Source organism: Diadema antillarum, unplaced genomic scaffold (genome assembly GCF_040938485.1).
Source record: "Diadema antillarum isolate AM-2024a unplaced genomic scaffold, OU_Dant_1.0 seq00000788_RagTag, whole genome shotgun sequence".
Taxonomy (NCBI): Eukaryota; Metazoa; Echinodermata; class Echinoidea; order Diadematoida; family Diadematidae; genus Diadema; species Diadema antillarum.
The window spans coordinates 478,513-549,477 of record NW_027271676.1 but is presented as its reverse complement, the minus strand read 5'-3'; the positions used below and the strand labels follow the sequence as shown (position 1 = coordinate 549,477).

The following is a 70,965-nucleotide window of genomic DNA, read 5'->3' as shown; positions in this document are numbered from 1 at the left end:
ATACCAAATAATGCTACAAATTTACATCAGAAGTTAAACCGACATTTATTGTTGAGCAAGAAACAGAAATCGGGAGACTTTATGAGCTCTTTTGTGGAGACAACATGAGCTCCCTCGTGGAGACGATATGAGCTCCCTCGAGGAGACTTGGTATGCATTTAATATTCTTGTTTATATCTCTTTAAGATCTATAATGTTTGTTTTATGTTATAAGTGCTGTCTGGGGCAAATTATTTGTATAGGGCCCCATTTCTCTCTCTCTCTCTCTTCTTTCGATCTTTAAAATAATAATAAAATATAAAATGGTCAAGAAAGGGGCAATTGAACGTGACAGAGAGTGAGAAGGAAAAAAGGAAAAGTATGGACAATGCAGAAAAATGAATGAACAGCCATGTGGGACGGGGAGGAGTGTGTGAATGAGAATGGGAGTAGGATGAATGGCGCTCCGGGGAGGGAGAACGGGAGTGATAGGGGGAGCGATAGGAATCATAGGAGGGTGAATGGGGTCGTCGAAAACTGTGAGATCGTTCTCGAGGGTAATTATGATCCCGGGAAGAATACATTGTGTTGAAAAAAGAAGTATGTGGAAAAGAAGGAATATCAATGTACAGAATCAATATAACCAAATGTCTACAGTAACAAGTAGGGGAAAAACAGTCAACTAAAAATAAAAACACCAACTACAATTAAGATGACCAAAAAAAATATCTAAATATTATTTACACAATAGTAACACAAAAATGTCAATCAGGCCACGTTACCTCAAGGAATTCAAGAGAAAAAAAATGTTACAATTATTAAGTGTATCTACAATACAGTGTGTTGTGTAAATAAATTGATTCAGGGATCAACATGATATGGTTCAAGAAAATTCCAATGCAATTTGAATGCAAACGAGGGGGTGGGAATGATAGTGTTCAGAGTCTCAAATAAAAAAAAAAAATTAACTCAATCAGTGAACTTAGCTGCAACCATTAAGAACTGGAATTATTATGCAGGGATGTGGAGAATCTGGAGGACACGTGTAGGAGGAACCAACATGGACGCCGTCTGATAAAAGATGTGGAGGTAGTGGAGATCCTGATCAGGTAGATCCGTCAATGAGCTGAAGACAGGCCGTAAGCGAGACAGAAGAAGATGATATAGGGTACAATGACATCAGTATAGGATGAAGCATCTCACACCAGCACAGGATTCGATGACAAAGTAGATATAACTGGGCAGGCCACTAGCGATGGGCGTTCCAAGAAAAAGAAGAGGGCAGAGGTAGTGCAGGTATGAAGGATGTCAGAGAAACTGGTAAAGGAAGCGTGCAGGCATCCACAAAGCAATGTAGAAACTTGTATCCAGTCGAAGGACAGCATGAACACATCATGTAGAGTCTTCGTGTACAAACAGCATACACATTGGCTAAACAAAGCACAGGTCAGGAAGATGAAGACATCTCAGGACAAGGCGACATCGAGTCATCATGTAGTGATGCTCCAAGCCAAGGCAGCAAGTAACAAACTATCAGCGAAGTGAAATTGTAAGTCCGAGCGGTTGCGATGGCCACCAGTTTAAACCGCTGCTACCACTGTAAGAGTGCTGGTTTTATGGTGTTGTTGATAAAAGGATAAGAGACTATAAAGCTGGGAAGTGTACATAGGGTTTTGGATTGGACTGGTCGTATATTTAGACAGTATCATTGGGGCAGGAAATGGGGATAAATTCTTAACTTGGTCAATCAAGAGACACTTATAAATTACATGAGGTTTGTTCTGTTTTAAGGTATAAACTCCCTATTTCTCCATCTTACAGTGATAACAATTCAATTTATGTAAACAACACATAAGAATCGAAAAAACGATTGGATTTTTTACGGGCTGAGCTTCCTGCGACACAACTGTCTTTCCCAGGGGTCCAGGTACAAAATTCGATGACATAACAATTCAACTACATACAAAACACTGATTTTAAAATATAACACCATTCACGACCCATCAATGAAAACATTTCGAAAGTGAACAATTCAGTTATCGGTCACATACCTCTCCCCGTGCACCTCCTACCCCGTTCCATACCTTTTATCAAAACTTACAATTGATATCGATATGCAAGTACTCTCTAAAAAAAAAAAAATCGAGTGAAAATATTCACTCTTGAAGGAGTGAATACAAAAAAGAGTGAATTTAGAGTGAAATTGGAGTGAATTTTGAAATGTTCATTTTCACTCGTTTTAGAGTGACGTCAGGGATCACTCCAAAATCTTCGAGTGATCCCTGAAGTCACTCCAAAATGAGTGAAAATGAACATTTTCACTCACAATTCACTCCAATTTCACTCCAAATTCACTCTTTTTTTTGTATTCACTCTTTTAAGAGTGAATATTTTCACTCAACTTTTTTTAGAGAGTAATGAAATATACCAGAGAAGAATAAGAGAAAAAGATTCAGATATAAATCACTCCATTCGGAAATAAAGATGACTTTCAATGATATCCTCAACCTTTATGATGTTAAATACTTTCGGTGAAACTTATATCTACGAGTATATTGATAAGGAAGGGTGCAAAAGGTATATAGTGCGGAATATACCACTTGCATAAAGATTATATGCAGGCAATTGCAAATAACATTTCCTCGGTTGAGTCGAATAGATTAGTTCGAGTATGCCTTAACATGTTTGATTGTTCTTTGGTCATCCATTTACACTTTGGTTACTTTTGATGACCCAGAAAAAGGACGCCCCGTCATCGTACATGCAGCTCCTGCCCTAGAAATATGTCGCACAGTCATAATGACTAGCTAAATCAACGATTCAAAACGAAGTTAAGAAAAAAAAACGCACACACACGCACACACACAATAAAGATACGAAATTTAAAATGGGAGGAAAGCTTTTCAATTCTTTTGAGGCGTTACATTGATAAATAAAAAAAAAAAAATCTACGTATAAAATGCATAAACATAAACTGTTCTTGGTACACGTTGGTGTCTTTTGCTCACTGGAACACCCCCAAAACGCAGTCAATGCCGTATTCATTGTTCCTCAAACAATGGCGGTTGTGCACTGAACGTGAGTGGTCAGGCAAGAAATGACGTCACTAACACTTACTTCGTGTGCTACGAACCGTTCAGCTGAGCGCAGGAAAATCGGCAGCTCCCGGGCCAGGCAAAGAGAAGATTAGCTCAAACGATCATTTTGTGGCGCGCCGTCAGTGCACGAGTCGCACGCTCACTCTCGCTATCTTTTATTGTCAGCTGAGTCGTTTTTCTTTTCCCCTTTTCTTTAATGCGTTTTTGCTGTATTCCAAAGGAATAATTGGCGGACACGTCATTTATAACACCGCTTATCTCAAGAATCCCTGAGTCTTCACAAGGAGTCTACTTTGTAGATAATCCTGGCTCAAAATCTTGATTGAGATATAGGAGGAAGAATCAAAGGGAAGCGATCATAACTTTCACTGACTCAATTGACACTGTGTTCAGTACTAGTGGGTTGAGAAACAACAATAAAATGTATGGACTTGGCATTCTCATCACCGCTTGCCTTTTCGGCAGGGCCACAGCTCATGTTCGGCTAACATTTCCACCTGCCCGGACTTTTGCTTTTGATTTTCTGGATAATGTACGTACACAGGGACCCTGCGGAATGGAGTCAAGTAAGTACAAAAGACGAAAACACCTCTTGTTTAGCACAACGGTGGCGTATTTCAATTCGAACAGCAGCAAACATCGTCTATTATTCAAACGTAACAAAATACCTTTACGCAAGTACCGTTGTCTGCTTGGTTAAGCAGCAAAAACGAACGAATAACAACCGGTGTCGGACCATACTATAGGTTTACCGAAACTATAGAGAGTAAACTGAAATAAAGGCCTCAAGAGATCTTCAGTAGACTGGAAAAGGGTATGTAGATAACCAACAGAGGGAAAGTGTGCATGTGAATATACTAGAGCTGTTGTAGTTCGTGGGAATGATGTCTCGGGAAAACTGGATAGAAATATCCGGCTAATCTCACCCTTCACCATTCTGAAAGTCATAATAATGCCAAAGATAAAATTGGACGATACAACGATGTAATGGTCCTGATTTGATGATGATGGTGATGATGATGATGATGATGATGATGATGTACATTCTATAGCGCATTAATGTCTGGAAAGGACGTTCAAATGGGCCCGCCGTCCCCACAATCATACTTGTATATCGTAAATTGTTAAATTACAAAGTTGACGGAAAAGATAGGTCTTCAGTTCAGATTCTTTTACGTTTCATGTGGCACATTATATAGGGCGATGAAGGTTAATATTGTTGTCATTATCTAAGCTCGTCAGTAGCTTCTTCAGAGTGCGTGTATTTCTAGGGTGGGAGTTCAAGCCAAGACCAAGAGACCCACTTTTTAAAACTTCTTTAGTTGCTCGAGTTGTAAGGCTAGATACTTACTTGGAACGCGTGTGAAACAGCATGAAAAAGTGCCACCCCGCAACTATTAAAATATATGTGTTTGTCTATACACACAAACGGTCGCTTGTACAAAACAGGAGTCATCATTTGCCGCTCTGGTCACTATTGGAATAATAATATGTGTTAGTCAACATACATGTCATTTCATATTGTACACTTAGAGTCTGTTAATAACAAACGCGCAAAAATCAAACAAACAAACAAACAGAGCAGACAACTGTAACCGCCTTACCTTGGTGATGGCTGCACACAGAAAAAAAAATAACCAGGAATGTGATCCTTCTGCTAGTTTGTGATAATGTTTATTCGGTCTAGGGCAATTACCCCATGGGGAATTACCCCGGACCCTTCCCCTGATTCTTACCCTAATCCTAACCCTAATCCTAAGCCTAACCCAAACACCATCTCTGTACCCTAATCCTAACCCTATAACCCTAATCTTTACTCTAACCAAATCACTAACCAGTATCCAGCCGGGGGGGGGGGGGGGGGGGGGGGGGGGGGGTAATTGCGCTGATACGTATTCCAAAGAATGTTGCAAGGCAAGACTCCCTGTACATGACCTATCTTAAGAATTATAACCAAGTTGACAGATGCAATTTGTAGCACTCTTTCTCATGTCTCCGGTTTGTACAGATTCATCTAGTCGTGGAGAGGCAAACCTAACAAAAACGTCAACCAGACAATGGTTGTTAGCACTCGCTGTCTATTGATTTTACGTCGTTTTGTCCAAAAATATTATATGAATAAATGGGAAATGAACCGAATCACTCAAGGTTGAACCATTTCCCAGAGATCGTCTGATGACAACTGTTTATTGTGTTTCAGCGCAGGGTTCAATAATCATACGCAAAAGATAATTACCAAGAGCAATAGGGTTCTCTTGATTTTGATATTGAGAGTTTTTCAGGGCGGGAAGTGATGGTAACATGTATCGTTTCGTGTTTTCCGTGCACCATGGGCAATATAATCGTATTTAGGTACTACATTAGATATCACAGAGCACATTACTATTCTTGATCCTCGCAGTGCAACATGGCGAACTTACAAAGGTTTCCCGAGAATGCATTCGTGTCACCTGCAGTGAACACCTTTTGCCGGTTGATTTGTTTTGCTTCGTTCTTGCATACGCAACTTACCGGTATTTGGGATGATGGATGCGTTCGTTTCCCCCCCCCCCCCCCCCAAAAAAAAAAGTAGGATAAGAAATAATTTCTCGATGATGTATGCCTGTTACATGACAAAGAGACTTTATTCTTGCTGGTAGAATCCATGATCTGCATCATCAATCTCTATATATACGAGTACATAATAAACATAATCATATATCTTGTCATGACGCAGTGTTGTTTATAGGTCCAATGCCTGGATATACTATTGATTAATTTCTAAACCTGCTTGAGAACCTCTCCTCCCTCACATTGTTCATCCAAACAACACAAATTCCTCCTGCTTTGTTCTATCGCCAAATTGTTTTTAAAGGTAGAACAGGCGAAAAAAAAAAAGCAGAACATCACCCAATGACTCACATTTCACGCTTCAAAATGCCACTGTATCACCAGTTGGCACCCAGAGCACAGGAGGTGTACGGAATATCAAAATGGACCCACGCCCTCGGCACCATCCTACGTCAGTCGATACACAGGCCCTCGAAGATCAATACTTATGCCACGAGCCAATTACAACTACCCATTGTATTGATTATTGGACATTACTTTCTGCAACTGCACTGATAGTGTAACCTGTGTATTTTTCCTCGCCATGTACTGCAGAACGTACTGTACAATGAGCATCTAACGTGTAATCATGGAGCCCCACTCATATGGTACCATAGAAAATTTGTTGCACCAACAATAACCGCGAATGAGATAGGTGGAATAATCACATGGAAAACAGCGAAAAGATTTACCGGTGAAGATCATAATATAACAGAAAAAAGAAAAAGAAAGGAAAGAAACTAACAGAAAGCAATGAAGACACAAAGGAAGAAGATCCGAAAAACAGGAGATGAACATCAGATAATTATTGAGTCTAGTTCTTTCGTTGTCATGAATTTATTTGAACATGCTAAATTCAAAATCGTAAAGTGAGCAGATAATTAAATTACAGGAGAAAATATTTTGACTAGTATAGATCAGTGCAGAATATCACAATGATTATTGTGCTCTGAAAGCAAACGAAGTGCTTGCATTTAGTGTAATGCTAACAACTGGACACACAAGCACTTATCTATCTACACGTGTTATTATCTATCTGCATTATGGATATATGCAAAGTATGATAATTATTCATGACCCCAAATTGATTTTCGGCGGTTGATTTATGGTTGCATAAGAGTCAGTTGAAAGAAATCAAATCAAAATATGATTTGCATCTCCACAAACACTACAAAAGATGGCACCTCGGACCCGATGAATTCGCTTTTTACATACATGGCATACACTGGCATAGATGCTTAAATTTTCTCCAGTAACTATTACGGGCTCCGCCTTTTCGTGGAAGGCCGACGCGTTTTAACGTATGCATTGCAGAATTATTAAAGAACACACCACCTATTGTCCTCTCTCTCTCTCTCTCTCTCCCTCTCTCTCTCTCACACAGTTAGTACCAGTGATGAACAACAACGCCCTGTCTGATTTGCGGCGAAAGAATTAGTAGAATCCTTCACGTAGCAACTGCATCACACCGATAATGCAGGCTTTTAGTTGCCATGACAACCCATCTAGATATGTATGGCGGTTGTTCGGAGCAGTGTTCATCGACACGAAATGAGAAAACGACAATTGGTTACAACATTGATAACACTCAGTATATAATATACGGATTTGTAGGTTTGTTGTTGTTTTTTTTTTTCTTGTAGAAGTATGCTACAAACAGGCCTGATCGAATTATGCTGGATACAACGGTATGACTGTTTGTAATGGTGCTAAGTATAGCTACAGTGATGATGACAATGACGATAATAATTGCTACTGCTTCTGCTACTACTACTACTACTACTACTAATAATAATAATAATAATAGTAATAATAATAATAATAATAATAATAATAATAATAATAATAATAATAATAATAATGATAATAATAATGATAATAATAATAGTATTAATAATAATAATTTAAAATCATAACGATCATGATAATTTATTAAGCCTCTTCAACCCAGAAGGCACAGCTTTTCCTGACTTCCCTGCCAATAGATTTCAGATACTTTGACTGGGTCAAACAGTCAAAGAAAATATTGTTGGTACATTTCGGTGTCGAAGGATGTAGGTAGCTGGGCAGGATTCGAACCCAAGAACTCCCGTTTCTGAGTTGAGAGCATTTTCTACCACACCACTGGGCTTCTTATGGAGGGAAATATGGTGTTCTAATAGTCTGAGATCGTTTATGTTTATCTTGTTATTTTTTCATTAATCTGTCTTATTTGATTTTAAGAGATTGATATATCCACTGAGATACAGCATGATCAGACGCATGTGTTCCATTTAGATGTCTTAATTTTTTTTTTCGTTGGGATTTTGTTTTGCAATTGCGAGTTTGAACGCGTCAATCCCTCCAACCCCCCCCCCAAAAAAAAAAACAACAACAACAACAAAAACAACAACAACAACAACACACACGCAAGTGTAGACCTAATATATTGAAAATGATTAGGTCTTATTTATCCAGGGTAGTCTCTTCAGTGTTTCCACAGACTGCTCTCTCTTCCACCTCCCTGATCAGGGGACCCTGTAGTTATTATGACCCTAGCGTTGCCAGGGAACTATTTATACACCTGGGTCGAGAGGGACATGGTGAGTAAAAAAATTTTGTCCAAGGACGTGAGCACTGGACGGAAATCGAACTCCTGTCTTCCGACTGAGTCGGAGTCGGGAGTCGTATATCCACTATGCCACAGCGCCGCCCATCTGTTTGATGGATAATGTCCACTCAATGGTATATATACATTATAGGTGATATTATTATGGAGACTAGTATATCTCCATATCTTCACACATTAACTGCAGCTGCTATTTGATGTTTAATGTAATGATATAATGTGACTTCACGGCACTTTAATTGCTATCTCCTATTCCTACAGGTCCCAGTGGACCAGTGACAACTTTCGCTCCAGGGGATGTATTCAATGTTACGTGGCATCTGGCCTATTCTCATGTGGTAAGCATAAAATATAATTATGGAGTTGTATAACTTTCATTAGCATTCTTTTTACATTGAAGAAAGAAATCTAAATTGGAACATTCGTTTGGGTGTCTACCAACAACATGACCAAGAAACATCTTGTTGACTTAAAGGGGATGGCTAGTAACTGATCATTGGGAATCAGTGGGAATGCTGGATGATGATCGTTCAATCCTTGTGGGATTCATTTAAGAGTACATTATAATCATATCTATTGCTGTGTGACAATTATTTGCTTCAGAATGGTCTCATATTCAAGTAATATGCAGTTTAAAGTTTCCAGGTTAGCGTGCCTGTACAGGGACAGGGCCTTATAACTACACATTACTTGAATATGAGACCATTCCGAGGCAAATGATTTTCACACAACAATAGATATAATTATGTACTCTTAAATGAATCCCACAAGGATTGGAACAATCATCCCCCAGCATTCCCACTGATTCCCACTGATCAGGTACTAGCCATCCCCTTTAAATTTACTCTTCTTATCAAATTCAATTTAATCAGCACAACATAGATATTCCCTTCAGGGTCATATTGTTTTGTGTACTTATATCAAAGTATTCCTTCAATATTCATATCGAATTATGATCAAGAAAAGGTATCTAAAGAGACTGAAACCTATACAGCGTATTAAAAAAAATATCTAGCAGCTCTCTCACACACGAGACCTCCATTTTATGTCCTATCCGAAGGACAGGGTGTTTTGCCTCTTGCTAGAGGGGACCCTATGATTACACACAACATTACTTAGTGAGACTTGGGAATCGAACCCGGGTCCTTCGGATGTGAAAGCAGACGCACTATATGCCAACCGACTGACAACTCGCCGCCCTTTTATAGGCTTTTAAACTATGATATTGCCTAATGATTAATATAAAAATGTTATCATTGTTTCTTGTTGGTAGGGCGGATACCGTATCGAGATTCTTGACCGTAACGACAACGGACAAGTTCTCAACACGCTTGTTCCGGAGAATATGCCGAACGAATACGTCAACGAAAACGACACCACGTGAGTACACAGAAACAGTCATAAACAGTAAAAGGAGTTCTTCAATGAAATGATGCTTTCTTCTTTAATAGACGCTCAATCACCTTTTCTCCATTTTAGTACTTCTGTACCCCTTTCATCCTATCATTTTTTCTTCCTCAACTTTTTTCTTTTCATTAGAATGATTAATAATATTCTTGCCATTTGTTAGCATGAATATGAGTGAAAAATAACAAACAGCTTAGATAAAATGAAATTTAGATTGACAAGGAAAAGTTGCGGATGGAATTTTATCCCAGCGTAAAATGTTTTCCTCTACGTTGATGTTATGGCCATGTAGATGACAAAGTAAATGCCGCCTTTCATGAAATCATATCACATGCATACACACATGGTGTCTCTCTCTCCGCCACCCTAACTGTATACATTTCAGTCTGTTTAGCTTTATTTCTTTTTGTTGTCTGACTCCCTCTTTCTCCCCCTTCTCTCTGTCTCTTTGTCTCGCCTTGTGCTCGCAAAACACAATAAGATACTTCGAAATATTGCCAACACAGGAACTATGACTTGCGATACGTTACTGTCGTGAACTTTACAAATTTGGTCAAATTTCACGCTCTTTGACAAGAACAAAGATGATCCTCTGCCATAAATCACATTTTTGTATGAAGCTTCCGAACTCTGCCCCTCTCTTTTTGTTTGTTTGCTTTTCGAACGGTGTCATTCAAATTTAGCTGGCCTGACAGTTCCCTGCACAAAGGCGCCAAAAGCATCAATACCGCCATGTGACAATCTAGCATATTATTTCATTGTTATTATAGAAGGCCGTATTCTGTGCTGTCATAATATGGGAAACACGCATCTTTTTATTTCATTTTTTTATTTTTAAGGACGCGGTTATAGTTCGCGTAGTGGTCACGGCCATACCCCATGATAGCAGCAAGTAGTACGCGAAGGACGCAATGACCCGTTAATCTCTCATCAGAGTTTGAACTATTCACCTATATATCACGGATCTAAAACGGATTGTATCTGCTCGCTATCATAAATATTGCCTTCAGCTGGATTCTGAATTTCTCAATGCCAGCCTTACAATGCTATGAGACAATCCTAAAAATACAAGGAGTAAGGTACACTGTGTCAGTGAATGGTATCTTCATACACAAACGGTAGGGATAAGAGAGGGAAACGAAATGTTCACCATTCGGACCATCACGGCGCAATCCTTATTTCTTAGGAAGGAGTATATAGACCGGGAGAGTGACGTACCGGGACATTATTTATCATACATCATTACATCATAATTAGATAGACATTATTTGCATGCATTTATGCAAGTGCATGAGATGTAATGGAGTATTATTCTGTAAGAATATAATGCGATTGGCACAAGCCGGTTACAAACTGTTGAACTATATACATATTTTCATAGCTGCCGAAACAGACCGTGTCTTCTGCACAGTTCTTTACAACCCTTTGGCTCCCACAACATCATACCTCCATCTATATACTTAGCATTTCTCCTTCGCCAGCTCGTACAGTTTACGTCCATACACTGATCACGTTCATTAAGAAAACTGCTCTAACAGAACATGCGTGATTACAAAATATAAAAGCAGTTGCCACATACCGTGTATGCCAACATACTATTAGGTGCTATACTCGTTACTTTATTATGTGATTTCATTATGCAAACGAAGCACGCAACGTACGTGATAGTCACTTTGTTTTCTTATCTTTGCTCAAACAACTAATCTCGTTACTTGTGGGTTAGTTGAGAGTCTTTTTATAGTGGATTTCCGTATGTGTCTCAGCGGGAAGGATGAGCTACTTGCTTGGTTTTCGGAAAGAATAAGCTAGCGGTAGCTCCGACACTGTATCACTTTCGAAGACGCTTTATACGTAACACTTGGCTAATAATTGTCTCTGTGGGCTTTGGTCCTTGGTGTATGCATCAAAATGATTTAGTTTCTCTCTCTCTCTCTATCTCTTCCTCTTCTCCCTATTTTCTGTTTCCCCTTTTTTCACACTTTTGCTTTCTTTTTTGTGTGTGGCTATTCCCGATTTCCCCAGTTCCCACACTTTTTGTAGTCGTAAGCTTTTCACCCCCCCCCCCGCTTATTTCCCCTTTCCCTCAGAGGCACCCACATGATACAAGCATAGTCTTTTGAGGAGGTACCTCCACTTTTTTTTTTCGCAGATTGTATATAGAGTGTATGTTTCTTTCTTCTTCTTCTTTTTGCACTGATCATGTAGACATGAACATATTTTTATCCCTGGCTAGTCGGATTCTCAACGACTCGCATGTCAGAGATATCATATATATATATTTTTGTACATTCTGTTGAGAAAAAAAAAAGTGAAAATAAAGTTTGAATTTGAATTTGAATTGGCAAAACTACAATGTACACAAAGATGAGTAAATCACTTTGGATTATAATGCCCACATTCTGACCTTATCATATTCATAAAGTAGAATACCTTGCACCAGCACCCGTCTCTATAGTCAGTAAAGATGGTGTATCGGTAGGTATATAAGACCCTATAGAGTTTGATTTTAGCTGTTTTGTTGTCAAACTTTTTGAGAACGCCCTCGTGAAGTGAAAATAACTTAATAAGGAATGATTTGAAATTTGGCAGCATATTGCAGTCAAACCTGTTTATAGCGGCCACCAAAGGGAGACGAAAATGGGGCTGTTATAGATAGGTGGACGCTAAGACAGGTTTGACCGCATGCTGATACACCGTTTAGTCTTCTTGACATGAAACAAGATAGAGAAATACAGTGAAACTGTTTGAATGTTGAGAAAACGATGCTGATAGTTCACAGATTTTTTTTGGGGTTTCATCCTTTTCATCTCTCCCTTTCATTCTGTCTCTCATTTCATTTGTTATTTCATTTCATTTTATTTCATTTCCGACGAAAGTATACAATATGACATTAGCATATATAAACAAAGTAAAGTACAATGTTACTTTTGCATATTCAAATGAGATTTAAATGCACGTCATAAATTATTTTGTTTACAATTCTTCCTAATGTTAACCCCCTAGCGCCCAACACCAGGAGGTTATGATCCCCAGCGGGCTGGCGGAGGGACCTTACACCCTTCGTCTTATCCGGCAAGCGGCTGAGTGGGTTACTTTCAATGCGTCCATCCCGTATCTATTCTGGAGCTGCGCCGATATCAACGTCACAGGTATGCGCTTCGCGTAAAACACAAAATAATTTTACAGAGGGGTTTATTCCCTGATATGCTTGATGTCATTTAATTGTGTTGATGTAACTGCTGCAGTTCGGTTCGGTTCTCTTATAGTACTCTTTACTTTCTGTTATTTTTCTACTACTGCTACTACTACTTCTGCGGGTATAGCTTTTACTATTACAGTACTCTCCGCATTATCGGGTAGGCTCGGGCAGAGCATTTCTTACCCGATTAAGCGGAGTACCCGATTAACAGAAGAACACGTTTCATTCACAATTGACACACACACAATGTGTATGTACGTACACTACACCAAACACCTATAGGTGTTTATTATGCTTAGCACGCATGCTTGAACGGCGCATTATAATACATACTTTACACTTGCTCAGTCACGAGCAGTAATTTACACTCTTTTTATGGACAAATATGTCTTCAGAAAACTTTGTCGTTTTACTACAGACTTCTCGCTAACATGCAGGCGCTTTCCGAAATGAACACGTTTCTTTGGGTGCACTTGTCACGTAGAATGTCGGGTTACATTTCGAGAAGTGACTGGGGAAAAGCAAAATTATGCAGCTGGTGCATGGCCTAATTTTCGTTGCAAACTTCTCGTATTGTGAATGTTGTTGGGGAGCAAGGGAGGAGCGCAAGTGTGTTCAACTCCTGTCTGTCTATTGTGAGTGCCATCTACATGTGTAATGTTTGTTTACGTCTGGCAAGTCGGTACGTGTACTGATTGAACATATGTTTTCATGTTTAATCACTCCCCAAATTATCGGTTTCTTGCATATTAAGCAGAGAATGCGATTAGCCGTGGAAAATTTGACATTCATGGTTTCTTAAAGTGTTATATCTGCGCCAAATGTGGGTAGAAATTAGATGAGAAGAAAATTATTTACCCATTTATGCGGAGAGGCAACCCGATTATCAGGTAATTTTAATGTGCATTGGAACTGATTTTGATATAACTATACCCAATTAAACAGAGTACCCGTTTAAGCGATACCCGATTACGCGGAGAGTACTGTATTACTACATCTCTTGGTATATACTGTTTCTAGTATAACTTCTACTTCTGTTCTTGCCGTTTGCTATAACAATACTCTTTAACAATAATACTGTTATTTCTACTCTCTGTTATTACTACTAGTACTACTGGGCCTATAATACTTCTATTATCACCACATGTTTATCAATACTTTCTGAGAATTAAAGATCTTAAAGTATGACATAACTCGGTTTCAAGCCTGAATACAGCAATATATTCCTTTACATAAGGAAATTCATGTGTCAATTTTCTATGCGCCTTGTAGTTTAATTACCAGTGTCAGAGCGCATTTGGCTGACGACATTCTATCTTTCATGCTTGTGTACTCATCTGTAGCTGGCGCCACGTGTAATGGTGGTACCTGTTCGAACCGCGGAGCGTGCGGCCAGGACGGGATGTGTGACTGCGACGACCTGGCGGACGGGGAATTCTGCCAGTACATGGGTAAGTTTATCGGCGAAGTCCTTACATCCAAGTTCAATTTGGATTTCTATTATAAGGAGTGGAAAATCAAACAGTCAGAATGACAGAGATTTCGTTATATATACCCGACCTATGGGAGTTTCAAGATTCACGTATTTTCATAAAGGAGTGAAAATCATCTCAACCAAATATCATGCAAATTTGACGAGGAGACTATAATATCACCGCAAATGACTTTTCTATTAGTTTGTAAACGAAAATCACCAGTTCTTTTTTTGTTTGTCTGTTGTTGTGTGTGCGTGCATATGCGTTTGTGAGTGTACGTGTGTGTGTGCGCGTGTGCGTTTGGGAGTGTGTGTGTGTGTGTGTGTGTGCGTTTGCGATTGTGTGTGTGTGTGTGTGTGTGTGTGTGTGATTTAGGGGGATTGTGAACTTACGTAGTATAGCTACAACCCCTTCCCCTTTAAAATCGTCAATGTTTTGGTTACTAGAGTTAAAAAAACCCTACAACAACGACGATTCAATGCGAAGGATGCAAGATCCGTCAGGCTTTTTTTTCTCATGTAATGTATGTCAGTATATAAAGACACAAATATAAACTAAAATAAATAAACACACTCGTATGTACATGATCAATCTACCTATTATAGTGAAGTGGGTATAAGTCATTGTTTACGTCAATGATTGATAACGTAATCTGTGATTTTTAGCACAATGACGCAACAACGAAGTGATACAGGGCTTTTGTATTTTCCAGATATCATTCTGAAAATGAAAGCGAGCTGACTTCAAAAGGAGGTAGCAGGCATAAAGACAGCTTTTTATGTTTCCATCAGATGTACAGAAACAAGCGATTATTTGAAATATATATATAAAGAAACTAACGATGAAAATGTCATGTGCATACAGGTGAGAAAATGAGTAGGTGAATGCATACTGATGAAGTAGAACACTCTAAATTCCTTAGATTGAAACAGATTGTAGTCAGGGACCAATCCAAACGTTTTTGGATTGAAGTTTTCAATCTAATAAAGTTAGAATTCAATCTTATTCGATTGAAACTTTCAATCCAATTTTGGATTGGTCCCTGACTACAACATATTAGATTGACTTTCAATCCACGGAATTTAGAGAGAAGGAAGAGCGAAATGAATTAAGCCATATGATCGGTGTAACAAAAATATTATTAGCAGGGATTAAAGAATGATGTGTTTGACTTGAAAATAAAATCACCATCTTGACAGTGATGATGGTAAGACGAGGAACAAGTGCTTTTAAAATGGCTATATTACCCTACATGTCTCTGCATATTACCCAGCAATGTACAGTATAACAAGAATATATATATATAAAAAAAAACCAAAAGTAACTTGTATCCTCCGACGATAAGCTCGTACTTAACAATGTAAACAGGGATAAGGGGAAATATACAATTGCCTATGCAGAATATCCTGCAGCGTCAGTGATGTTAATTGCGGAGTATGTTATGTAACGTTGTCATGACAACATCGTGGAATTATTGGCAAATAGTCATTAGCGTTCGACTCTTCCCGTTTCCAAGTACTCCATCCTCACGCTGATGAGGGATCAATATTATGGTTTCAAGGTTTTCATCAAATCTTTCTCCCTCCCTCTCTCTCTCTCTCTCTCTCTTTCCCTCTCTCTCCCTTTCTCTCCCTCTCTCTCTCTCTTTCTTCCCTTCTCTCTCCCCTCCATCTCTCCCTCTCTCCCGATCGTTCTCCTCTTCTATCCTATACTGTTAGAATCCATACAAGAATGTTACATGGCATGGAAACCCTTGAGTCAAGCAATTTTGATGAGCTTCATCAGTTATTCTGTTCATGGCGAGGAGTCCATTGCTTCATAAACAAAAGTTGCGTGTGTGCGCTTGTGGGAGGCGTGTGACGACCCCCTACCCCCCCCCCCCCCCCAAAAAAAAAGAAAAGAAAAAGAAATATATATATATATATATATATATATATATATATATACCCACATATATAGATATAGATATAGATATCGATATAGATATAGATATAGATATAGATATGGATATAGATATAGATATAGATATAGGTATAGATATAGATAAAGATATGTAGATATAGATATATAGGTATAGATATATGATAGATATAGATACAGTGTACATGTGTTTGCCAAATTGGATATGGATGAGAGTGTTTGTTACGAAGTGGAAGAAGAATGAAATGGAAGTTCACTTGAATTTTGGTAGCATAGATAAGGATTATGAGTTTTTTTAGTTTGCAGATGATGCGACTATAATAATATTATGACAAGCTACAATGTGATGGGTGACGTTATTAGTCTGCGTTAAGAGAGCATCTCGCGACAGTTGAAAATGAGATCCCGAGAGAAGGTGGTCATTCTAGCAGTCTCGCAGACACAAAACATCACTTGATGAACATTAAACAATGTGCAAAGTTGCGGCGGATAACGTTCACAAAAATCTAATGTCATCACCTTGATGTATTTCATGGACATGCAAATTACGCTATACACAATTCCATCAAATTGTGTCCATGTATATGCCCTTGTTTACGCTTAAAATAGCTCAGCATTTACTTGAGCCAGTTTGGGAAAAAGGAAAGAGAGAGAGAGAAGAAGAGAAGTCAGATAGGTATAGAGACGTTGATTAGTAAAATAGGAATCAGAGTAAGGACGGAGAGTGACCACGCTCTCAAATTTAATCAATGCGTGGTTGGTTGAATAGCACGACTCCTGCTCACTTGTATTTTGTTGTTTTTGAATATGAATGTGTATCTGGGTCACGGTACGTCGGGACTAGTTCACTGCGGTTTCATTATGTGGATGGCACAATGTCAACAATCGATGCATTCAATATAGAGTGAAGTGACAACGGTTTTGACCTTGCATAAGCATCTTTTGTCCATCATGTCCCCGACCTTAAAAGACCAAAGCGAAACAAAGCAATGCAAATATTGTTCACTCTGCATGTTATGTTGCGGCGTCCCCCTATTATAATTATGTGATTAACCATAATGGCGCCTACGAAGTATACGAACTTGCATCTTTCTTACCTATGAATAGACAAATGCTGAAATGGTTTTGGAAATTGTAAATGTAAATCGTATTCAAATCGGAAATGTAAATCGAATATCATCTAAATCACCCAGAAATTCTATATTTCACTCAATTTCTGCATTCTTTACACTTGTCATGAATTACGGTTGGAAAAGAAACTCCACCGTCGAGGGATCGTCTGTCCTGTGCAGACCACTCCCATCACTCCCCACATTACTCTGTTTCGATTTCACGTTGTTTGTGTCGTTATTGTGATGTCGAGATTTTTTTCCCCAAGCATTGTTCTGAACCATTTGAATGTTACACGTACCCCACTTACGGATATGAGTGACAAGAACAAATTGAGAGTTGAACACGATGATTAATACGACACGAATGAACCAGTGTGTTCACATAGTGTTCGAATTTGGTCCTTATTTCTAACTCTCAATATTCAAATATCCTTTTAATTACCTCAGAAAATAAAATGTCGTCATTTGATATATTCAGCTCGTTTGCTATTTTGAAATACAGTTTCTCGTTCGGTAGCTGACATCACTAAAAAAAAACACAACTATTCCTTACTACCATTGTTTTTCTTTTCTTCCATTATCGGATTATGTTTCATGTATCATACGCTCAGATCAAAAAGTATGAATGATAATTCTTTGGCGTCGCTGAAACTCTTGATTGGTATATTCGATTTTAACAATTTTCCCCCAATCTTCAATGGTTTCTTTTTTCCCCAAGGAACGATCAAAAAGGTTTCACTTGAAGGCAGATAATGATGATAATAATGACAATAATAATTATAATGATAATAATAATAATAATAATTGTAATTATAATTATAATTATAATTACAATAATTATTATTATTATGATGATAATAATGATAATGATAGTGATAATGATAATACAATGAGATAATAAGATAACATAAAATACAATAAGATGAAATAAAAATTAGCGAGTACGTTTTCGAAACTAGTGAGTGTAATGGATGACTCATGATGATTGGGATATAACTCTACTTTTGTTCTATTCTGTTTTTAGATGAATGTATGGATGAGAGCGACTGTGGTAACCATGGCATGTGCGTCGATCTGGACACCAAGACCTACCCACGTAGACAGTGCTTCTGTGAGGACGGCTACTTCGGAAAAGACTGCATGCTAGGTAAAAGCTGGCTTCAAGCTAACTCTTCGTGGCCTGTAATTCTTTTTCTTTAATTCAGTTTTCAATTCATTTTCTGTTCTATTTTCCATCAAACAAGAAGTGAAACAAAGTATAGTATAATAATAAAGTATGCGTAAAGCAATCACACTTTTTGATTAATTTCAATTAAGGATAAAAGAAATACAAAACGAAAAGTAAATCGCATCGTATACAATAATAATCTATGGTATAACTAAGAACACCTATGCATACTTTGAAGGAAAAAATAAAGTGGATATGGTCAACAGTGGTCCACTAAAAAGCTAGACTTGTAATACATGAATCACTCCAAGCATGATAGATAAATTATCCGTATAAACACATATTTTGAAGTACAAAAAATACCATTTCAGGCATATCTAACAGTGTTCAAATGTCGGACACTATTCGATGAGCCGTGTGTACCCCACAGAAGAATAGAGAAAAACAAGCAAACAAACTTGACCATGATTATGATCCTGAAGAGAAAGTTTCCCTCCCACAGTGCATGCCCAATAAAAGTCATAGTAAAAATTACAATCATTCGAAGGTATAATTCTTTTTAGTATAGCTTTTCTTTCAGTACCACAACACTGACGCCGAAAATAATGGTAAGAATGGTATGATTGGAGAGAAAATAACGATAAGCGCCACGATTACATGCTTAATTATGTTAGTATTAATTGGTTGTCAGCACAACAAAACATCCCCTCATCCCTTCCGTTGTAGCTTTGTGGGTAAACTCACGGCCTCGATGTCCTTGGTATACATGTTATCCTTATAGGCTAGTCTTTCGAAGGGGACATGTTATTTTGTATACAAGCATTTCAGTGCTTTCTTTATGTTTACACATTGCATAAACAAACAAGTAAACAATGATTGAATATTCAACAACACCTCCGACTTCTTGATATCATCTGAAAAAACAGAAAACCCGCCTGGATTCTCGGACCCGGAGAACTACGACCTCTCCAAGCATTTCCATCGCACCATCAACGACAGGTTCAAGCTCTACTACATGGTTCTAGAGGTACAACGATAAGGATGATGATTCAATTCAATTCGATTCAGATCTGTTTGTTTGTTTTTTTTTAATAAAAATATACATTGCACTTTTTTTGTTATAGATGATAGGTAAACAAAACAATGTGAAATGAACAGAGTAAAATACTGTACAAGACTATTATAGTACATGTAATGATAGTTATATAATTATAGTACGTGTAATTTTACATTGTAATGAATATTGAAGTGATCAAAGTGAATCAAAATCATAATTATGCTGACCATCAGCGACCATAATGACGTTTGATGATGACTGTGGTGACGTTACTAATATGACAGTAATGATGATAACGAAAGTAAAGAGTAAGGCACTTTCCTTTCTCATGTTTGTCCATCCTCAAAGCAACAACCAATGGCAACGAAACTAAAAGTTTTTCTTTATCGACCATCTTGTTAATAAAAATCTGATTTTACTTAAGTTGCTTTCTTTTTCCCTTCCTTTCTTATTCTTTTTGTTATTTCTCTCTTTCTTCCTTCTCTCCTTAATTTCTATCACTGATGCAGGAAGAAGAGGAAATCGAAATAGCTCTGGAAGTCCAGGGGACCACGTGGGTTGGATTCGGATGGCGCCCCCTAGGTGAGAAATGAACGACTGTACAACACCATTTTTACAATGTACTGGTCTCAGTTGTAAACGAGATGGACCAAGAAGTCCGTTACCTTGTCGTTCCAAATTTGATTCTCGTACAGATATGGAAAATTCATTAAAAATGGGCAATGCCAGACTGGATATGAGTCTTAGATGTGGTTAATTTCGATGAATCTCTCTACAAATAACACCTTATTAACTGGCTGGACGTACACACTTTGAAAATTCTTTTGACTTGGGGGGGGGGGGCATTTATTTTGTTTCGACTTAGATTCAAGAAAACATGTCATTTGTGTTTGTGCGGTAAAAACCTTATTCTCCCGTGAAGGACCTCTGAGCAAAGGTAGAGATGATCACTCTTTCCCCCTCCACAATTTTCGAACGTTTGCAAAGTTTACTTAGATACAAATCAATGTCATTGGGTCTTTGTCACACCTTATCATTTATTTACCCATTTGCTGTTAAATTAGTTGAATAACTCCACCTTATTTTTACCTGACTGCACAAATTTCAAATTGTCTTCTTTTTTTTTTCCCCAGACATCAACAGCACTTGCCAAAATTGGCCTGTAATTTACGCCGATGGTGGCGCTATCAGCGAGCCAGAGGCGGAAGCGGAAGCGACAGCCACGACAGCCCCTTCAACGGTAAGGCTGGATCCGACAAGATGTATGTGATAATGTACTTTCAAAGTACCTCAGCCCTCAAGTAAATCTCATCATCAACAGCCCCTCATCAAACAACAAATGAATAAACAAACAAACAAATAAAACAAAAAACTAAACAAACACCCCATTACTTATCAAATGTTCTGAACGAGAAGGTCAACATGGCCAGGGCATCTTGTTAAATTCACTAAATGAACAAGGACCACGAGCTCGACATCAAATGAAATAGGCCCACGAGCCATAAGGTCGACCAGCTCGACGCTAGGCAAATATGGCCCATGAGTCCGACACTAGGCAAGCAAGGCCCACGAGTCCAACACTATGTTCAAAAAAAGGCCCATGAGACCGACATTAAATCACAGGGCTTAAAGTGCGCGGTGTCGTTCTCGTGATTCTTGTTTACCTAGAGTCGGACTCATGGGCCTTATTTGCCTTGTTTCGAGCTCGTGTGATTTGCCTTGTTTCGAGCTGGTGAGCCCTTTTTGCGTAACTCATGGACTTTTTTTTCCAATGTCGATGAACTCGTTGGCCTTATGACACGTGGGTGTCGGGCTTGTAGGATGACTCCATTTAGAATAGTTAATGGGAGGCGAGCAGGCGACTTGTTAAAACACCATTTTCATAATTTCAGAAGACCATGTAACTTATGAAATATGTACAATAAAGCTCCTATTCCCTTCCCCCAACAGGTACGACGTCGCAGATCGACCGCTGCTCGTGTCGTCCGCAATACCCAGGATGATGACGACAATGATCACGAGGACGATGACCAAGCGTGGCAGTGCATTCCGGGACAAGGGCCACAGCCCGAGGGGGAACCCGAGGGGGAGCCCGAAGGACAACCCGAGGGAGGTGCCGAACCGGAGACGAACGCCGAAGGTTCGCCGGAAACTTCTCGTAAGTCCGAACATTGCTCGACTTACACAACATTTCAAATGGTAGTTGAACTGAAAGAACAGCTTTGTTCGGCATCTGCATTCCTTCAAACGTCGACGCAAACCAAATTTCAAAGTTAATGGAAATAATGCGACCGACCAGGGTCATTATAATCATAACAAATTTGATAAAAATCTAAAGTTTCAAAAGGTTTCTGGAAACGAGTTGTCCTTTATCTGAGCAGTTCTCTCAAATTGTTGTTTTGGGACAAAAATTGACGTTAACGCATTGCCCATATGGGAATCTGACGGTCCGGTACGGGGTCTACGGAAATATCACGATCTCGTCAAGGGAAATGGTTTACGTTTTATTCTCATGTCTAGCAAACATGTTTGCTGTCATGTAAGTCGATGATGTTTTTGTAAACTCAAAATCGCGAGGATATTTATTTTGTTGTTGTTGCTGGTGTCATACTTTGCATTCCAGCTGAACCAGAGGGTGAACCGGAAGGGGAACCTGAAGGTGAACCGGAAGGAGAACCAGAGGGAGGTAAGTTTCATGGACTCGACTTATATCAACTTCTTTGTTTTTGTCAAACGCAAATTAACCATAACCTTGTGGAGAGATTACTCGACAAATCAGGCATGAAGCTGGTCAACGTTTGATGTTTGATTATGATCTTCTTTTTTATTCACTCATGTAATTTCCTGTTCGTTCAAACCATTCAAGAAACAATCAAGATTAAGGATGATTTGATAATTATTCATAAATCTTTTCTTGAGCATACATAATAATGACTAATGATTCACTCTTGGAAGAAAGATAGTGATTGAAATTATATACTATTTACACGGACGTCACTAACAACCATGTAGGCTACGGACCAAATTTACGAATACACACACACACACACACACACACACACCACACACACACACACACACACACACACACACACACACACACACACATATTCAAATCGAAATGGGAAGCTTCCCTAAAATTTGTACATACAGGTTTTCTTGCATCAATAGACAAAATTAATGAAGATCTTCTGAAGATGTCGCAATAGGTATTACGTCGAGTGCTTTAGAATGTTCAATCTACCTACGTTTATCCGTCCTCATTGGAAGCTCATCCACCATTGACTCTTTAACCCGGAAACTGTCGGGAGTTACCTTTTGGAACAACAGCTTCATTTCTCATAAAGACTTAATCAACGATCTTAGACTATTCCCAGTTTTCTATTGCGCGCGTCACAGTGTCATTCATCTTTTGATCTGTGAATTTCCGATTCTGCTTTCAATCTGATGTAAATTTCATCATTTAACAGAAGTAGTAGCAGAAATGGTATTGGACACTTTGAGAAACAAGACGGAATATACATTCTACCAGGAATAGCCATCATGTATCGAGATCAAATACCTTGATGATGATGATGATGATGATGATGATGATGATGATGACGATGTTTATCGTTATCATTATCATTATCATTATTATTATTAGCATTATTATGATTATTACTTTTATTATCAGTGTCATAATTGTTGTAGTTATCACTATCAGTACTTCATTATCAGTATTATTTTTTCTTGCTGTCATAATCATCATTATAACTATCATTATTTATAGGGCGCCCTCTACATCCCATGGACTGCACCGACATCACCATTGGTATGGCCATCGGCAGTCACAGCAGAATACACGACTACTACACGAGGGACCGCTCGACGCCCCGGCTGGACACGTTCTACGGCGGCATGGACAGCCTCACGGCCGCCATGGGCTGGCAGGGCGACGGGGTGACCAAGATTATCTTCAGGAAGAAGTTGGCAGGTGTGGACTTTAACCCCTTCGATCTGTGCCAATGAGTCCAATATGCATAAATTCAACACACAAACCGACGGACAGTAAATTAATGTTTCGCGCAGAGGGTTAAGAGATTGCTTTTGGACATTTTCAGTACACAATTTGCAACGTGCAATAGTTGTAGTTTCCATGATAACACGTTTTTGATAGCCAGTCAGCTGCGAGGATTTCAGTGTAGAATTAGTTTGTGGTCACGAGTGCGATGGTACAATACGTTGTTCATGAGGTGGAGGATGAGATGTTGTATTCAAGGAGGCTTCACCTCATTGTATGATTAAAAAAATATCTTAGGAAATAGCAACAGCAACCACAACAGCAACAACCAAATATTGGGTCCTATTTCTGCCAAAATCTGTTGGCAGTGTAAGGTTGCTTTCGAACCTGACATTTGAGACAAAAGACTCTCATATCGGAGTTTAAAGATCACTCTATCCAGACGATCAGTGACTAGAGCAGAGAGTTGCTTATGTTACTTTAACATGGGTGATGTTTGATGCTTGATGTTTGCATTGTCTAAGTCCACTCCTTTGAACCTAGCATAGTTTAATAATGGCACTTAGTCTATTAAAGGTAGAACTGTTTTGACAAGAATAATTCACATTCTCTTGTGTTATAACGGATGAATTTTGCAATGCGTAATCCTGGTAATTGGTGGTAATAACATCCCTTCCCTGCTCAGAGTTTATCCCTGTTGGTTGCTGGTTTGGCAAGATGTATTTACCATCTCCGTAGTAACTCTGTTGGTTTTCGTCTTTTTGTCTTGACTGATCGCAATTCCTTTAATTTCATGTTGTCGACTTAAAAAAAAATAGCTGACAATGAGATGACGGACCACGCCATCCCTAACGACGGCCCCGTCTTCGCCATCTGGGCCCGGGGACAGGAGTTTGGTCGCTACATCCATGTGCCTCCCAGCGGTCTTGAGCGTTGCCAGGCAACCGACTACATGTTCTACCAGCGAGATGAGCTGAAGTACCACGGGACGGATCCAGAACAGCGAGGAACCATTCCAAATCTGGACTTCTACGGTGAGAAAATTCCTCCATAGATGGAGGCATCATACTATATTGGGTTTTTTTTTTTCCAGGTTTAGCTTGAAATTCATTCTCTAAACCTTCTCGTGTATCCTTTCAGTATACGTACGCCTTCTTCTCTGAATCAAATAAAAAAGAAAATATTTCTTAACATGCGATATCGTCTTAAAACACCTTACATAATATGCGACATCGTCTAAAGAAATTTTACATAATATCATGCGACAATCACACTATCTGTTTGTTTGTTATGGACTTGCCTAAATGAAAATTTGCATCGATCTTCACGCAGATGTAAACGCAAAATAGAACAAATCATTCGCGGACAGATGGGACACCTACGACCTTGATGGCCTACTTAAAAACAAAAAGCATTCCTCTACAGCATAGACAGCATAAGCACCTCTCGGCTTTCTAGAAATAAACTCGGTCTAGTTCATTGAATGTAGACCCTAAGCGTGATAGTGTGTAATAACGTGAAAGTTCTCTTGCTGTTATACATTGAGTGAATTCTGCTACACAGCTAGAATAATATCAATAATTGAAAAAAGAAACACATTATTCAAATGTCCGAGAATGAAATCTGATGTAGGCCCTACAGTAAAAAAAAAAAAAAAAAAAAAAAGAATAAGGGTCGAAACAAGAAATTTCCGTGTGAAAGGAGACGTGAAATCTATAAAACGCGCGTATAAGCAAGTTCACTGGTTGTCTTGGAATGGATGCTGCAGTGAATGCAGTAGTATCGGAATGTATGGGATCAGTAAAAAGAAATGCGAGGATTTTGAATGGAGTAATACCATGAATGCCATGGAATACAGTTTGTTATAAATTATCATTCAACAGTACCTAGATATAGGCAAAGTAAGTCATAATGTACTTGCACACGCAGTAGGTTATCATTTTATTTTGCTTTATTATTGTTTATGTTTCATTTTGGGAGTCGACCAGGCTCTGATTTTTTTTAGCGTCTGAATAACGAAGTCTTTTAAATATCACACTAAAAAAAAAAATAGATATAGAGCCTACTAAGTGTTGGTATAAGGAAGTTCTACTAATGGCTCACCATAAAAAGTGTCATGAAATCAATAGCTTTTGGGAAATTCTAAAAAGCCTTAACTGAGACAAAAATACTTTGAAACAACCACAGGAAAATGTAATTAATTATGATTAAATTATAATTAATTAATTATTTCATTCATTCATTAATCATTCATTCTTTCATTCACTTACTTACTTACTTACTTACTTACTTGTTAGTTTACTTATTAACCATCCTTATTTCTATTATTATTGTACTATTTCTCCCTACGATAGTTGATCCTAACGCTGTAACGCAAGACGGGCCATGCTACAACGAAGTCACCCTCCCAGACGGCTGCGAGGGCACGGCCTGCCAGTACCGCATGGAGATCCGCTACAACGAGGATGATGACACATTCACAGTCGACATGACCGTCCGCATTGCACCGGACCGCTGGACCGGCGTGGGCCTCTCGGAGACTGGTGCTATGGTTAGTCGCGTCTCACTAAAGTCGGCAACCGTTGCGGTGGTTCTCATGAAATCATTTTGATTTGTAATCGAGCTGTTTTAATCATCTGATTTGTTTCTCACATTTGTAAGAGTCAGATTTAGGGAATCGATTGCATACTCGTCAACTGTTTTGAGATATTTGTCATACTCTTTCCTCTCCATCCGCTCTGTTGTTTTCTCTTTATATCTAACCATCTGTACATCTACGTCTTTTTTCTCCACATTTTTTCTGTATCTCCCTCTCCGTCTACTACACAGTCGTTTCCTTCCTTTCTATACTTGTCTATATATTTTATATTCTATATTCATCTAATCTCTTTTTCATTCTGTCTGTCTATCTATCTGACCACTTGCCTGTCTGTGATGTATCAATCTATCTATCTATCTATCTATCTATCTATCTGTACCTATCTATCTATCTGCCTATCTACCCATTTATATACCTATCTATCTATCTCTCTGCCTATATACCCATCTATAATTATACCTATCTATCTATCTATCTATCTAACTATCTATCTATCTATCTATCTGTCTGTCTATCTATCTACCTACCTGCTTACCTACCTACCTATTTCCCTATCTTTCCATCTCGTTATCTTGCTTATTTATTGATGTATCATTGTATCTACCTCCCCAGATTGGAGCCGATGCCATTCTCTTCTGGTTGGAAGGAAGCACCGGAATGGTGCACGTGAAGGACTACCAGCTGAACGGGAAGTCCTCCGCCCAGGTGATCGAGGACGCTACTCAGGACGATCTCACTATCAACAGCCGGTCGTACTCCAACGGTCTCCTCCGCGTCTCGTTCACCCGTGCGAGGAACACGGGCAATACTGGGGTGAGAGTCGAGTAGCCAACCGATTACTGCAGTTTTTACCATTTAGATTGAGAGCCAGTGAATAAGATTGTTATACAAAGTTTATGATAGACCAAGACGATAGCACTCCTTCCTCTCCCCATAGTGGCGTTTATGCTAGGCGAAACTTTCCTCTCCATGCCTTTACCGTGCACCCATTGCATCGCTGTTAATATTTGCATAAGGCACACTCTCTGAATTCGAAACATAGATTGAAGCCTCAGAATCTTATTCTTAAGATGCTGCAGCTACCGATGTCATAACTTGCCGAACAAGACTGGATACGTGATGTTTAAACTGTCACCTTTATCTTCCTCCTTCCCCAATCACTCCCACCCCATTTTCTTTTCCTTCTTCCTCCTCCTGTTTCTCTTTTTGCTTCTTCTCCTCTTCTGCCTCATCTTTTTCCTCCTTCTCCTTCTCCTTCTCCTCCTTCCTCCTCCTCCTCCTCCTTCCTCCTCCTCCTCCCTCCTCCTCCCTCCTCCTCCTCCCTCCTCCTCCCTCCTTCTCCTCCCTCCTCCTCCTCCCTCCTTCTCCTCCATCCTCCTCCTCCCTCCTCCTCCCTCCTCCTCCTTCCTCCTCCTCCTTCCTCCTCCCTCTTCCCTCCTCCTCCCTCCTCCTCCTCCCTCCTCCTCCTCCCTCCTCCTCCCTCCTCCTCCTCCTCCTCCTCCCTCCTCCTCCTCCCTCCTCCTCCCTCCTCCTCCCTCCTCCTCCCTCCTCCTCCTTCCTCCTCCTCCTTCCTCCTCCCTCTTCCCTCCTCCTCCTCCTCCCTCCTCCTCCTCCTCCTCCTCCTCCTCCCTCCTCCCTCCTCCTCCTCCCTCCTCCTCCCTCCCCTCCTCCTCCCCTCCTCCTCCCTCCTTCTCCTCCCTCCTCCCTCCTCCTCATCCCTCCTCCTCCTCCTCCTCCTCCCTCCTCCTCCTTCCTCCTCCCTCTTCCCTCCTCCTCTTCCCTCCTCCTCCTCCTCCCTCCTCCTCCTCCCCTCCTCCTCCTCCTCCTCCTCCTCCCTCCTCCTCCCTCCTCCTCCTCCCTCCTCCTCCCTCCTCCTCCTCCCTCCTCCTCCCTCCTCCTCCTTCCTCCTCCTCCTTCCTCCTCCCTCTTCCCTCCTCCTCCTCCTCCTCCTCCCTCCTCCTCCTCCTCCCCCTCCTCCTCTTCCTCCTCCTCCTCCTCCTCCTCCTCCTCCTCCCTCCTCCTCCCTCCTCCTCCTCCTCCCTCCTCCTCCCTCCTTCTCCTCCCTCCTCCTCCTCCCTCCTCCTCCTCCCTCCTCCTCCTCCTCCTCCCTCCTCCTCCTCCCTCCTCCTCCTTCCTCCTCCCTCTTCCCTCCTCCTCCTCCTCCTCCCTCCTCCTCCTCCTCCTCCCCCTCCTCCTCCTCCTCCTCTTCCTCCTCCTCCTCCTCCTCCTCCTCCTCTTCCTCCTCCTCCCTCTGAACACCAGGACTTTGTCTTCACCGATAACGAGGACAATGGATGCGCCTCCTTCTTCTGCCGAGAGGTGACGGGGGCGCGGTGACGAACGGCCAGCTTTCCCAACACACCCTCACGCCCTTTATCAGCTCCAAGACGTGTGTCATGGAATGCAGTAAGTGTGCCCTCATACGGTCTAGCCCTGTCATTTATGTTGTCATCTATCATTGTCCCTATTATACCTTGTACCTCAATTGTTATCTAACCAGGTTTCACATTCATGATGTAACAGTGTGCCTACCCCATTGTGCAAGTCACCTGAATAACAAGTTGTCTTTGTCCTAACTGAATGTAGTATGATCCATGATGATGTAATGCCCAAGCATTTTTCATAACCTACTCTTTCCATTGCACACACCTCCCTCAAAACATTTTTCAGTTTTTAGAAAGAAACAGAAACTTAAGTCTTGTCAATGTGACAGTGATTTCAGAGCCAGTTTTAAAGCTAGAGATCAAGAGGCTTTTGAAAACTCTGTGATCGAAAACAAAACAAAAACAACAACAATTATTGCACGAAAGTGATTAAATGAATTGAAATATCCAATCCACAACGTGAAAGAATATTATTGGAAAACAATCATACCCTTACGATAAAATCAGTATCAAGTCGAGCATTTTAGGCCTTCATATCTTTTTTATTAAGAGATAACAAGACCTACATTGTTCTGCATTGGCTGAATTCACATAGCATGTACTGGGTAGATTGCTTTTTGAAGTGGAAGTGACACGCACTATAGAGTATTTTGAGCACGTTGTGCAGTGTATTCAATAACTGTGTGTATAATCGTAATACTTTTCAGGTTCCGGAAATCGACTGGCCGCCTCTAACATCTCCATATTTGTTGGTCTTGCCGCCCTGTTCTTCACACTTTTCTCCAAACTCTTCTAACCTCAAGGCCATCGGCCATCTGTTGTCGTTATTCATAATACTGTGTTGTGAGTATACATGATATACGATAAGTGTGTGTGTTCGTAACCCATTAACAGCCCGTTGCATGATAGACCTATCATCACGTCATTATGTAAACAACCTGACTTTGCACCCATCCCTTATTTTCATCTACTTCCAACCATCCCCTCTTTATTAAATAGCAGACTAACGCTGAGTGTCATATAGACTTCGGATAGTGTAACACCTTGGTGTGTGTGTGTGTGTGTGTGTGTGTGTGTTTGTGTGTAATTAACTTTTGATATATCACACAAAGATAGACGTCATAAGATACGTTGCAAATGCATTACATCACTACTAAATATAGATACATCCAAAAAGACTAACAACTTCTTTATTTCTAATGTTCAGAAATCTTAAACTCCCACTCTTATACTAAATGACTTTACCGTGCTATGTCTGGTACCTCGTTGTAATGGTACAGAAAAGGGCAGCTAAATACAGTCACGAGAAAATCGGGACAGACGTATTCACCTCGTTAAAAGCGATACCTCGTTGTAAGCGAAATCATTTATATACACTGTAACACGGTTTCTCTGCATGTATTTGTGGCAAAGTTTCGTTACGTTTAACCCTATTGGTAAGTTGCATGACATTCTCTCGGCAGCAATGGCTGGGTTAGATCTAATCTTTGCTTTTTCACACTTTTCTTCCAGACGTCGTTGGAGACGGGGAAGGCAGCGCCTCCAATGTCAGGCCCGGGAGATGGATGACTTTTGTTCTGAGTTTCGTCACAATTATTTTTCTACTCGGCATATTGTGCCGCCATCCCTAGACCGTTAGACCCTATAGCCGTAACTTCCGGTTTCCTTTGTACGTGAGTGAGTGTGTGTGTGTCCGTGTATGTTTCTGTTTTTTCTAAGTATTACCTTAGCAAAAAAAAAAAAACAAAAAAAAACAGATCAATTCAAGCAGTGGAGAATGAAAAGAATATAATAATATGACGCCTAACCTTACTTGACACGACTTCACGTGTCAAATCGGTTATTGGTGTTTGTACATTTTCTGAATAATCAATAACAACTGCAACAAGGAAACATAAAGAGCATTCATGTGATGATGATGATGATGTTGTTGTTGTTGTTGTTGTTGTTGTTGTTGATGATGATGATGATGATGATGATGTTGTTGAAATATTGGCTGAAAAGCATAGCAGGCAGTTCATGATACAGCTGCAGTAGAGATTCCTCTTTGACCAAACGCTTCTGGAGATAATGAAATGTTGTGTCTCGGTTCTTTTTTCGATGCACAAACTGATATCTCAAACGACTTTGTCCAGTGAAAATGTGTAAAAGATTATTCTAGTTTTGCACTCATCCAAAGAAAATGTTACAAAATGTATATATCACGTGAAACCCACTGTAGTTGACAATGTCATGTTAATATGATCAGTCCATTTCGTATGCACATACACAGGAAAAAAAATGTTCGTCATGTTTTGACTCTCACCATGCATTGCGCACGATTTAAACAAACGGGGAAAAAAGTAAAAAGAGTGATTTATCCTAACACAGGTCATATTTCACCCTATAAATAAATAATTTCAGCGAGATACTAAACGACAAAGCTCCTGACACACTGAAATGGAAGTAGAGGGAATCACCAAACAAAATAAAACAACAAAACAAAACAAAACAAACATGTTCGCACTTAGTTCTGATAGTGATGTTTTACTTAAACACTTATACGTTGTACATCTATATTAATGAAAGATGTACGGTAGTACATTTGGATACTAAAGAGAACGAGACTGTAGATTGCATTATAAATGTTATGTGTCACAAGGCCTTTGTAATATTTTAGGGACACTCGGCAAGGTCGAATGCCTAGTCGTATTGCTGTCATGACTGTTTAGCAGCGAAAACAAAAACCTGAGAGGTCGGAAATAATAGAGTATGAAGACATTATCATTTTACAACAACTCATAACTCGACAACACATGACTGCTCACGATTCCTTTGGAGTCTCTGAAATAATTTCTAGTACTGAGTATAATATTTCCAACTTGATAATCATTTATGGCAATTGAGAAGTGCGAATCTGAGTCCCATTTCATAAAAAAAAGTTGATATTGTGGCAACTCTTCTTGGAGTGGCAGTTGTCATGGTAACGAGAATTCAGGTTCTTGATTGGATGTTGCGATGGGAAAATTGCCATTCCAGAAAGAGTTGCTATCCTAACATCTTTTATAAGATGGGGCCCTGGGATGTGGGTAGCCGTAGCAAGTGCATCGTCCTTGTCTGTGGGTTGTGGTGTATTTTGTTCATCTCTGATAGTGATTTTCTGTGTAAAACAAATATAGGAAGATATCGGATGAACTGAACCTTCTGGTAATAAGGTGTGTTGTGGAAGAGCAGAATAGTATGGCGTTTAAAATTCATTTTCTTCATTTCAATATCAGAAGAAATATTCTGTGTATAGAGTATGAAAATCGAGATTTATACTAATTATACATGCATATGTACATGCTGTCACTATCTTTTCGTACACTTTTTGCCTTTTATTGATTAATTGTGTTTTACATGTAATATTTGCACAGACGTTAGTCGTACACAAAACTATTCAGGCCTAACAGAACGAAGAACAGTACTCCAGAAAAGCTTATATTTATGGACGTGTAAATATGAGACTTACAATTAAATACAAGATGGTCTATCACACTTGAAAGTGTTGATCTCTCTCCTTTAGTGGTCATTTCAAGCGAGTCATCTAACCCCACTATTTTTGTGTGCGGTTGTGTGTCCGTGTGTATGTGAGTGTGTGTGAGTGTGTTTGTGTGTCATAAGTGACAGGTACGAAATGAAGCATGCAGTTTAATGAGTTAAAATGAATTAAATGAGTTAAATTTGAGTGTTTTAAATCTTCACGGGCTCCATTTAAACAAACTCTCTAGCATGCGTATAGTTGTTTGGTTTTTTTTTTTCATTTGTGTGTGTGTGTGGTTTGATTTACTCCGTAGTATCACAAGGAAGCTGCAGCATGGACCCAAATGAAATTAATTTTCTATTGACACTGATCGTGTTAGAGCAGGCCTCCTCCCCCCCCCCCCCCCCTTTTCTTTTATACTTGTTGGTTTGCACTACAGTGGACTCCCGTTGTAACGAAGTCCTCGGGACTGGCAAGTTTCTTTCGTTATACATGTATTGAAATTTCGAACAGTAATAAACAATGAAGAACAAAGAGTGGATAAATCCGCAGCCTGAATTTTTACTTCGTTGTAAACCGGATTGTCGTTATAACAGTGTGCATTATAACGGGAGTGCACTGTACAGTATGTACTGGAAAAGTCATGTACGGATTGCCACCATTTCTTCGCAGCAGATCTATCACTGATACAAGTACAAGACCCCTTTCTTTTCTAGGGATATTGGACAGTGTGTCACTCAGCACTCAAAGCACACAAAATTGTTATGATATACAGTGTAAACAGATGCACACACACACACTCACAAACCTATCAGCAGACACCCTGCTCAAATTTCACTTCTACTTACATTCACACAAGACACAGACAGACAGACAGACAGATTCCAACAGTAGCAAAAAAGAAGAAAAAACAAACCAACCAAAAACATGGTAACACAGACATACTACACAGTTTCAACAGAAAGCCAAATGATTACAATGAAAGATATATCGAGTACAGTAATCAGTTTGATATTTACACATCAGCGTTACATGGCATGAATATCATAGGTGCACAAGATACATAATATTTTTTTAACAATGGCTGCATCATGAAAAGATTGATAGACGACCTACACATCTATCCTGAAGAGTTGTCGACCCATCAAAGGACATGAGCTTGTTGAAATTAACTTTGAATGTGAACTGGCCACAGCTCACACACACTAAAGAATGCTCTAAGGAAGAAATGATTCACACATATAACTTATGCTCAATTATCCCCCCGTGGAATCCACCCCACAATTAAATAATATGTTCATCTTGAAAGCTACTGATCAACTCGTGGGCTTTGTGTGTTGGGAGCTGAGTATTGAATGTGATCTGAGCAATGCTCACAAACACTAAACAATGCTCAGACAAAAGAAATGGTCCTCGAGTGCATTCCATGCTCCAGGAGTACAGTCACTCGAAAACCATTGCACAATATCATCCTGATCAAGCTCTTGTAACAAGAAGAATTGAGCATGTAACATTTGTATGTCAGTGGCAAGGCTTTAACAAAAAGAAATGAATACACACAGTTGACTAAATGACTACAGAATTTCATATAAAAATCAAAATAAGAAAAAAAAAACAAATGAAAATGCATAAGATTTAATCAAAACCAAATAATTTTTCCTCAGACAAACTCATAGAAATTGATATTCCACCTCCCTACATAGAAATGTACTTCAGTGGTTTTAATAAAACTTGGGTCTTGTGCAAGATTTGTGGGTTTGAGACTGCTAGCTTTACTTTTGTTTTTAAATGGCTTTCTCTTATAGAAGCACATTCAAATCTTATGCCCTTATCTTCAGCACAGCTTCATGAGGAAAGTATTTTGTCGAGAGCAGCGTAGATAAAACATGGAATAAAAGTTGTAGTGTGGCTTCCTGATGCCAGCATATTCTGTAACCTAGAAACAGCGACATCAAAAACTGCACTAAATAAAACTCTTGACTGCTATGTAATTGTGTATCTATGACCTTTTACAAGTCTCTCGACTAAATCATATGCATGGTTTTTAAGGATATGATTTATCGCTTGCTTTTTATATATATGTACTAGTCAAAGGTGCAATATCATGTGTTTTAAGAATCAAATTCCCTATTGCTTGAAGGTTATAAGAACCACATAGAGATGTAAAAAAAAAATGGTGTAAACTGAGAAGAACCACGGAGGAATGCACTACTTTAGGAAAAATGGTATTTTATGTATATCACAGGTGAAGAAGTTGTTTTGAAAGTGATGTCACCGGCATTCTGCAACAGTTACATTTGAATATGTAATGTAAACCATGCTACGCAATAGTGTCCTCCTGGATACTGGGCCAGTTTGCCTTGAAAGGACTTCACAGTGGGCACCATATTCCATACATTTGTCCAGTACTTGATGAAATTTTCATATAGTTGTTACTTGTGACTGTGTGGTTTCAAATCAAGTGACCTATTACCACACATCGCCATCTTTTTTCCACCCCATGTCCCTTGTGTTCAGGTGGAATCATCCCACTCCTTACTGAAATGAAGTCACTGCATCTAACATGCTTTTATACCCTTTACAATTGAATCTTTGCATTCTTGCTACAGTGTGTTGCAAAAAGCAAAGATGGATGGGCATTAGGCCTATTTTGTTCGCAGTGATACAGCCATACTTCTTTTTTTTTTCTGAGCTAAGGATCTCTTGTGCTTAAGTTTGCTTTGAGAAGTTTCTTCTAACTTTTTCTCAAATCAATATTGAAAGGTTAAAACTCAACTTCATCATGATGAGAAAAATCAAAATCAGTCAACTCAAAATCATAATTTCTGAGAATTCCCGCATTTGGCAAAATCTCCAATCCTTGGACTATCTAAAATTATCCACATGATTAAAAAAAAAAGAGAAGGAAAAACAATATACTTGAAAGGATCCATGAATTTAGTTACAAATTAAAACATGATATGGCTGTCACAAAAGAATGTGAAAAGAAATTGCTGACTTCATACGTAAGAACAAAACAAATTAAACTGGCTTCATGATCCAAGTTCGCATCAATTCCTGAGGCACGATTTCAAAGGAAAGAGAGAGAAAAAAATTAAAAGACAGTCAGTGAAAAATAAAAGCAATTCCATAATTGCACAATTTGTTTCTTTTTTCTTCAGACTCAGTGACTGCCTTGGAAGGAGGGTGTGATTTCCTCAAACTAAACAATCCTCTAATTTTCAAATGACATTGATTTTACGGTGATTTTCCTCTTTTCGCAGCCCAAACCCCAAAACAAGCAACAAGAATTCAGAGGATACATGATCTCCATTCAAAGACCAAAATAAATGGCTTGTGTATAAACATTTCTAAAATTTACCTCCCCAACCCCCTCCCTTTGGAAAAATTAGTTGTGGAAAGCTTGCCCATGCAGCAAGCATCTTGGCAAAAACATCCCCAACTATAAGCAGCGTAACTGCACTTTACAAGTGAATCATTCGCATCTAAACATATGCGAGGTGTGTGGCCTGCCCACAGCTTTGCAGAGGCATGCATTGGCGTGCGGCTTCCTCTGGTTACATAGGTGTACATCACTATTTGATTCCTCCAACAAAGTCATCCATGTGTTTGGTTTCTCTGGCTATATCGGCTGCATTCTTCAGCAGTGCTTCCCACAAGAGGGCGATTATCCACGTAAAAAAAAAAAATGGTATGTTGTCAATGAAAATTTGACTTCAAAATGCAGCAAATGGCAGCTGTCTGTAAGTTGTTCATACAACTGAAACTCTCTATGGCAACTCGGTCCGGCGCAGCGATGACATTCGTTGCTGCAGTGACGAGTTGTGTGAAGCGGTCGAGTGTTCAAGCAGTTGTAACCAAGTGATGACACGGGAGCAGTTTGGGATGCGATCCATCCTACCACTCTGGTATTGTTCATCTTATGTGATTGAAGAGATTGAGCACAGACTTGGATTCCTAAGGGCAAGATGAGACATCAAACAATACAAAGGGAAAAAGCATCAACATTTGTCACACAGCATTCATCGCTATGGTATTCATCCAGTATGATTTTGATGATCTATTTTTCCTGTTATTTTCAGTGGGAATTTACTGTAAAAGTGGATATTTTCGTGCGCCTCATTTTTCGCACTCCGACGGGTAAGAAGAGTTTTGCATGTTTTTAATTCCGCGGACTTAAGACATCAACTACTGGAACATATGGCAAGCAAAAATATTCGCGTGCTTTTATTTTCGCACTAGTTTCTGGTTGCACGAAATGGGCAAAAATTACAACACCGCAAAAATTTCCACTTTTACAGTACCAATTTAAATACCTGTTACATATGCACACAAAAATACAATATGCACAAACGGGCACATACCTATATAGTGTACTTATTAGTTCTACCATCACGATATGGAATTCAATAAATAGAGCAAATTCCAGTTTTGTGTTTTGTTTTTTCATTTTTTTTTATTCTGGGTTCACAAACAGAGATAGATTCACCCCATGAATCCTTAGAAGGCCAATCGGCATTCATCTTGTGCTGAAAATATCATGATGTATTGTAAAATAATGACCTTTTAATAGTCATATAATAGAAATTGCTGGTAATCTTTATGCACACACTTGCACTCTGTCTTTACATCCTTCATTTGGGAAACCACTAGTGATGACAAACATAGGGAGATACAATTAATTGTCAGCTACACCCTACGGCCAATTTTTGTGTTTCCTTTTTTTTTTCTACAAGCAAGCTTTTAAGACATTTTCATTCATGGTGTGCCATGTGACCAAACCTACCTTGGTTGACCTTGATTTGCTGAAGACGTTCCAGAAGCGCAGTGTTTCATCACCAGCTCCTGTTACTATCGCTTCTCCATCTGGTGAGACAGCCTGCAGTACAAAGAAAGGTCAAGACATATTAAAGGGTAATATCATTTTGCACACTTGGATTACCACCAGGAGATAATAGACCTAACACATATCTTAAACTTGTATGATTAGAGATAACAGTCCTGTAATCTTAAAATTAGAGCCTAAAAAATATATTTTTGTTGCTGTCTTCAAGATCACCATCATTATCTTCACCAGCATCTAAAAAATGACAAAGAAGCCACATTCTCAAGGGAAGGCCCTGAGAATATGTCCATAAGGCTAATTCAATTCCTAAATTCCATTTTCACCATTTATCTTTTTTTTTACACAGTTTATGCAAAAAAAAAAAAATGCACAGTAAAGAAAAATAAACATCACTCACAAAGAAATTCACAGAAATTCAGAAAATAGTATATTGTCATGACACTTAAGACTTGCAAATAGTAGCAGGCTAAGACAAGTCAATACGGAGACCAAAAGAGATTCACTCACCAGGTACAAGACCCTGTAGGTGTGTCCAGTTAGTTTGGCAACTTGAACCAGGGAGGGGTACTTCCAGACGAGAATTTGATTCTGAGAGTAGCCATGTGTACTGACCTGAATGATACCAGGAGAGATACATACCACACAAGAAACTTGTATCAGCTTTACAAAATGGTCCAAACCAAAAACCCAAACAGGGCATACTTGTGAACTACAGTGCACTCGCAATATAACGAACATGGTTATAACGAAATTATGTTGCAATGAAGTTTAGAGTCTGGTACCAAAATCATAACCTATATAACATCTTGACAAACTTTTCTAGTTTGGCTATAACAAAACTTTAACAAAACGAAAGAAAACTGCCAATCCTGAGAACATTGTTATAACTGGAGTTGCCCATGTAATGAAAACAAAAGCATCTTTAGAAGAAACAAAGAATGATCTCTTCAAGCAATAACTCTCCCTTGATAAGACAGGATATAGATACATGATAGAAGTGGTTGTATGTCCACTTTTTTAAGTTTTAGAGGGCATTATTCCGATTCATGCCTCCGTATACATATGTATTTCCATCGACATTTACTTCCAACATTCACAAAAATTACGTAGACAAAGCATACAATATCTTTGGTGATAAAACTGCAAGACGAATGCAAACCCTCTACTCACCAATTCATTGTCGTGCTTAGACCAGGCCAGGTTGCATACTTGAGAGACTGTGTCCACGTAGTTGAGCGGCTGACCGGTCAGTGTGTTCCAGAAGCGGATGCAGCGGTCAGCCGTGCCCCCGCCTGACGCTAGCAGGCCATGCTGGTGAGGAGACCAGGCGATTGCCTTGACCGCTGCGCTGTGTTCTGTGTACTGCTGGACGGGCGATGTACTTGAGTGGTTCCACACAAACAGCTGCAAGGAGGAAGAGCCACAAAAAATTTCTCAAAACTACAAAATATTGCACGTATTTTCCCTTTTCTTTTTTTCATCTCTGTTCTTTTCCAGATTGCCTGTGTTTTGGGGGGTTTCCATTCTCATTGTGCCACTCATTAGTTGTGTTTTTTATATAAAGTTGGCTTTTCTATTCCATGATACTAGTATGTGGCTCATAATCAACATGAGGTTGATAGATAGCGACCAATGAGTAACCAAACTTGCTTCAAAGAACAAATTATATTTTTGTCATACATTCAAATGATATCACATGATAAGGCGTAATCCTTCAATGATACAAATGTGTATCTTGTATATTCTGACACATTCTATTAGCTACAAATCATGTGTATCTCATGTATACCATACAATATTTCCCCCTAGTTAGAGGAATTTTAGTACATCAAATGTCTTATCTGATAGTCTAGATATCTTGTAGCATATTTGCAGCAATTAATACAAGGCTGCACTGCAAGCCAAATTGAACCATGTATTTTGTGCTCCACTGTAAGTACAACACTAGGGATATCAAGATCACAGGCCAGTTTGGTCAACATTCAATGCATAGTACTGCACAACCTCCTGAAACTTGGCTAAAAATGGCCAAGCCAGTGTTCTATCCGAGGAGCTTATTATAACCACAATTACTTCATAGATGACATTGTTGTTGCTTCTTGTTGTTGTTGTTCTTTTTTGTCTTTTTTTGGACCCAAACACACACAAACCTTGTTGTCGTTTCCGCCTGACGCTAGGTGCTGGTGGTCGGGGGACCACTTGAGACCGCACACCTCTTGCCGATGACCCCCGAGCTGCCTGGTCACCCCCGACATTCGGATGTCCCGCTGGAGAATCATGCGGTCGCGGCTGCCGGACGAGAGGCTGTCGGCGTTCCATGCCAGGGCACCTGGAGTGTGAGAAAGTGCGATTAGGAGAGAGAGAGAGAAAGATAGTATGAGATAGACAGAGCGGGAGAGAGAAAATAAATGATTCACAAATGAAAGAAAGACAGACAGACAGACAGACAGACAGACAAACAGGCAGACAAACAAACAGGCAGACTGACAGAGTCTAGTGAAAACTGTTTTTCTGACTCATATACATTTGTGATCTGTGCAGGATTTCAAAAGTACCGTCTGACAAGCACTCTCCAATTGTCTTCATAATTATAAGATAGTGCTTTTAACCCGTTCTGTAGGGGATCCTGGTGGACCGTGTATTAAGTCTACGGACATTTTAAAATTCAGTATAATCAAAAAGCTGCATCACTGCATGATCCCTCGCATTTACCCCCACGTTGAACTATCCTTCAGGTTTATGCCAGGTTCAAGTGTGTATGTGTGTGTCACACACAAACACACTGCTATAGCTTCTGACCATTCGAGCATTGAGAATCTAGGGTTTCTGTGATGAACACTGAACAAGGGCTTTCTATAGCTCAGTCGGTAGAGCACCAGGCTAGCATCCGGAGGTCTCGGGTTCAAATCCCAATGGAATCCCGTTTTCTTTGCTCAATTTTCTACTATAATAATTGGTGGCAATCCTCAGAATCATATGACCAACACAAACATGTATTGTCATCGGCACAGTGTACTCACCTACACGGGCTGAGTGACCCTCCAGTGCATGGAGTTTCTTCTGGGCTGCATAGTCCCACACTTGGACCAGTCCTTTGTGGGTGCCCACTGCCACCAGGTTGCCCTGTGCAAACACAAGCACAAATTTTTATGAGGCCACCATGAAACATTTTATTTACCCATAGTTTTTCTATGTCTGTTTCTCATTCATCTCATCCTCCACCTGGATATACATTCATCTTATCTACAATATCAACCCATCAATCTATCCATCTCTTTATCAATCTATCAATCTATCTACTTATCAACCTATCAATCTATCTATCTATTTATCAATCCATCAATCTATATACAATGTGTGTATCTATCTATCTCTCTGAATCAAGTGCACATCAATGGCTAACCATGCCATCAAGTTTTCTCAGCCATAATGCAATACAATGCATCAATGCAATCAGAATGAAAGAACAATCTTTCTGGAATTTACACATTTCAGTAAATGATCTACCTACCTATCAATTTGCCAATACATATCGTCGCTGGGGTGACAAGACCTGGTATCTCAAAAATGTCAATTTTTTTTTTGGCTTAATGGTCAAATAATGGGTCAAGTGATGTCCTGTCCAAATCCCAACTGTCATACTCCAAAAATGAAGCCACCATGACATGTCAAAGGAAAGGCTTTCCCATTCACTACAGTGCTTTGGCCGCCATGTTTTTTTGCTCTCCTGAACATTTGACATTTTTGAGATACGAGGTCTTGTCACCCCAGCGACGATATATCATTGGTATTCATCTACATATCAATCACAAGACATGGCATTAGAACGACATTTGTGATGGGCATAAATGTATTATTAACAAAGACAGCAATCAAGCAATTTGACTACACCCTGAATCATGGCAATCATCCAAACTTTCATTGCCATGGCAGTCACACAAAAAGAGCATTTAAACATTCAAATGACTTGCTGTACCAGTTAATAGAAAGACTTGTACTGTACCCAGGAGAAGAACCTTTCACCATACTTGCCCCAACTCATTTCTTCACTGCCTGCCAGCACATTTCATATTTAGTTACTTTTATCATTATCATGAAATAGTTACAAATGTTCTACGTATCACAATTACTGCATAAATATCACAACGTAAGCTTACAAAACACATAGCAATGCAGCCCTACTGCAGTAACTGATTTCAGGCTGGATTTGAGACAAACAATTAGTGTTTGCTACTGTATTTACGACTTTATGCATGGCCTTGACAAAAGCAAGCCTGATGTTGATTATTCCATCCAGGACTTACCCTCTCATTCCATGAGACTGAAGTTACCGTGTCTCCATCTCCCGACAAATCACATAACCTTGTGACCTAGAAATATTCAAAGTGGAAAACACACACACACACAGAAAAACAACAAATGAAAATGAGAAAACAAACATAACAAGAACAGAGAGAGGTAAAGCATGAAACAGAAAGATTCATTTTTTTTTTCTCGTATTAGTCATCAGATTTACTCATCTCTTCATTCCTTTTGTATTATAGGAATGTAAAGTGTTTTAATAAAGTCACTGGCATTTCCGACTGCAGTCTAAAGCTGTAGACAAAATCTGATGCCTGTGATTACGCAATGATGGCAATGATTGTCATTCCCAACAGCAAGGAGCAAATGACATCCTACACAAAACAATAATCACTCCCAGGACTGTCTACAGAGTCACAAAATCCAAGTGTTATTTGTGATCAGGATGTGGTTGGAAGAGATATTGTTATCTGAGTGGGATTGCTATTCTGTAAGTAGTTCAAGATTGGATGGATGATTGAATGCTGATGAAAAGGCTTGGCAAACTAAGGTACATGCTTGGACACATAAAGGGTTAAAAGGTCAAAACATAGTTTTCAGAAGGGCCAAATGTTCATCTTTCACCATTTGGAATTTGCTTGCAAATGCAATACATTGAAAGGGTCTACCAAGAAACTTACCTGGCTGATGCAATTTGCCAGAATGACGAGGTGATTTGGAGTATATTGAGATCAAAGTATACAATTATTTAGATTGATTATTTAGATAGAAGAGCACTTCCCATCCAGCACTCCGGTTAGATAAAATGCTGCATTACAATCAATCTTGCCCCAGCAATTGTAATTTTTTTTTTTTCAATCTGCTCGCGATTCACTGTGGCGTAGAAGATACGTGGATATTGTTGTGGCTTGATTTGTCACTAATCTATAATGACAAATGACACTGTAATTACGGAGTCATTGCTGTTATTTCCTACATTTCTCATGCATACATTTACATTTCAAAGCAATAATCAACAGTTCTGCAGGCCTGCAAGAACCATGTTTTCATTTTAAGGATGCAAAACACTCTACCTGGCTATTGCATGCACTCCAAAGGTAGACACAGGTCCCTAGACCCACGCTCAGTATATTTCCTGACGACCAGTCCACCAGGTTGAGATAGAAGTCGTCTTGCAGCTCGGGCGCGTCCAGGACTTTGAATGGAATCTTGGAGATCTTGCGCATCGGTTTCCGTGGCGACCGCAGCAATTTCTGGCTGCAGGGGAGCAAATACGGAGCATGGAATCAATGCTTGCAGGGTAACATGCACTAAACTGGGAGCTATACTACATTATATGCAAGATTCTAACAGAACAAATGCACGCATCATACACATAACAGATACAAACCCTGTCAAGCACTACACCAATTTACAACAGATATTAATCATAATGTAACAAGAGTGTATGGGTTATACAGTATCTCTGAAGTTCAAGAGTTTGAAAACATTCACGATGACTGCTAGAGCCAGACCGAAAATACAAGCCATATTCCATTGAAAGCCATTGGAATGAAGAGGTAAACAGGAAAACAAAGTTTGTGATTTAAAAAAAGTTAATAGCAGAAACTGGCAACTAAAGAAAATAATAATGAAACAAAATGCACACAAATGAACACTGCCAGGTAGATGAAAATTATATGAAATGAAATAAGAGCACATTGCAAGAGCATGAGAAGAGCATATTGAAAGAATGCCAAGTGAGCAAAGAGACTAGAATCATCAAGGTGGAGCTGACTAGCATCTCGGCTTTACCTCTTGTTTCCAATGGGCGAGAGAGAGTATGGGGGTGAGTCCTCCCCCTGTGCCAGGCTGGGCCTCTTGGCCTGGACGTTGTACTGGAAGAGATTCCGCTTGACCTTCTGGGGGCTGACCATCCGTCGGTCCTCGCACTGTGGGTCCTTGATCTTGTCGATGTTGGCTCCCAGCAGCTCGTTCTTGAGAAGACAGTGGTATGCCAGCATGTCTGACAACGAAGACAAACAAACAAATACATGCATAAATGAATTAGAGAAGCACTCTGAGAGCGCAGACCTCCGCCAGGCAGCTACATTGTAATTTCCACCAATAATCCTGTTCTTCCAGAGATCAGCGATTTCCACCCATTTGTATTGCATGTTAAAAATCATCCAAATTCCCAAACAACGAAGGCTTTATAGTAATGTCATCAACCCTCAGCTGTGCGGTGCGCAGTAGAGCAAGCACTTTAGTGCACGTAAACCTAAAAAATATGCAGCATGAACTTCCAAGGTAGGGTCAAGTTCACTGATCCTACCTGCCAAAATACAGAAAATCCTTCATAAAATCCATAAAAGTTTCCGGATTTACTGCCAAAATTTAATCATCTATTCTTTGTGTCATTCTCAACCTTTCCTGCAAGTTTCATCCCAATCCGTTTGCAACTTTTTGAGATATTTTGCACACGGACAAACAACGGGTAACGAAAACATAATCTACTCCCTTGGTGGAGGTAATGAATGATTAATGAATAAATCTGTCTCAACAAATTTTTTAAAAAGGGCACTGGATGAGAACTATCCTGATGTATGCAACCCTGGAATGTCCATAAAGTCTCCATTCTGCGTACAACAAATTCCAAATATAACTGGGTGCTCAGTGTCAAAACACGGCTCCAAGTCATCTCTGTCTTGTTTGTTATTTCTGTCCCTCTTGGGACAGATATTTTTTTTCTCACAGTGCATGTTATTCACTGTCCACACACTGCTACACTTACCTTATTGGTAGCATCATGTCAGCATTTGTTTCAGCTAATTTTTATTAAAACATCCAATCTGTGTTTCAGTCCCTTTTTATGTGGTTCCTCTCTGTGCTGTATTCTCTATAACTTTGTAACTTAACACAAACATTGTACATGGATCAAATGCAAGCAGCAGCCAAAATATCTACATTGTATATGTAGTTTGTGATTTTAAAAGACAGAAATATGTGGCCATAACCTTATTTCTCACATAACCAATGGGGGCAGCAGTAACGACAATAATCAAGAGGCCAATCAAATTTGAACAACCCAGATGACAAATCCTCTACAAACATACGAACAGAGAGTATACATTGTACAATTGTATGTGTGCATGAGGTGGGGGAAGGGGAGAACTGCCAATAATAGGTTGTACAACTATACATGTGCCATGTACATTGCATGTGATGGGTTCTACACACTTGTACAAGGTACAACATAGTATTACTACGACAAACAAGTGCACCTTTAACTCATTGATATACAGTATACCATACACCATACTGATAAAGCATAATTATACATTGTTTGTGTTTCTTATTGTTTTGCTTTTGCTTGTTTGTTTTTTCTCAAACATCATTCAGCCTCCCCCTTCATCCAAGAATTAGCAGTATCTGGGTAGCATCAGTACTATTAAATAAAACCAAACAAAACTACAGAGATATGTGTATAAAAAGAAAGAAAAACAAAACATGACAAAAAACAAAACAAAAGAAAAACAAAATAAAATGAACTAAAAAACTTTTGAAAAAGTTTTCTCCTCACCTTTGCCAGACTCTCCTGTATCTTTACCCCTCCTACCAGCCGGCTGGGTCTCCTCAGACTCTGGCTGGATGGAGCCAAAGCCCACCTGCCAGTTTGTGCCCGCCCGGCTGGGGATGAAGCGATCACTGAACCGGTCCTTGGATGGAGAGGCTGCCTTGCCTGGAGAGATGGGCTGGATTACATTTAAGTTGATTGAAAAAAAGAAAAAGAAAAAAAAAAGTCAGATGACATGTGGTGTTAAGCCATGATCATTGATTCATCATACAAACTTCACTCCAATGGACATTTTACATGGTAAATATATGGCCATTTTTACAATCAGTGGTGTAAAACACGGTTTTGGCACTAATTGGTGTATAACTTTCTTATACACTGACAGATATGCATTATTTTTTCTCATAAACTTACCACCCACAGTGTCTACCTTGGGTACCTTAATGAACTTTCCTCTCTTTTTCTTTCAGATGTGGCATGCACTTACATGCTTGAAATCCAACACTTTTGGTGTATGCACTCTGACATGGTTTTTTTGTCAGACCTAGCATATTAAATTGTTCATTCCTTTTCATTATTTTTGTTGTTGTGGTGATAGACAGGTATCCAACATTAAGAACTATTATGTTTACCAGGTTCTGCTTTGTCTTCTTTAAAGACTGAAATTGTCCAAACTTTATGTTTCGGAGGTGACATTTTCCGTTAACAATTAACCCCTCTTTTGAGTTAGCTCTTGCTCACAATTATAAAATTCAACTTTGCTAATTTCCATCAAAACAGAATAGTAATCAATCTGACTTAACTTCGATCCAAAGATTATTTGATTCAAATAGCTTATCATTTTTTGGTGAGTGTTTATAAATTTATGCAACTTTTCCGTTAACTTTTCTGTCACCTCCGAGACAACATATTTATGTATTTGATTTTTTTATTCTTGACATCAGTTATACATTACATTTACAAAAATGTAACATATCCCCTCACATTATCTCTGAAGGAAGGTAGTAGAAATATAGCCTGTTGTTTTCATTTCGGAGCAATTTACAATTTTCCGTTAACACTTGTCACCTCCGAAACAATCGTCACCTCCGAAACAACAAGCGTATTATATTTGATAATTTCTCGAAGACAAAGCAATTTTGTTTGATTCTGTCCAATTGACAGGAATCTCTTTTGGATGAAAATAGTAATATGGCAACAGGAAGTGAGAATTTTCTAGAGATTAATAAAAGATCTAATAAAAACTAAGAATTACTGTTTCGGAGGTGACAAGACACTGTTAACAAGAGTTTTTGCTCATTTCTATTGAAGAGAAACCATATCATGTACACCAATGGTTTCATTTATTTTAGTAACATAAGTCTCATAGTGGAGAAATCAACTAACACACTCTCACTCTTATTTTTATTACTATACTGTACGTTTTAGGGCAAATTTACATTTTTTCACTTTTTTAACAAAGAGAATGCACGAAATACACCCATCTGTTGTATATATAATACTGTAATCAAGATCAATTCTCCTGCTTTAGTTAAGTAAACATATAGATGCTTTCATCTTAGAAGCTTGATTTCCAATTTAAGCAATTTAGTTGTGAGGATTTACCAATCACAGCTGTCCATGTAGGTTGCTTTTTCTTGTGTTTCGGAGGTGACATTGTTTGTTAACACCATATTGTTATGTGATAGTGAAAGGCAAGACTTCAGTTCCTTTTCACTATCTATTAACATTTTCAAATACATTTAATATCTACAAAATCATCACAACAGAAGTGACTTTTGTATTTTAACCTAGCTCACCAGAATTCCCTTGATACCAAAGTGATACATGCGGCAGTTCATGCATGCCCTAGTCCACAATCTTTAAAAAAAATCATAAAATAATCAAACTCCACAAAAAGGCCACATGCCTACATGTATAGCTGGTACACAACTTGTTCTTGAATTCTTAGTAGTTGTTTTTCCATGTACAACGTGGTAATCATAAACAAAATTATGTGATTTTTTATGCCTCCGCAACGAAGTGGCCGGAGGCATTATGTTTTCGGGTCGTCCGTCCGTCCGTCCGTCCGTCCGTCCGTCCGTCCGTCCGTACGTCCGTCCGTCCCGTTTTGTTTTTGTCGATATCTCAAGAACCGTGTGGTGGTTTTACATCAAACTTGGTATGAGGGTATATCCTTGGGGGATAATACTTTGTGTGGATTTTAGGGTCACAGGGTCACAGGTCAAAGGTCACAGGTTATTTTGTGGAAAAAAAAAATTGAAATTTCATGTTTTTCTCCATATCTCGCAAATGGTTCAAGGTATCTTCATGGAACTTAGTATATATGCTTGTACCGATGGGCAGTGATTATCTAGGAAAGTTGGGGGTCATGGGTCAAATGTCAGGGGGTCAAAGGCCAAGGTCAACTCCTCAAAATATCACTAGTCTTCCTTAAAATGCAATATGCCTGAAGGTTTTTTTTTTTTTAAACTCGATGTATGGCATGTATTACCCAATATATATTTTTGGGGAAGTTTCTTGCCAAAAGGTCAAAGGTCAAAAGGTAAAAGGTCAAGTGAAAGTGCTAAATTGCACTTTTTCCTCCATATCTCGAAAGTAACTCAAGGTATCATCATGAAACTTACATATTTATGCATGTTCAACCTAACAGTGATTCTCTTTGGAACTGTGAGGTCAAAGGTCAAAGGCCAGGTTTAGATAATGCTATTTTCCCATTTGATACTGAAATTATACTTTTTCTCAATACCTTGAAAATTACTCAATGCATAAACTTATAAAAGGGTCAAAAGTCAAGTAAAAATCATCAGTTCCCCAAATACCTGCACTCTGACATTTTGATCATTCATCCAATTGAACCTACTTGTAGTTCTAGGAAGGTGAACATTCAGCACATTTGTGTCAAACCTGTCATTTTAATATTTTGCCAATTGTGTGAAACTGTCATCACACATTGTCAAGACATTGTACTATAGACCTATTAGGAGAACCATGCATTATGGCGGAGGCATATCAGTAGCCGTAGCGATATATCTAGTTTTTAATATATGACAATAATTATTACATTTTCCAAGTTGAACCAACTGTTTATGACATTGTATTTTTTAAGATTATTGAAGTTATCTGACAACTAAAGTGAACAGAGGAACAAGTCCCCAGGACTGGAAAGGGAAAGATCCAAAAACAAGATTTGTATTTCTATCTCAATATAATTTTGATGATGTGTTTACCTTGTTTTGTTATTATGTTTTATCTTAGAATTTGGCTTTAAGTACTGGAATTTCAAGGAAAAGAAAATGGTTTCTTAAAGGACAAGTCCACCTTCATATACATGTGGATTGAGTGAATGCAACAACATTAGTAGAACACATCATTGAAAGTTTGGGAAATTGGACAATCCATTCAAAAGTTATGGGTTTTTTAAAGTATCTATGCAATCACTGCTGGATGAGACGACTACGACAGTGTATGATGTCACATGCATACAACGATATAAAGAAAATATAAGTGAATTTCACAAAACTTTACTTTTTGAAAAAAGTGCACATTTCTTCAACTTGCTACTGATGTATGTTAGGGCAATATTATTCACCCTGCCTTCCAAAAGAGAGAAGTCAAGTGTTCTTTTGTTATGCAAGAAAAGTGAAAATATGTTGAATTTTCTTGATACTTTCTCTATATCCTTGTACATTGTACACGTGTGACATCACAAGCTATAGAAGTCTTCTCATTCAGCTTTGACTGAGCAGAAACTTCAAAAATTCCCAACTCTGGAACGGATTGCCTTATTTTCCTCAAACTCTCACTGATGTGTTTTACTAATATTGCTGTATTTACTCAACCCTCGTGTCTATTGAGGTGAACTTGTCCTTCTTCGGTCCCTTATAGGGTTATTTGAGACCAGTTGGTGTCTGGGACCTTCTGTGAAGTTGATGGGTAAAATTACTGAACAAAAAAAAAAAATTTCCCCATAAGTTCACACAAAAGCATTATGCTGCTCTCTTCAGCTGGGAAACACAAACTGTTGTCTTAACCAAACTGTAAAAACTTGCTAAAGATTAGTATGAATTACAATCTAAAACAAAATATGAGCTGGTATCCACTATCATGAAAGAGAATAACTAAACAAAATAACAAGTAAGAACTAAAAGAAAGAGCTTACATTTGAAAATTAAAGCCATGAGGAAAGACATGAATGTTCACAATATATTATTAGTTAACACCTGAGAAGTTGGGGTTGTCTCTGTGTTGTGTCACCTCCAAAACAATAAAATGATTTTTTCTTATCTTATACTTTTTACTCTCAAAAGTGACTAATGATTGCTGGTAATTTTCAAGCAATTCAGAAAGATACATAAAATATATTTTAGTAATGTCAACAGTTTAAATGAATCTGGTATATAGAAAATTTATCCCAGATGAACCAAACACCTTTCACCAGTATTATAACATTTGTGTGGTGGCTATCAACAATGATGAAGAATTCATGAACATCCTTGAATTAATCTACATGTATTTATAATACTATGTTCAAACAAAAACATAATACAAGTCAAATAAGAATTTTTGCTTTTGGCATTCATAACCTATGTCCCCACCAAAAAATTACAATGGTACCTTCCGCAACGATAACTTTAAAGATAGTGAATCAATCTAAAATACAATTTGAGGGATTGAAACTATAACTCATTGCCAACACCTTACAGAAAACCCCATTCAATTTGCTTCAGAGGTCAAAGAGAAATGAGGATTTTTGTAGAGCATGTCAGGAATCCCTTCCCTCCAAGTTCTGTATATTGTGTTTACACATTAATATATAGTTCCAAGAGCATCCAAGTGCTAAACTTGGAAGAATCAGACTCCTGACATCCTTTATAACAATCCACATTTCTTTTAGACCACTTATCCAAATTGACTGGGGCTTTCTGCAAAATAGAGCTAAGATGTTATAATTTAAGACCCCAAAGTAGATTTTAGCTGATTTAATCATATTGGGTGCTATCAATGCAAAAGTCTAATTGTAATTTTTTTTTTTTTTTTTTTTTTTTTTTGGGGGGGGGGGGGGGGACATACTATATGAATACTTGAACACAATGTTAACATTGAATGTCACCTCCGAAACAAAGTTATTCTTCCCTGGTGTTGTGGAATAAAATGTTCTGAGAGCAAAGAAACATTATTAAAATGATCTTACACCCTCATTTCAATTTAAGGTAGAAAATGGAATGCCATGTTTCTTCAGGTTACAATATCTAGCTTATGTCCGTCATATTCTTACTGTAAATGAATATTTCAACACAATGTTAACGTTGAATGTCACCTCCGAAACGTAGTGATTCTTCCCTGGTGTTGTGGAATAAAATGTTCTGAGAGCAAAGAAACATTACTAAAATGATCTCACACCCTCATCTCAATTTAAGGTAGAAAATGGAATGCCATGTTTCTTCAGATTACAATATTTAGCTTACAACCCGCGTCCAAATGGAAGGCAAACTACCGGTGCCCATGCTAATTAATGAAGTGTAAAAAAACACTTGTTCTGTGTGGTTTATCTGCTTGAAACAGGAGTTAATTTCTTGTTCTCGAGTTATAATTATTAAAAACATTGATAAAAAGAAGAAGTTTTGTGTTATTGTCACTTATTCTCAAAAAAACTGAGTGTTAATATTAATGTCACCTCCGAAACATTCTATTATGTTAACTGTCACCTCCGAAACATCCATGTGTGAAAAATCCAAGATTTAAAGAAATGATTGGAATTTCATTTAACCTACATAGGAAGGTAGCCCTTCTTAAAGACTTGTTATATTATAGAGTTTGACCTGGCTTGCCCTCCAATAAATAGTTAAAATCTTAAAAATTGCATGTCAATTGGTATTTTTACCAAAAATCTCATGTATTTTTTTTTAATTCACTTTATATTCAACCCCAAATAGTTTTGATTCACAAACTATATATTGTTGTTAACCATAAAAACTTTGCATGGTGAAGTTTGACTACAGAGTTTTGTCATTATGGTGCAATTCATGAAAACAAAATTTTGCTTAAATTTACTTCAGGTGCCAGGGTTTTCCTTAAATTACACCAATAACTCTTCAGCTGTAAGGTCTGAAATGTTATTTTTTCAAAAATTTGAATACTTTCCAACAGGAATCAAACAGAATAATGAAAAAATATTTTGTTTGAAATTTTGACCCTCTGAGTACAAAAGTTACACCACTGATCGTAAAAAAGGCCATATACTGTCAGTGTGCAAATGTGTACATATCATGTACATACATTGTACATGTATGTACTCTTTCTCTATTGGCAAAATAAATCTTCAGTTCCATTTTTTCTAGTTGTTGTTGTTGTTATTGCTACAATGGTAATCCACATGCAATGCCTTTTTATTACAAACAATACAAGTGAAAACAAAATGATACCAAAGACGGCACATACAGTACATGTACAATACATTCAGGGAATAATTTTCGGATTCAAATTTGATTAGCAATTTCAGCTGATGAACAATATTTCACATGGTATCCTGTACACTTCCATGGAAGAAAACTACTATACAAAAGTTAGTTTGTGAAGTAGTGGTGTAGCAAATTGCGATGCAATACCAGGAAAATTATTCCCTGATATTGTTACACTATCACCAACTTTGAAAATGTACATAGGGTGTCTATACTGCACATGTACACTTCAGATTTGCAGTCCGCCTTATCGGGCTCTATTATACACTGTACAATGTAGATAAAACTGCTGTAATTTCTCTCCCTCATTTTGTGTTACAAGTACATTGTATTTGGTTTTAAAAAGCAGAAGCTCATGAACATGCATGTACATGTAATTTGTACAAGGGCAGTTCTAGAAAAATAATATGGATTTATTTAGTGCAGAACATTCAAAGAAATAAAAATAATCTCTGAAAATATTGGTAAAATTTAATCATCCTTTCTATAAAGACATACAGTTGTACACATTTCTTCTTCTTTTTTCTGACTGTGCAAATCTTGTCTGCTTTATCTTTTATCATCGTGGACAAGATAGTATTCACACCTTCTTCACAAAGTACATATGTAGAAAAGGCATGTCTAGCATGTACATGTAAATGGTGAGCATCTTTGTAGGGAAAGAAGAATTCAAATGGTCTATTTTTTAAATTAGTAAGGAACACTTTGATTCAAAGACTGTCTTACCAAGGTTGTTGGTGAGCCCAGGGGAGATTGGCCATTTTTCTGCCTCAGTAGACGCCTCTCAAACTCTGGTTCCATGTCTTGTCCTCTCGCTGACAATACACTCGGCTCTTGACAATGACGGTTGGGTGAGCACAGATCAGTGTTCAAACCAATTTCCTCTTGATACCACCCTACTGTCCAGTGGGGTATTAAAATAGAAGTGCCAGGCTTGTCAATCTAGTATCACAAAAAGACTGGGAATTAAGGCTATCCAAACAATGGAAAGTCCCCTCAATGAACAAACATAGACAATGGCTGATGCAGAGCAGGAAGTTCCACTTTACAATTTGAGGATTAATCCTCCACTGAATTCTCTGGATATCCTGATTATGTATACCACTTGATTCCCTGGCCCTACAGTATCTGCGGCACTGTGGCAGGTGGTTGGCTCTGTGATATCCGAAGGCCAATCAGCAGGCAGAGGGAAGATCTATTGATGTTACCTGTAGGCACACTTTGTAGGAAGGCAGCGCGATATTGGTTGGCTGTCTGGGTGGGACCAACACACAGCAGCGCAAGGGTGATGGTTGCTCTGCTGTCTGAACAGGCCTCCAGCACCTGAAAATGCAACAACAGCAACAACAAAAATCTGGTTAACAATGTACACTCAACCTTTCGAAAATGATATCTATCCATTTGTACCCAGTGCTTCCTCAAGAGAACACACCAACCTCTTGGACAAATCATGCAGTATTTTGAGTGAAACAAAGGGGATATAAAAACAGATTATGATCTGTGATGATGTATTAAACTGTATGCACAGTATAAAACTGATCATGGCACAAACTCAGTAATTAAAGAGGTTTTAGTAATTGTGATGAAGTCAGATGAAAGCAGGCAACACATACATCTACACCAAAGTCACATACTCCTAGCCTGGTAGGTCTGTGCTATATTCAACTTGTCACAAGACTTTATAACATACACTTCATAAATTTGTAGTACGTCAATTGAAATATGCCGCCAGAAGTGGCAGGTCTGCACTTGTTCCTGTCTGTACTAGATGACCTTTGATCAGTGTGTAAACATCGTACATCCAGGGAGGTTCCACCTCCCTGGTACATCTGTACATTGTAATCACACACACGAGGAAGCTTACTGTACTGTACGTATGCTTGAGTAATTTCACAATAGTTTGCTAAGTGTCTTTGCATTGGATATTTGAACTCTGACAAGGAAGAGGTGCACTTTCATTGTTTGTTTGCTTGTTTTCAAATCTTCTCTTTCCCACTGTAATGTTCCTCTGATATTTGCTCCCATAAAAGCCGTTATAACTGGGCACTGATGTTGGTATTCACTTTTGCCATTTGGACAGGTTAGGATGGCTATACAAATTTTCCTGCTGAATCTATTCAATGTTTTATATATTATGTACAAGTGTACATGCATTCATTAGTGTTGATAGCAAGAACAAAATCACCAGTTGCACATCTGGAAGGAAGAACATGACCAATTTAGGAATTCTTTTATAAAACTTGGGGTCTTTTTTTCATGGGGAATTTTGCAATCACAATAAGCTGCAATAATTGCAACTGCTGACATAGCAACAGCCAAGAAACAACAAGCAAACTGTATAGAAATTAGCGCAACACATGCACATACATGTACATTACTTTTCGTTATTTACCACGTGTCTAATAGCGTATGGACATACGTATTACTAGCATGTCAACGAGTTGGTAGACTGCAATGGCGTAGCTGTGTCCTTTTCCATAAAAATTCCACTCAAAGTCAACACAGCTGGTGTGCACTATTATACAAATGATGCACAGGATAGAGTGCGTTAGTGTAGGCGTATAGTGCACTCGAGGGTATTTACAATTGTGAAACATGCACGAGGCGAAGCCGAGTGCATGTTGCACTACATTGTAAATACCCGAGAGTGAGCTACATTGTACGCCTCCACTAACGCCACGAAATAATCCTGTGCATCATTTGTTTTATAAAATGGGTCGAAAATTCGAAAACTAACAGCATTTGTCAGCGTTTTTCACGTACCTTTGTGGGTCAAGACGTCCGAGGATGTTCGTCCCCAACATTTACGCACGTCGCACTCGGAAATCCCGCACATGTAAGTACTGTACGTATAAGCGTATACGTACGCCACATGATTGTTGTGCACAAGAAAGGCCGGCTGGCAGCCCGAACGAGAAGTTGTTTACAGGATTGACAGCGCGTATGGTAGCGCGCGACGCACTTGTAACAACTTATTAAGTGCGCACTGCTAGTGTAAACATTGTGACGTCAGTGACTTTACGCTTTTTTGCAAGGCCGTGCATGATAGTAAAAATTAATGCACGCACACATGACTCATTTCAGCGCTTCCAATTGGCTACATTCTTGAACCCATTTTATAAGACTGATTACCATAGATGCAATCGAGAAAGGTGAGGTACCTCACTCAATTCAACATACAGCCTGTAGGGACAGTGGTTAAAAGTCCCCCTTCAGTGACGCATACAATGTGTACGACTCACTTCCGTCTGTCTACTATGGACAGCCATAAAAAGTATTAATTTAAAAATAAATGATAAGGACTCCTCCGAACAAACAGATTTTTATGTCTGGGTCTACTGTGCATATACCTCTAGATACATATTTATAAAAATAAAAACACTTTGTACTGCAGTCTAGGGATACATTTGTAGATAGTGATAGTCTATCAGTAGACATAGGGGCCAGGGCATTTTCACTAAATGTTTTCTAAGGGCTTACTGTACAACTACATGAATAGTTATAGTCTCACTGACCACCTTCTTTTTGATTAGCAATACCTTGTATACGAGAAAATATCCCCAAGTTTCACCTTGATTTTATTTCACTCAAGGCAGAAATTACTGTACAGATTCATATCCCGCATTCAGATTGTTGACTCGCAATATACCCAAGGAATTCTCGGCAATAAACCCAAGTGATATTTTTTTTACTGTGCACCGGCGCAAGCTCATCATTTCAAACAACTGCCCGTTCTCCCATTGAAAAGTACAAAAATCCAGTGAATGGCAATCATACAATGTATGTGTTAACAATAATTAGATGTTTACAACTACAACCTTGTAAGTGTATTACTCATGAGGATTTTCTTAATTTTTTTCCCTCCTGTTTGTCAAGTTATTTACATGTATCCCCCTAATTAGAGTAAAACCACTAGTCTTCAGTTCACACACTTGAAGGCACATGGTCCCGATGGTTTTAGTCAAATGCATATGCGGGCGCACGGCACAAGTTTCCTATAGAGACCTACGCTATCAACTCCGTTTTATAGCGCTTACGCTATGACCCACTTCCCCGAGTTCAAAGAAGTCCGATCCACTGTAATCAGTGGTCCGATCACAGTTCGGCTCATGACCCGGCTGGCGCTGGGAGGGATGAGAGCTTTCGCAAACTTTTTTTGTGAAGTCATAATAAGAAGCACATATGCACGCACCCTGGCATTACTGCAGACTGCCCGATGCGCAGAGAAGACAATGAAGGCAACTCAACTTAGCAACACCTACGCACTTTTCTATTGATGACAGCTCAACTTTGGTAATCTCTGTATCAATGCTAATGGTGATCGGCAGTATCATCAACAGCGCCCTCTACACTACCGGGACTATGCACCTTTACGCTTCTCTGCAACTTTTCTGTTCAACTCAATAGATACAAAATCATGTTAACTATATCAAGCTACTTGTTGTAGTGTTGATTTCGTTAAATACATTATAAAATCTCACAAAATCCCAAAATATTAACACGTTGATAATCCACCAGAATCCATCCAGCTTCTCAAGAATCTGGATGCGCTATGCTGCCAAAAAAATGTGCCACGTCATACCTTGTTGGCGTAAGTTTGCATCAGAGACATTGCGGTGCCCATTGGAGTCCAAATAAGCCAGTTTGAGTTAGCCCATGGGCACATTGGTACAAATGACCTTTCTTTTTTTTTTCAGTCGGTTAGGGGGCACTGCACTTGTTTTCGGCGCATGAGCTTTATGTAACAATTCACGGGATTCATCAATCCTGTTCAAATAAAGAACAAACTTGTGTAGACCAGATAAATAATACTTGGAAAAGCATCCATTTCATTACTTTGCACTGAATGTATTAACAATCTCTTTCTATTTACATTATCAAGTTATACCAATTTTTCTGTCAGGTGGATGTGCTGGCAAGCACCATTTTAAATGGATTGCATGAGTAATCCTTCCATCACAAACGCTTATTAGTGAATTTTAAAACCAACGCGCCTGTTGGAACAAATGACCTTTTTCTGTTCATGCGCACAGTGAAACTGCGATCTGACTTATTCTGGCGAGCCAGCACTTGCATTCAACCCCTGTACATTTAATCTGGGCATCGGCACGTACATGTATGGAGATTTTGTTTTCCTTTTGAGTGTGTGTGTGTGTGTGGGTGTTTTTTTTTTAGGATAACATCACGCTCGCAATTTATAAGCAAAAAAATCTCGCAACAGAAGAGCATGTTTCATAATTTTTCAGCACTTTTTTGGTGACACCCATTCTTCAGTACGGAACTTAATATGCCCACGCTTTGGAAAAGTTGGGCCAATTCTGCATTTTTCATGGCGAAATATGGGATTCTAGATTTTTTATTTTGTTTATTTTTTTGGACGTGACTAAGGCCCTTTCCATTTGTGAACAACAGTGCCAGTATGTGAAATGATGTGATATGCATGTGTTGTGACAACATTTGCTGGCTTGTGATAAGTGTTGTGTCCAGATTCTGGAGGGTGGCTGAAAACAAGGGGTTTACTCTACATGTAGTTATCCTCTTGACTTGTATTCAATGTTTAAATGTTCCAGAACATGCCCCATCCCACGCGACTATTGACCACTGGGAGCAGTAATAATAAAAAATGTCCGATCTAAAAATAGGTAGACCCTACGCCGCTACGGCCTACAACTCTCGTTGATGAGTATACTTGGGTGACCCGCACCTCTCCATAGTTAATGTTTATGCACATTTGAATTACATTTCGTCAATGAAATTCTAGAAAATTCCATTTGCATACTGGAGAAATGCTGAAGATTCCGATGGAACCACAAATTTACTGTTCGATACCGAAAATTTGCAGCTATTGTCCTCAAACGCGAACGATCCGAAAAAGTTGCGCGCTAAGGAACGGGCCCGCAACTCGCCACCTGCCCTCCCATACAAGGCACATACATGTAAAAGACGTGTGCGGGTGAATGTGATGCTCCCATGATCATGACAAGCACGTAAAAGATGCGTGCAGGTGACCGTGATGATACTTTTACACGTACAGGTCTGTATTCCTACAATGTAATATGAATTTCAAATTATCGCCAAAAAACTGCTCATTTTTCACCACATTTTGCTTGTTTGTGGTATAAAACTATTAAACATTGCCAAGTTCCAAGTTCTTTAAGGGATACTGAACACAGTCCCGGGCATAATTTTGTGCTTAGTGCGCTTGTAACAATTTTCAGCCGGGTGGCCGTATTCGGGCCCCTGGCTGGGGCCTGGCGAGGTGCGGGCACCTCACTACCCGCACCTCACTAACACACGTACAAATTGAATGTACATGTAGGGTTGGGGGTACCACGTATCGTCACCCTAAGGATCTGTAGCTTGTTTATTCTAAAAATATATCACAAATCGGCCTAATTCTTACCTCAAATATGCCATAAATACTGCAGTTTTGAATGTCGTGGCCGTCTCGTTGATTATGAATCTCCGTTTTAAAAGAGCGCAATTTTAGAGTGCGTGCGTTCCGTTTTCTTCGCGCAGCTAAAAAGGGAACCTTGCGATCGGCACCCCCTCCCCTCCATAGGTATACACGTGAATTTCACAGCATAGGTAATACATGTGAATTTCACAGGCCATAGGTAATACACGTGAATTTCACAGCAGCCATGCGTCGTTACTGAGCTGATGTGTTAGCTTGGTTTGTTTGAGTTTGATTTTCGTTTCTTCGTTTTTATTGTCTTTATAGCTAATGACACTTAATCCCGCGCGTACCTTTTCGTTCTATACGCAAACAGCCATGATAAGCAGGGTGCCGATGGGAAGGTGCCCTGCCGATAGGTGGTGCCCCAGGCAACCATACTTATTATTACTGTGACGTGACACTAAATCTAAACGTAATTAACCTCTAGTTAGTTAGTTAGTTTTTTTAGTTTTTAGATCTAGCATATTAGGGCATACATCAGTCATTTGCCAAAGAGGCTTTGCCTGGTATTTATTGGCAGCTGGCCTGGCTTTATGCCTTTAATACACAGGTTACAGTAGAAACACTGTTTTGTACAATGCATCTGTACAGCTCCACACAGAACAGCTCACAGTGGTGCAGTGCAGTGCATGCAAACGACATGACACTCCTTCCACTCGATTTCCTGTAGGAGCCACCAACAAAGCATAGCTCGTGTTACAGAATAAAATAACCACCAAAAACAATATCACTTCATTCTCCCTAATCTCTAGAGTCTAGGAACCATAATGTGATCAATTTACTCCCCTAAAAGATACTGGACACGCCTACAAATTAATGACTCTCGATATTTTACTCACCATTTGAATTCGCTGGATCACTATTTTTCTCAACACTGCCCCCACGCGGCATGTTTTGAATCAGTCTAACTCCGCTTCAATATGCGCACGCGCACTTGCATCAGGGTTGTTACACGGTTCATCGCACTTCCAGCGACAGCTGTTTTGCCTAGCAACCATTATTTACAAGGTAAGGCATGTTATCCACCATGCCTTGGCTGTGTACGACAACGTGACGTGGATGGCTCTTCTCTGCATGCTGGCATACTACAGTTCTGTACTGATTCCGCGCGCACACAGAGTAGGAACCGTTCTCGAACTATCAGAAGATCTTTATTGAAATTTCATGAACTGCCTGAGAATCTGAACTATTTATCGGACGTTTTAACACATACAAGCTCTCGTTTTTGCATCATTCACGATGGCAGCAGCAGCAGGAAAGAAACCCGAAAAAGACCCAGTAAATATCGTTCATCAAAATGCGATTCTGTGCGAGACGATAAAGAAGGAGAATCAATGCCAGAGGTTGTACACAAATTACAGCATCAACCCCTTCAAGAAAAGTGAGTACAATCATTAATAATCTTCAAAACCAAGATGACTAAGAGTGTTTGTAAAAAAAAAAAAGATTGTCTAGGCCTAACGTTAGTTTCTCACCTAGAGTCTAGACAAGAGCTACTTGTATTTGGCTTTGTTTCTGATTGTGATGGTGGACGGGAATTCGAGTTAAAACATGTATGTGTACGAAGTAAGAGTAACAAAGTTACTTTTACAAAAACGAACAAACATTGAATTAAATTTATACAGTAAAAGTTGTGTTGATTTGTGCTCCTATAGGCTATATTAACTGTGTTAGTAGTCTGACTCTCTGATATCCTTTTTATTTTCAGTGTACACATTGACTGGGAAACCCAACTCGTTGCATGATTCTGCTGATGGTGAAGAAGACGGTAAGAACAACAACCAAATTGTACCGCAGTTATGGGTAAACTTGGCCCCTTATTCAATTGTAAAGATGTGGGGACCACTGTAATGAAGCTACAAGTATTATTATTAGTAACAAGTAGGCCTAGTAGGTAGGGCCTATTGAAGAAGTAAATGATGCATTTGCCTTTAATCCTTTCCCTTCTTCATATATACTGTACAACAATGTGTGAATTAAGGTTCTGTAAATATTATAGGTCTATGTATTCTCCAGTTATTTTTAACCCATCAAAATCTTTGGTGGTGTTGCTGCAGAAATTATCATAGAGACATTAGGGGGTCTAACTTGCCCTGATGTACTGAGTGTCTAGGCCTATTGGTAATTTTTGACTTGGTCACATACATTGTATCTCAAATTGCATAAAGAAAACTCACAAAAGAATAGACTTCTACTAAAATCAATCCAGATTTGCTACTTTAAAAGAGAATCAGGCACTTTGCGAATATATAATGTTCTTTAAGATGCCAATTCAAAATTATGCATGATACAGTATGTACATGTACAACTGTAGGCAATTAATTAATCTAACGTTACAACTACAAATGTACTAAACAAGGCTTTGGAAAATGTAGCAATTTTAAATGAACTACATTAGGACTGGGATGAAAGAAAATATTTTGTTCAACACATGACATCAAAGCAGTGAATTACTGGTTGTAATTGTGATATCAAAACTGCAAACAGAAATATTTGTACCGGTACTGTGACTTGTTCATGTGCAACATTAGAGCTACAGTTGTCTTGTAGTGAGATGCCGGGGGGGGGGGGGGGGGGGGGGGGGGGATGTGGCAAGAAGCTTTCATAAATTACATAGAAATAAACTGGCTTAATAGGTCCTCGGTCTTTTCTGTTGTTTATTTTTCCGTCAAGATGAAGGATATGTCATGAGATGCTTGACTTTTAGATTTTTGCTGTTTGTATGGTATTATACTTAGAAGTGCCCTTTCTCAATTTTATGTACTGTATATCCTTGCAACCCTGTTCCATAAAATCAACAAACAGTTGCCAGACATGGATTTTTTGTTAAGGGCAGATTGTTCTGAAAGAGCAGATTTTAAGCTTTAAAATGATGGTATAACTCAATTCAAATGGACTCTCCTAACCTACACTGACTTTTGTACAAGCATCCAACATTGGAAAGAAAGCCCACACTATGGAAATAAGTGTACTGAGAAAAGAGGCTGTGAAGTAAAGGGGCAATTCAAGCTTGTCATCTTACCAAGCCATGCTTTGTGCAATGAATCTGACAAAAAACAGGATGTTGTACAATTCCATAGCAGCAACAATGAAAGGATTAGCAGCTTTAAATTGCATGCTTTGTTAGCACATTCTATGTGTGATGGATACCAACGTTTTAAGCAGTTAGCATCACCCTTTCAGGAGTTATAGAGTTGAAGTGAAGACTAAGAGTGTGTAAAGGGTTTCAATGAAAAAAAACTCCTCTAAGGATACAAACAATCACAATATTCTTTTTAAAAAAAAGTTTTCTAGAAAAGCTGCTCACACACAATTTTCTAGATTCATTTTATGATCCCAAACTGTAGAATAATATACATGTAGAAGAATTGCTCATTCATAAAATGTGAAAAACTCAAGATTGACTTGGTTGAACAGTTTCACCTATTTTGAGCTCTCGCATAAAATCAGGGCGTCCGACTCTACATGTACAGTATGTTGATTTTGTGATGCGCCATCATGCAAATAACGCTTGCTCCATGCCTTGCCTTGTGTTACTGTAAGTGCTGTCAATCTTGAATGAAACTTATGTATTGATCATGTAGCCATCCTACACAGCAAAATTATAATTTGTCCATGACATGTCTTGTTGGTATTGTATAAACTGTGAAATGTTTCCATGATCTCCCTCTTTCTGCATTCCCTCCAAAAGCTTGCCAAACTTTTGGGTGTGGTTGGTTGGGTCAGCTGTCTATGTGTTTTTGAAACACTACACTATGATGTCATATTTTAGTCCAGTGTGTGATTTTTTTGTGTCTCCTCAAGAGATACATTTTGCTCAGGCAAAACAATGTGGGTGATTTAACTAGTTTAATCTTTAACTATAATGCGAATAATCCTTCCTTTCCTTTTACCTCCAAGTTCTCATCCACTATTCCTGTGTTATGTTTACCTCCTTCAGACAACTTCCTCAGGATAATCAAAAGGTCGTACCAAGAACCAGTCAAGAAGTTTGAATTCCCCCAAACAGAAGCCCAAGAAGTTGGCTGGTACTATAAACCTCTGGTAAGTACATTGAACAATACAGACTGAAATGCAAAACTCCCAAATAATTCTATGTACATGTATCTACAATGTAGGACATTACGGACAGGCCATTCTGAACTGAGAACAGTAATTAGTCAATGCCCAGAATTCTTAAAGGTATTTAAATCAAATGCAAAGTTTGACTGCATAAATGCACATCACACCTCAAATACTGTACTTATGGACAAACATCCAATATGGAAAGGATGCAGATCATAAGTCATGTGTGTTATGTGGACATCATTTGTAAGTTAAACAGATTCCCCTCAATGCTACTAAAGGCATGGAGGTCAAATTTAGTGCTACAGTATACTGTGAAAATCCTCATCTTGATTGCATAATTGCCCTAGATACAGTGTATATACCATGAAGATCAGCAAACACTGTATTGCATCGTATTCCAATGCACATACATGTATTTTATGTGTTTTACAAATCCTCATTAAATACTATGATGCTATCTACAATGTGTATATTTATGAAGACAACCTTAGAATGAACACTCCGAGTGTTCATTTTCATTTCCTCTGTCTTTGTCGATCCCACATATTTCAATGAGAGGATTATTTCATTTTCTGAATATTTGTGGCATTCAATCTCGCCGGGATTACTGTCATTCACTATTCAAATATTCTCCTTGTCTATGATTTACTCTGCAGTTGGCCCAAGACCGTGGCGACAGGCGCATCAACTTTCCAAGACAAAACTCCGAAATCACAAAGTACATGGATGAAGCGTGGAAGCAAAAAGAGCAGCAGGAGAATCTGCAATAGTGCCAGGGATGTTTGCAATATTGAGACTATAGTTTAAACTCACTAATATCTTAGGTTATTTACACAAGTTTGGCCTTTTACCGGTTGGGCAGGCATTGAACTTGAAAATTGGACTCTTGTAGCCTGGTACTCTGCATCATTTATTCCAAGTGCATGTCTGTGCATGTACATGTACAAGTAGGAACAACAATCTCTTGGATACGAGTGGTGTCTGTAGCTACATTTGATCTGCAATTGTGTTCTGTGAAATATCCATGCTCAAAGTAGCATGCTTTGTGTTCACATCATATGTTGAGAATAACATCAATAATAGAAAACAAAACCTGCAACCAAAGAAGAAAAAAAGAAACCCAGCAACAATGACAATGAATAGTAGGGCATCTTCATGGTATGTATAGAGGTCTGAAGAACTGCCCTGTTTTGACAAGCTACTATGTATTTTACAATAGTGTACTTGCCTCATTCATGGCTCTTTGATGTTGTTTTGTGCTACCTGTTCTACAGGCATTTAAAGTTTTGAAGCATCTTGGCAATGATTGACTCTATGCAATGCAGTACCTCCGCAGTTGTTAAAATAGCTACACTGGGTTTGATTCCCCAAAGTCGAAGCGTCATTTTTATCGATCTAGTTATGCCTGAATGTCCACAGGCCTGTTTTCAGAATAGATCTTTGTTCCACGATGTAATTATTGTCATCATTATTAGTTTGGTTATGCAGTTGAAAATGTATTCAATCCCTTTAAACCTTCATCATGAAGCTAGGTTTCTGTTCATACCGAATATGTATATTTGCACTGTCCTATTCATATTTGTGTATTTTTTTTCCCTCATTACCTAGTAAAAGTGTAGGAACTTGTAAGAAAAAGAAATGCTTGCTCATATCATTTTGTGGGCACAGTGAACTCGGTTTCTATAGATGCGAGACTTGGTGAATTCTTCCGTAGAAGTTACGATGGCACTGCAATGATATAACCATTTCAGTGAGAACAGTTTGGCACGTACACATGTGTAGGCTGTGCAGTACTAGATGTAAAGAGCATGTTGAAAATCTGCAATGCAAAAGATATGCAAGAGTAAGTGCTCAATGAGTGTGCTACATCAAATGTAACAAGACCAGATCAGCATTGTGAATACAGTGCACTCCCATTATAATAAACATGTTTATAACAAAATGCTCATAACAAGATAAAATGAAGTAAAAAGTCAGGTCAAAAGATTATCATGTAATATACATTTGTGTACTTTACTGTTCAGCCGTAACAAAATTTCGAAATGACGAGACAAAAGAAACACTATGGTCTCAAAGACTTTGTTGTAACAGGAGTGCACTATATCTGAGCAGACACTGCTATTTTCAGTGGTGCCACAGTCATGTGACTACACATTCAGAAATGTATGAAGCAGAAATTTGTAATGAAAGTCTGTCATATCACCAGTGTGTAATTGTGTAAGCATCAGTCTGCATTCTGAAGCACTTGCAACTGAAGCCTTACAATACAATACGACACAGTTGATGTTTATTACGCTCTTCTCATATACATGTAAAGGCTAAGAGCACATACAAACTTTAAAATTTTCAATTTCCTTTCAGACATAATAAATCTTGATGCCAATGCTGGATTAAGTGGTTAGAACTGACTATCTAAGATTTCAAGACTTGTTCCACATACAATGTATTTCATACTGATGCCATAGAAAAATGCCAAGAATCGGTACTGCGACACATACTTGACTTCAAATTGAACAAATGACATATTGGTGATTGCAATACAGTATAATTACTATGCATCAATACTGCAGAGGAATTCAATTTCTTTTCCTCCTTCGTCCCTCTTGTGCCTGGAAAACTCTAATCCCTGCTGCAGTACTTCTCACTCCTGTTTATAATAGTGTAAAGTGTTGTAAATACATCATATATTATAAGCTATGCCAATGTCAATAAATTGCTTTCATTTTGTTATTAAAGACAATGACTCACTGTTATTCATGAACTTTTTGTCAAGGATAAAAATCTATTTAACAGATATTGTCCCCTAACAATGAAATATAAGCCTTCCGTTTCGTTTTTTTGTTTTTAACCATAATGAAAGAGGTATAATATCAAAGGATTACATTCCTAGAAGCGTGCAGAGCCAAGGGAAAACATAATGCCGTGGTCAACATAAGATTCTTCCTGCACACATCTTAACTTACTTTGTAATTTTCCACGAAACTTTTTTTATTTCAACCATTTTGAGATATCTGCAATTAAAAAAAAAACAATGACAATAAAACAAGATAATTTCATAAACTTAAAGAATATTCCTTGTTATGCAACAAGTGAGGTATTATTGGAAAGGTTTTATTTTGCTCTATCTGATGATGGACTTCTAAAGTTACGCTTAACCAATGTTGGGATCAAATTCTTGATTTGTACACCACAAACTAGAATCAAAATAAAAATGCATTATCTCCTTCATATGGTTTATTTTTTGTTCACATTTTGAAATTTATTCGTCAAATATTCTGTATTTGACACATACGTATGGTGCATTATCATGTTACTTGTATGAAGTCAGTGATCATACAAAGAAGAAAAGTCTGGATAAAGCCAACTGTGGCAATATAACCATTTACAATTTTTTAACTGTTTAGTCTTTCTAAAAATATTTTCCTTGTAATGATTTAGCGGAAATTATATATCAATCTATAAAGTTTTAAGCATCTGTTAAATTCATATCGGCCGAAAACAGTATGTTGTTGAAATTATATGGCTTGCATGATGACGCATCACACATGTTTGTGTCAAACACAGAGCATTCAAAAAATAAATTTGTAAACAACACATCTCTCCCATCTCTCAGTGGGGCTGCATGTGTTGCAGTGTCTCTAGTTCTACAAATGTGCACATTTATGCAGCAACCTATTAGTCTAGCAGCCAGAAAGGGTCCCCGTGCACCCCCCCTAAAACAAAATTCTACGATATGTTCGAAGATCGTCAGAACCTGTATTTTCCGAATCCAGTTGTCGCCAGCGGAAAAAAAGGTTGCGCGCTCGTCTAATTTGCATATTTCTAAGATGGCCGCCGCCCGTTGCTAGGAGACGGATTATTTTTGAATAACTTTAGTTAGGAATAACAAATTACCATAAAAATGGTATCATTTTGAAGAGAATTAAATTTCCTACAAGCTGATACCCCATTTGATGGGATAAATAGATGTTGTCATGAAATATTAAGGAAGGAATTATGTTTTTTAGCATTTTTCTAAAAAGATACGGAATTTGGTTATAATGTTCTTTTCCATACATTAAATATGCATTTACAAATAACATTTGAATTTTCCTATAATTATCCCCAAAACATAGCTATTATCATGTGAAAACGGCTTTCCAATACATCAATTCCTTTAAAAGTTACACGACATTAAAGGGGATATGGTTCAATAGATTTTACAGCAATATTGAAGGGTTACAATGTCTCCGCGCGCAATTGCGTAGGTTCTATATGTGGGGTTTGTTGTAGATCACTGCTATCTATTGATCAAATCTCATCGAAATCGGCGAAGAAAGAACGAAAAATTACACTTTCTATTCCTTATATGAAATAAGAATGTTTTTTTTTTCTATTCTGTGTTACCAAACTCAATCCATTCAGCTTCCCATATGAACAGTTTCTTGTCTTTTTGGATTCCCTCCAAGAACGTGAAATTAATCACAACTTATCTGATATTAAAAAGTTAAAGAAAAATAATTACGTGACAGTTTCCTGTTATTATAAGATTAAAGTGAAAAAAAGAAGAATCTTATGCTAAAAGCGCTAAGAAATAAAGAACTTGTTAAATGGCCTTTCAGAGTTTAAAATGAAACATGGCTATCTTATTTTTTCATAACAAAATGAAGGGAAGTATCTGTGTAGTTCATGTCGGCCCATACTGGGTTACATCATAAATTCTTCAGAAATGGTCCCCGTGCACCCCCCCCCCCAAAAAAAATCTACGATAGGTCAAAGGTCAAAGATCAAGTGAATACATGCTCTCCTATTCATCCAATTAAACCTAGGTCAAGGAAGGTGACCATTCAACACATTTGTGACAAACATGCCATTATAATATTTTGCCAATTTTGTGAAAATGTAATCACACATTGTCCACATGTACTATAGACCTATTAGGAGAATCATGCATTATGGCGGAGGCATACCAGTCATCATAGCGACATTTCTAGTTTAATATTACAACGAAGATTACGACTACTATTAGCAGTTGGTAATTAAGTGGTGTACGAAGACTAACTCAAACAATACATCATTATTTGAGTGGCTATAATATACAATTGATAAAAACCCAATAAATCTGTTTTTTCAGGTTATACAGTGCGTATCAAAAAAAGGTAATCCAACTTTGGCGGGCTACTACTTTATAATTGTCAGCTATGGAGAGCTCAATGTTTTAATTCTAATGATATCACAAACCATCGAAAGCTATGCTGCCGGCTGAAAGCAATAACAAATTTACTTCTTGTATATTATAGAAAGAATGGCCACGCGAAAGTAACAAGATTAATGCTCTGTTACTGGGAATTTGAAAACGATAATGACATTGTTTCCATTCCTGTTGTGTCGTTGGTTGTTAGGCGTGTTTCCTTTCAAAGAGTGAAAGTAGTAATATAGTAGGTTAATAGATGTCGGCGTTAAAGCTTGTACAATATAACAATATTGGTCACAGTTTATTATTCCGAAGGTTCATTTTTTTCCCCCAAAGGTTTGTTATTCCGGAGGTTCGTCATGATATAGATAAACGGGCCTAAATTTGTTATTGCTGAAAGCAATAACAAATTTACTTCTTGTATATCATAGAAAGAAAGGCCACGCGAAAGCAACAAGATTAAATGCCCTGTTACTGGGAATTTGAAAACGATAATGACATTGTTTCCATTCAAAATTCAAAATGGTCACCTTCCTTGACCTATAGGTCTAATTGGATGAATAGGAGAGCATGTATTTGGGGATTTTAGGACTTTAACTTGACTTTGGCCCTTTCATAAGTTTATGCATTAAGTAATTTTCAAGGTATGGAGAAAAAGTGCAATTTTTGTATTGAGTAGAAAATTGTTACCATTTTCATCTGGCCTTTGACCCTAAAATTCATAAGAGAATTACTGTCAGGCAGAACATGCATAAATATGTACTAAGTTTCAAGATACCATGAGCCACTTCCGAGACATGGAGGAAGAAGCAAGTTCAGCACTTTCTCTTGATCTTTGATCTTTGACCTTTTTGGCAAAAAAAAAAAAGAAATTGCCGGAGAATCTCTATTTTGGGTTATACATGCATACACCAAGTTTAAGTCCTGCTGGCATTGCATAAATATGAGGGAAATAATAAAATTTTGAAGTGTTGCCCTTGACCTTTGACCCCATGAACCCCAAATTCCCTAGATAATCACTTCCAGTCAGTACATGCATAATGTATACTATGTTCCATGAAGATACCTTGAACAATATCCAAGATACAGAGAAAAAAAAGATAACATTTTAACATTTTCAATTGACCTTTTCACATTTGACCTTAACCTTATGACCCCAAACTTTTACCAGTGAATTTTAATTGGGTAATACCTGTATACACTAAGTTTCAAGAAAATATCTTTAGGCATTGCAGAGATATGAGGGAAATAGTGAAATTTTAAGCATTTGACCTCGACCTTTTGACTTTTGACCTTGAGCATGTGCACCCAAAAGTTGATAGGCAGAATTTCACCCCCAATACACATACATGCCAAATTTCAGGGTTTTTTTTTTTTTGTTTTGTTTTGTTACGCTGTCCACAAAATTCATTACGGACGGAGAGAAGGACGGACAACCCGAAAACATAATGCCTCCGACACCACTTCTTGGCGGAGGCATACAAAAGACTCTAGATTACATAGGTGAAGTAATCTTTGAAGATATGTAAATATTGATATGTACGGTATTGAAACTGTCGTGTTGATTATCCTTATGGTACGTTACCACTCTCGTGGAATTCACTAAGCTGGGTCCACTTTCTCGATTCGCCCGAAATCGTGGTCTTACTCGGGGACTAATCGTGCTGATCATCAGATAATAAAATCTTGATGTCAGTCAAAGACATTGTGTTGATCGTAGTAATTTTTCGAACAGTCCAATAATTCTTCTACGATCAACACGATTACCACCATAGACCTCAAGATGTGATAAGCCATGATAAGATCACCACGGTCACTCGTAGACTAAGAATCGATTTGTGGTAGATAGTATACATGTATTAGCATATCGAGACTCGCGACAATGGCAACCTAGTGAAAGTGTTTAACGTGCAATGTCAATAATCTTTTGGGTATCGATCATGCACATTTATAGTTACTCTATCTAAAAAGGACCGACGGACGAGTAGGGCATGGATATCTGAAAACATTGGATGGTGTATCTAATTCATGCATGAGTTGTTATTCCAGCGGAACTTACATGCGCTCTATAAAGTGGATTGCACGTCAGATGCGCCTATAGCAGATACACTTCAAATCATTTTAGCAAATTTATCTAATTATAATAGATGTCTAATTTCTGTGGAAAACATGAAAATATTGTATTCGTTGTGGTTAAACATTTACACTCTGAATATGTCTAATGTTTAACACATTAGTCATACACAAACATCCTTGAACACAAACACACACAACACAAAAGTATACAAACCTGCATAAATATAAACGTGATTGATATATATATATATATATATATATATATATATATATATATATAGATATAGATATATTATATATACATAGTTATAGTATATACATGCACACATACATACATACACGCATGCATGGTTAATGTTCCCTCAGACATTTCCCTCATGTTTTATAGATCCATGCATTAAGGTCTACTTAACCATAACATTTTTTTTCTCTCTCTCTCATTTTTGTATAATATTGATTATTAGTCACTCCTAACGGATTTAACAACCAAGTTTACGTTGTATTGCATTTAAATCAACCCATGTAATAAAGTTAAGTGCATGAAATCATTTTTTATTAAAAAAAACACAGAATTTGAAAGCGACTGGATTTGACTTGCAACTATTCGTTTTTATCAATGCCATTCCTTGGTATTTGTAATCTATCTATTAGTTTCTTGGCAATAATAAACGTATGAGCAATATGTTTAAAAACCATCAGGCGAACCACCAAAGAATGAGAACACGTATGTGCGATCTTATCTTAAAAAAATAAATTGATTTCATGCTAGAGCATGGTGAGAAATATTTCGCTTGTGCGGTATACATGTAACTCTTATTTCGACATCTAAATAAAGCATTCGAGTGTGATGTTCCATGAATGCATTAATGGCGTATTGAATAAATTCACGAAATTCACGACTGAGCTCATTTCCCCTGCATGAATGCCTGTGTGTGATATTGGAGGTGTGAGTATGTGTGTGAAGATGATCAGAAGAATGAGAGTTGATGAAGAGAAGTTTGATTAATATCGATATGTTGGAAACCCCTATCCAGGTAAGCCCGTTTCGGCCGTCATGAAATTACACCTCTCGTAAGGCCTTCATTCTATTTGATGAAAAAAGACGTAAACTAAAAGTGAAGCTGAGTAGATCAAAGGTGATAGCGAATAAAAAATTTAATTTGCTTTCATATTCCACAATATTTAATGATATCTAATCAATAATTTGGATGTAAGAAGTGATAGGGTCTCATACTTGCAATGATTATTATAGTATTACACGCGTTACGCAAGTGCGGCCGTCGACATTACCCTTAAATTTCTGTATAACCGTATTGAACCTTTTCCCTTTAATGTCGTGTAACTTTTAAAGGAATTGGTGTATCGAATAGCCGCTTTCACATGATAATACTTATTTATGGGGTTTAACTTAAAGAAAATTCCGATGTTATTTGTAAACAGAAATTAAATGTATGGAAAAAACATTACTGAAACCTGTATTTCTTGGGAAAAATGTAACAAAAGAAAAATCCTTCCTTAGTATTTCATAACAACAACTATTTATTACATAAAACGGGGTATTAACTTGTAGGAAATCTAATTCTCTTTAATATGATACCATTTTTATGGTAATTTGATATTCTTAACTAAAGTTATTCAAAAATAATCCGTATCCTAGCAACGGTCGGCGGCCATCCTAGAAGTATGCAAATTAGACGCACGCGCAACCCTTTTTCCGCTGGCGACAAGCAGATTCGCAAAATACAGGTTCTGACGATCTTCGAACACATCGTAGATTTTTTTTTTTTTTTTTTTGGGGGGGGGGGGGGGTGCACGGGGACCATTTCTGAAGAATAGTAACCCAGTATGGGCCGACATGAACTACACAGATACTTCCCTTCATTTTGTTATGAAAAAAATAAGATAGCCATGTTTCATTTTAAA

General features: G+C 38.4%; 2 protein-coding genes and 1 pseudogene across 2 annotated transcripts; 2 read left to right on the top strand and 1 right to left on the bottom strand.

Moving 5' to 3' along the window:
* The first annotated feature begins 3,498 nt into the window (after positions 1-3,498).
* On the top strand, positions 3,499-29,394 carry LOC139739203 (uncharacterized; annotated as a pseudogene).
* Positions 29,395-35,851: 6,457 nt separating this feature from the next.
* LOC139739202 (fizzy-related protein homolog) lies at positions 35,852-55,877 on the bottom strand. Its single transcript, XM_071649816.1, has 13 exons — positions 55,848-55,877; positions 52,474-52,588; positions 51,992-52,098; positions 44,811-44,982; positions 43,043-43,253; positions 42,322-42,505; positions 41,251-41,316; positions 39,967-40,069; positions 39,097-39,275; positions 38,117-38,350; positions 37,454-37,558; positions 36,887-36,979; positions 35,852-36,057 (listed from the first exon to the last, which is right to left on the bottom strand). Exons 1-13 carry the CDS (start codon positions 55,875-55,877, stop codon positions 36,016-36,018), a joined length of 1,641 nt encoding a protein of 546 aa, XP_071505917.1. The 3' UTR covers positions 35,852-36,015.
* Positions 55,878-58,911: 3,034 nt separating this feature from the next.
* Positions 58,912-63,027, top strand: LOC139739210 (cilia- and flagella-associated protein 144-like). Its single transcript, XM_071649823.1, has 4 exons — positions 58,912-59,106; positions 59,434-59,493; positions 61,666-61,769; positions 62,450-63,027. Exons 1-4 carry the CDS (start codon positions 58,965-58,967, stop codon positions 62,561-62,563), a joined length of 420 nt encoding a protein of 139 aa, XP_071505924.1. The 5' UTR covers positions 58,912-58,964; the 3' UTR covers positions 62,564-63,027.
* Positions 63,028-70,965: the final 7,938 nt, after the last annotated feature.

Excerpts from the sequence above, each read along its gene's own strand:
- LOC139739202 (XM_071649816.1), bottom strand. The coding sequence starts at position 55,877 with ATGTCTCTGATGCAAACTTACGCCAACAAG. Across the intron at positions 42,506-43,042 it reads TCGCCCATTGGAAACAAGAG|CCAGAAATTGCTGCGGTCGC; the intron begins GTAAAGCCGAGA and ends GCTCCCCTGCAG. Across the intron at positions 39,276-39,966 it reads GGGTCACTCAGCCCGTGTAG|GTGCCCTGGCATGGAACGCC; the intron begins GTGAGTACACTG and ends CTCACACTCCAG.
- LOC139739210 (XM_071649823.1), top strand. The coding sequence starts at position 58,965 with ATGGCAGCAGCAGCAGGAAAGAAACCCGAAAAAGACCCAGTAAATATC. Across the intron at positions 59,107-59,433 it reads CATCAACCCCTTCAAGAAAA|TGTACACATTGACTGGGAAA; the intron begins GTGAGTACAATC and ends TTTTATTTTCAG. Across the intron at positions 61,770-62,449 it reads GCTGGTACTATAAACCTCTG|TTGGCCCAAGACCGTGGCGA; the intron begins GTAAGTACATTG and ends TTTACTCTGCAG.